Source organism: Eurosta solidaginis, unplaced genomic scaffold, assembly GCF_040869045.1.
Source record: "Eurosta solidaginis isolate ZX-2024a unplaced genomic scaffold, ASM4086904v1 ctg00001317.1, whole genome shotgun sequence".
Lineage (NCBI taxonomy): Eukaryota > Metazoa > Arthropoda > Insecta > Diptera > Tephritidae > Eurosta > Eurosta solidaginis.
This window is the reverse complement of record NW_027137068.1, coordinates 149,574-221,662: the sequence shown is the minus strand read 5'-3', so window position 1 is coordinate 221,662 and position 72,089 is coordinate 149,574. Positions and strand designations below refer to the sequence as shown.

Genomic DNA, 72,089 nt, shown 5'->3' with positions numbered 1-72,089 from the left:
AATTAAAATCGAAAATATTACATCATCAGTTATGAGGATTTCAGCAAATTAAAATCGAAGTTAACGGCAAATAAAGTTCAACAACATTCTGATCGGCAATAAGGATGACTGACCAAATAAACGCATAAGCTAGGTGGAATAAACAATATTTTGATCGGCAATAAGGATGACTGACCAAATAAAAGCATAAAGCGAGGTGGAATAAGAATGACTGACCAAATAAAAGCAAGCGAGGTGGAATAAAGAAATCTTCATCAACAGCAAAAATCAGCAGCAAACAACATCCAGACTGGCAGCAAGGAGTTATAAACGCTTAAGTATAATTAAAATCTTTTAGAATCAATTGAGCGGCTTCAGGGACGCTGAACTATGAGCAAAAACTCCGTTTTTGCTTAGGAAATTTTTTTTTTCTCTTTCCTCACAGTAGGACTAGCTTAATAGAAAAACCTTGAAAAAAATATATATAAACAAAAATTCTCAAATAAGTTGAAAAAAAAGAAAAAAATTTCAGTAAATTGGAATGCTTTATAATTTTCAAAAAATTATAAACTTTTTTTTGCGGAGCACTCAGACTTCATACAACTCCTAAAATTGCGAGGAAATATTTTATAAAAGATCCAATTAAAAATTCCTACTTTCGAAACTTTTTAAAATCTATAACCATCCCACCATTTAAGTAATAAATTAAAATGCAAAGGGACTACTCGGAATTCCCCCTCCAATGGTGGGACGAGAATACCCTACACAAGAGAGACCTAAGAAAAGAACTAGAGGGGTTAAAGAAGCTTTGGAAAATTATAGGAATGACTAGAGAACCAACCCTAGAAGATATAATAAATCCTACAACCAGGGTAGAAGAAACCATGCAAATTATTAGAAGTGTGTTCCCCGAAAACGCCAAAAATTAAATTATAATAGCGTTTACAATTTTTGCTATGAATAAATAAAAACATTTTTGAATATTTTATACTAAGCTAATTATAAAATTTTGGAAATGCTAAAACTTCTTTTACAAAAAAAAAATACTTTTAAGAAATTTAAATTTTTTTTAGATTTACAATTTTTACAATAAAAAGTTATAAATAAAATAAAGTATTTAACATTTTATTAAAATTAGAGAAGTTTCAAAATGTCTTGGTGCGCAAAAATAGCCCAAGGCATTATGATAGCCATAGCTGGCTACGAAGTAGGGGAAGAAAATTCTGAAGCATCAGAAAATAGAATAGTAAAATATGAACCACCAGCCGAGGTAGAGACAAAAACAAACCCAAACATTCGTGATGTTTGGCTAGCAGTGTTAATCTGCGTTATCGTGCTACTGACCATTGCAATAGCCACGATACTCAAAAATTATATGAAAATGAAATATAGGCAATTAAAACCTGTTCAAGCTCGCATCTAGGAAATTTTTTTTTTAGCCTTCTATTATTTAAAGATTTTTATTTAAATTTAAAACTCAATTTGATTTTGAGGAAGAGCAACAAATAATTAGAATAATAACTCTCAAAATTTCCCAATCAACAGAAAAAGCAGACTCATTACCCCTGCCAAAGTTTAAATTTGCATTTGAATGCTCCTGACGAAGATGGTCATGAAGCAATAGAAAATTCTAGGACAGTGGAAATATGCAAAAACAAACAAAAAACAAAAATACTAAAAACCCAGCCTATAAGAACAACAAAAATGAAGAAAAAGTCACAAAGAGAACATATAAAAATATATGTGAAGTGCTATATAAATTTGTAACAAGAAGACATGTCGCGCTCATTTTCATCCTAGGATAGAAAAATGGAAGGATTTCAAGCAACCAGATTGTTGAGGAAGTTATTGACTTAGGACAATATTCGACTAGGCATACAAGAAATGCCGGCAGTCCAGGACTTGAAATTTATAAGGAAAAGTGAATATTATAAGAAATTTTACTCGAGTAGGCAAATTTAAATGTAATAAAATGGTACCCACGTTCTCTAAGATATAATAATTGTACAAACCTAAGAGGTTATAAATGTGACATTCCCGGTAAAAATGAAATAATAATTCTTCAATAATGTCATGACGATTCTGTCTTGGTGGCCGCCGCAGAAATCGCATGACACACATAAGATCAAAATATATTGCTGGAAAATATGAAAAAACAAAAAAGTATAAGATACGAACATTTTTGCATCTACTGTACCTACCGTTTACCAATTAATTAAAATTATTTTGCCCTTCCATCAATCACAACACCTAAATTTTGTTTTGCATAATTAATGATAGATTTCTTACTTTACGTGTCCTTAGTTTAGTAGAACTTGATAAACAATGAAAATCGTTGTTTAATAAAAATGGTTAATCCAAAAATCATTCATCTTTAGTTAGTAGAAATAATTAAGGTTAGAAATATCATAAAGGAGAGATAGATATAAGTATGACCTGTTTCAGTTAGGAAAATCTATTTTTTAGAGATACCATAATTTTAAGGGAAAATCTTTTCTTTAGCCACTGGTAGAATAGGAAATACTAATAGGAAAATATCTTTTATTCTAAAGCCAAAATAGAATAGAAAATAGTAATAGGAAATATTTTCACTTTAACCTACCTACAAAATAAGGAAATAATAGTCCATAAAAATAGACTTAAACCAATCAGCTAGCAAGTCACATAATTCAAAATTTTTTCTACACAAAGCATTCCACTTTACTCATCAAACAAAAATCAGTACAATAAAAACATAAGAAAAAATGTAAGCAAAAAATGTAAGCAAAAAAAAAAAACAAAAAAAAAAACATATAAACATATAAATTCATTTGGGCATCAAGTTGCTTCATAAATATAAAGTAAAAAATTTGTAACCACCAGCGGACATTTGAAAACAAAAACAATTAAAATCCTTTTCTAATTCAAGCAAAACTCAAGTGGGTCATTAAGACTCTGAAAAAGTCATATACTGCTTTTTCTTCTTAAGGTGGATGGTGTGTATTATGCATGATACCTATTTATGTCAAAATGTTTGCACTATTATTCATCATATTCTAATACCCTAATATGCCAAAGTACTGTCTATGCAGACCACCCATATTGTATGCACATTACAATGTTGACCTAAATACATTTCGTTTACCCCGACAAAGCGGGAGTTCAACATCACTCACTAATGCCGACGGCAAGACCCGTATCTAGTTACAATACACTGGTGTATTGACGAGTCCGCTAATAGCGTGACCAAGTGTCAATGACAAATCGTCAATACGCCTGCCAAAATATTCACAGTTACAATTTGTAAAAATAGATCGAACTAATATGCTGACTCAGTATGTAAATGTTACGAATACCATTTATTAGTGTTAGTGTAAATATGTATGTGTAGACTTGATAAATTTGTATAAAAGAGAAGACAATTTTCAAATAAAGAACAATTGCTTTTAAACGCTAACCATCAGCGTGTAAACAATACATTCTTTTAGTAAACAGTTATTACAGTACTATATCCGAAATGTCGTCACAAATAGCATCCAGGATTGAAGCACAGGAGGCACGTATATCCGAAATGTCGGGACAAATTTCAGCACAGGTATCATCGCAGATCTCTGCACAACTAGAAACTCGTATGGACGATAATATAATGCAGTTTGAGAACAAAATCGAGGCTGAGGTAGATGCTTTAAACTAAATTGATGCCGAGATAGAAGCTTTGAGAGATCGTATACAGGAGCTGCAACTAAATCGCCCAGTTCTTTCAGCAAGCAATACGAAGGTAAAAACTCCATCTTTTGACGGCTCTGTTCCTTTCCAGGTATTTAAGCTCCAGTTTGATAAGACCGCAACAGTGAACAACTGGAATGCTGAAGATAAAGTTCCTGCACTATTCGTGGCATTGAAAGGATATGCTGCTGAAATCCTACAGACGATTCCCGAGGGAGAGCGGAACAACTACGAAACTTTGATGTGTGCTCTAGAGAAGCGATACGGAAGCGAGCATAGAAAACAGATATACCAAATTGAGTTACAAAACCATCACCAAAGAGCGAATGAGATGAGTACTCAAGAGAGGCGATACGGAAGCGAGCATAGAAAACAGATATGTATACCAAATTGAGGCCACCGTGGTGTGATGGTAGCGTGCTCCGCCTACCACACCATATGCCCTGGGTTCAAAACCCGGGCAAAGCAACATCAAAATTTTAGAAATAAGGTTTTTCAATTAGAAGAAAATTTTTCTAAGCGGGGTCGCCCCTCGGCAGTGTTTGGCAAGCGCTTTGAGTGTATTTCTGTCATGAAAAGCTCTCAGTGAAAACTCATATGCCTTGCAGATGCCGTTCGGAGTCGGCACAAAACATGTAGGTCCCGTCCGGCCAATTTGTAGGGAAAATCAAGAGGAGCACGACGCAAATTGGGAGAGAAGCTCGGCCTTAGATCTCTTCGGAGGTTATCGCGCCTTACATTTATTTATTTTTTATACCAAATTGAGTTGCAAAACCGTCACCAAAGAGCGAATAAGACTGCAGGAGTTTGCCTCGGATGTTGAAAGATTGGCTCATCTCGCAAATGCTGACGCACCCGTGGAATACACCGAGAGGGTAAAAATCCAGAGTTTCATAAATGGCATACGGGACGTGGAAACGAAGCGACCTACATACGCAAACCCAAAGCTGATATTTGCTGAAACGGTATGCCATGCACTGACTCAAGAAACAGCCTCACTTTTAACCAAGCCAGCGTACAAAGCCCATCGTGTGGAAATGGAAAGGCCAGATTGGGTAGACACAATTTTGGAAGCACTGAAGGGATCACAAAAGAAAAATGCGGGAGTTATGAAATGTTTCAAGTGCGGCAACCCAGGTCACATTGCACGTCATTGCAACACCGGTCCTAATACTTCCAACAATGTGGGTGGCCGTAAACGCAGAGCTGACGGAGATTAGGAAATCTCCAAGTCCACTCATTCGTTAAACTAAACAGAGTCAGCCGCAAGGGGCGACAGCTGGCTCCCTCAATTGAATGCCCCATAATCTCTATCTCGCAAATTGGAAGAAGGTAAAACAATCTTACTGTCGGAGGACATGTAGATGGAAAGGAACGTTTACTGAATGTAGATACGGGTGCATCTTATTCCATCATTCGAGCGCATATAGTCAACAAAAATATAAGACCATTGAATGGAGCAAGACTGCGTACAGCCACTGGAGAATACACCACGGTTTTAGGAGAAGTAGCATGTGAAGTCGTAATTGGGAACGTCAGGGTAGTACAGAATTTTATAGTGGCAGAGATTGTTGATGAAATCAAAATTGGAGTGGACTTCTTAATCGACCAAGGCATCAAGATCAATATGCAAAGCAAGACGATGAGATATAAGAACATGGATGTGCCACTTAATTTCGGCTACGAGACAGGCTACAGCAGTAAACGAGTGCTGGTGGAAGAGAGTCAGCAAATACCACCAAAATCAGAAGCAGTCTTCTGGGTAAAGATTGATGGAGATTGTGGGACAAACAAATTATGGGTTGTCGAAGCAGCAAACAAATCAACACCGAACATACTTGTAGGAAAAACCCTGGCTATGACAAAACAAGATGGACGTATTCCGGTAAGAGTACTCAATCAGTTCAAGTCACCACTCAAACTGACCAAAGGAGCTATTTTGGGAAGATGCCAAGAGACTGAAGTAGTTATTAACTGTGAACAGCTCCAGGAACACGTTTCATCTAGTAATACTTATCTTTCAAATGACATCACGGCATGGACGGAGGGACTAGAGGAAGCCTATCAGAGTAAGGCAAAACAACTGCTCCTAAAGTACGCCAACATATTTGACCAAGATGGCTCCAAACCAGGCCGTACCAACGTTGTGAAACATCAAATTGACACTGGAGATACGAGGCCGATCCGTCAAGCTCCCTGTAGTATTCCACTGGCGAAGCGGGAAGTTGTGAGTCAAATCGTACAAGAAATGAGCGACAGCGGCGTCATCGAACCATCAGCTAGTTCATGGAGCTCACCTGTGGTACTTGCGAAGAAGAAGGTTGGAAAAATAAGGTTTTGCGTGGACTATCGAAAGTTGAACGACGTTACTAAAAAGGATAGCTACCCATTGCCACGAATTGACGACACACTGGACTCGCTATCTGGTACGAAATGGTTTTCCACACTCGACTTAAAAAGCGGCTACTGGCAAGTGGAAGTAAAGGAGGAAGACAAAGAGAAAACAGCCTTCAGTGTCGGTGATGGTCTTTGGCAATTTACAGTAATGCCCTTTGGACTATGTAATGCACCAGCTACTTTCGAGAGACTCATGGATCAGGTATTGAAACGACTACATTGGAAAACATGCTTGGTGTACCTGGACGACATCATCGTATTGGGCAAGAACTTTGATGAACATCTTAAAAACTTAGAGGAAGTTTTCCAGAGATTGGCTGGCGCTGGTCTGAAACTAAGTTCCAAAAAGTGTTCGCTGTTTAAAAAGGAAGTAAATTATGTGGGTCACCAGGTAACGACAGAAGGCATCTGTACAGCGAATGAAAAGATAAAGGCAGTAAAGGACAGGCCAAGACCACTGAACCTGCATGAATTGAGAAGTTTCCTTGGGCTGTGTACATATTACCGACGATTTGTACCAAAATTTTCCAGCGTAGCCCATACCCTCCATGAGCTTACACGGAAAAATAAAGCTTTTGGATGGAAGAAGGAGCAAGAGGTGGCTTTCCAAACATTGAAGGAGCGTTTGTGCACTGTCCCAATGTTGGTATATCCGAATCCAGGAGCAACATTTATTCTAGATACAGATGCGAGTGGATATGCTATAGGAGGCGTTTTATCACAACTGGTCGATGGACAGGAGAAGGCAGTTGCATATTACAGCCGTTCAATTGGAAAACCAGAGAGGAACTACTGCGTTACACGGAGAGAGCTGTTGGCATTGGTAGAGTGCATTAAACATTTTCACAAATACCTCTACGGCCAGCGATTCCGCGTCAGGACAGATCACGCAGCGTTGAAATGGCTTTGGCAGTTCCGTAATCCAGAAGGTCAATTGGCACGGTGGATCGAGCGACTACAAAGCTATGACTATTCCATTGCGCATCGAAAAGGTAGTACCCATGGAAATGCTGATGCAATGTTACGAAGACCATGTAGTTTGGAATGCAAGCACTGTTCAAAGCCCGAGGCTAAAGAAGACATAAATGTCCGGCTAGTGACTATAACATGTACGGATGAATGGGACAAGGAACAACTAATGAAGTGTCAGCTAGAAGATACTGATCTGTCACATGTTATGCAAGGGCTCGAACGAAACGAAAGACCAAATAGAGAGGAGATGTCAGCAGAGAGTCCCATTGCGAAGTCATATTGGGCACAGTGGAATAGTTTCAAATTGATATCCGGTTGCGTGCATCGAGTAAGGGAGAGTGAGGATGTTCAATGCAAGAAGAAACTGATAGTTGTTTCCGGAAAGAGGATTTCTGACGTGCTCAGCGAGCTGCATAATGGTCCAAGCGGAGATCATCTTGGAATCACGAAGACGCTCGAGAAGATTAAACAGAGATTCTATTGGGTTGGTTGCCGTCAGTCGGTCACTGAGTGGATTGCGAACTGCGAGGTTTACAGCAGAGCGAAAGGGCCCAAAACCCGAAGTCATAGCCAGATGAAGCAGTATAACTCAGGTGCGCCATTTGAAAGGATCGCTATGGATGTCGCAGGTCCATTTCCTACCAGCAACTGCGGAAACAAATATGTACTGGTGGTTATGGATTATTTCAGCAAATGGCCAGAGGTATACCCAATCCCAAATCAAGAAGCGGAAACAGTAGCAGTAGTGTTTATAAACAATTGGGTTGCAAGGTATGGTGTACCAATAGAGTTGCATTCTGACCAAGGCCGGAATTTGGAATCAGCTGTGTTCCAGGAAATATGTAAATCATTGGGCATTCGAAAAACACGGACAACTTCATCCTCAGTCCGATGGTATGGTGGAACGTTTCAATAGAACCTTGGAGGAGCATTTAAGGAAAGTAGTAGACAAGTGGGAGTGGGTACACACATATCATTATTCTTGATGGTTTACCGATCGGCAGTGCATGGGACAACGCGCCAATCTCCCGCAAAAGTAATTTTTGACAATAACCTTCGACTGCCAGCTGATTTGAGGTTTGGGATAGATGCCGATACGGAGAGAAATGTCACGAAATCCACTGGTGTCTTGGAGGAAGAGATGAGGGAAATACATGATCTTGTAAGGCAACGAGCAAAGATTATGAGTGACAAGATGAAAGCCAGATACGATAAAGCAATTAATTCGGAAGGTTTTCAGGAAGGAGATTTGGTGCTGTTATACAACCCACAACGAAAAAAAGGTTTGTCCCCGAAATTGCAGTGTAATTGGGAAGGCCCATACAAAGTTGTAAAACGGATCAACGATGTAGTGTACCGCATACAAACCATTAGCAAACCACGAACCAAAATGAAAGTGGTTCATTTGGAAAGGCTGGCAGCGTTTAGATCGACAGATTTGTCTGATCGGGACACTTAGGTGGAGGGCAGTGTCACGAATATTAGCAACAGTAAGGGATACTATCATCTCTAAGCCGATACTAAGCAGTGACTTGTATGCACATCTCAATCATTATGTCTATACAAGCAGCGGAGAGAAAAGCACAAACACATGCATATATCTGAGATACTACCAAAAGTAGCCAATCATCGGTGGAAGTATCGCTCACATATACACGCGCATGTGGCTATGCGAGAAGCTATAATAGTGCATCTGTAGTTATAGCTGAGAAATTTATAGCCTGTAAACAAGTAGTAAATTCTAGAAATAGAAACGCCTAGAAGTATGCGAACGAGACATCACAGAGTATAAAAGGAGCTAAAGCTAAGTAAGCAGTAATCAGTTGGATTTAAGCAAGTTGTGAAGTATCAGTATTATTGTGAAATACTTTAATAAAAGCCATTTTGCATTATTGAAGATTGGAGTTATTTATTCAACAGTTTAGCGATACGAACGTTAGTAGAAGGTTGCAAATAAGCGGAATTTCCCTAAATTCGTTACAATGTATATAAAAATCAAATTCTGTGTGTATATGTGTGTGTATGTTCGCTATGGAAACGTATTTCCCACACTTCGATCATCACCTAATTTTGGTTATAGGTTCCTTCGACCGGAAGGTTTTAGGCTAAAAATAATTTCGATATATAAAAGGGGCGTGGCACTTCCCATACGAATGGAATCTTTGCTACTGCATAACTTTGAAGGTATACATGCCAGAACATTGAAATTCAGTAAGGAGTTATATGAGGCCAATCCCTACCACCACCAAGAAAATGTGGAATTGGGAAAAAGGGGACGTTGGACCTCACATACAAATGAAATATATCATACTGCATATCTCTGGATGTAGTAATGGTAGGATAATGAAAATTGGTAAGGAGCTATATGACGTTAAGTCCTAATACCTCCAGTAAAATGTGGAATGGAAAAAAAGGGGCGTGGCACCTTCACCACAAATGGGATTTTTTAGAAAAATGACTGCCGTACAAACTCAAGTTATTTTAACACCTAAAGTTTAACTACATTGTTGAGCTTGGCTGTTATGCGTTTTCGACGTTTAGTAATCTGCCGCCGTTAAAAAAAATGTGTTATCTTCAGTATATCTACATCTACATATGCATATATATAAAAATCAAATTCTGTGTGTTCCCTATGAAAACGTGTTTCCCATACTTCAATCATCACAAAATTTTGGCTGTAGGTTCCTTCGATCAAGACGAAAGTTTTTCATATTTCAGAATTAGGAATTTTAAATTTAAATGTTTTTTTTTGGCTATGCGAACGAACTATCTTAGTTCCCAAAAATGATCATGTTAACAAAATCAACGATCGCATTCAAAACCAATTTCCTAGTGAAGTGACGAAATATAAATCGATCGACACAGTTACAGATGAAGGTAAAATTGTGAATTATCCAATTGAATTTCTAAACTCTTTAGAACCACCTGGAATGCCTGCGCATATATAAACTTTGAAAATTGGCTCACCAATCATGCTTTTTCGGAATTTAAACCCACCAAAATTGTGCAATGGCACCCAAAATCTGTATACAATTTTCCCTAACATTTGTGTTGCTTTACGTATCTTTTGCACTATACCTGTCGCTGTAGCTAGTGCAGAACGTTCTTTCACCGTCCTTGCAAGAATCCAAAACTTTCATATGTCGTGTTCATCTCAAGAGCGAGTTTCAGGACTTGCCACGCTTTGTGTTGAATCCGTTTTAATTTTAATAATCTTAAACGAGCTCTAGGTCACACATTAAATAAAATCCACACACTTGTTGTATATATTTAGTGATATATTTAGGTCGATATTTCGATTTCAATTTGAAATCCGTTTTGGCAAGACAGTTAAATTTTGATATTATTATAAAAAAAATTGCAGCGAAAAAAGCTAGAAAAGCCACTCTTTGATATCCGAACCTTCTATATTGAATAATTAAAATTTATAATTCTCATTAAATTTATCAGAAATGTATTAAAATGTTACCAAATAACTAGAAAAGATTATTTGTAACAATATGTGGCTGTTAAAACAAAATTTTATTTCTACGCTACAATAAAATAGCATAAAGAGTAAATATTCTGTGTTAATTTTATTTTCATTTATTTTATTTTCATTTATTTTTAGTCCAAAAATCATTTAGTTGATGTGACAAACATTTGTTTTTATGTAATCCATCAATAACGATTCATGAATGGGACGTCATTAATTCAAATTAATCAAATGTATTTTACGATTTTTTATAGGGGGCCGTAAATTGTTTAGTCCCGGGCCCGGATTTTCCCTCTACGGCCCTGCGCAGAGTCCCAATGAAAATTCCGTAATGAGAAAAGTAAAAATTTCCTCTATATTGACTCGAGCCTATCTGCATGAATTGATCCGTATTCTAGTATCGATCTATCTAATGTGGTAAAAGGGGCTTTGGTTACATACGCGTAATTAAATTCTTTAGAACATCGCTTCACGGTTAATATGAAGGTTGAAACTAAGTTTAGCATCAAACGTGACTCCCAAGTCAACAAAATAATTTACTGATACAAGACAAAAATTATTAATTACGTAAGAGGCTGCTGGCAAAGATCTCCGAGAGGAACATGAATTTACATTTATTGAGGTTCAGCGGCATTGTATTCGCGTTGCACAAAGCAACTAAGTAGTTTAAATCCGATTGAAGCAAGGGACACATAGGACCTAAAAAGTTTAACATCATCAGCATACATTTTATTGTGGCACAGATATCATTAATAAATAGCAAGAACAGAATTGGACCGAGATGACTGCTCTGTGGGACGCCATATGTTCTCTTAATGACATTTGAAAGAGTATTTTTAAACGGTTTTATTTAGCTTGACTTGGTCCTAGGTACTAGTCATCACACTCCTCATCAATCTAGGGCGTTGATCAGACAATTAAATAAAAGCGTTGGACGCGTCAAATTTCTATTGATAGTCATATATAAGACCAACTGAACCGTAATCAGGTTATGCTACGCCTTACATTTTTAGAAATTTCACGCGCCCAACGCTTTTATTTAATTGTCTGATCAAGGCCCTAGATTGATGAGGAGTGCGATGACTAGTACCTAGGATCTACCTAATTAATTTCTAGCTTTTAGTATTATTATTTCATGTAAGTATTGTTTTAAATAAAACCGTTTAACTTAAAAAAATTTTTTAAATTATTTTATTAAAAATTACTTGTTGTGTTCTACCGCAGAGATACGAAGATATCCACTGGGTCGATCCAGCTTGTGAATAAACAAGGAGTGGGAAACGTTATCAAATGCTTTACTGAAATCAGTGTAAATAACATCGATGTGAAGATTTTCTCTAAATCCATTAGAAACATGAGTTGTGAGTTCAAGTAGGTTGGTAATGGTAGCTTCGCCTATCTATGCATGTATGTATGTATTATGTGTTTCAAATATGAGCCAAGTCGGACCACAAATACGATTTTTTTCAATGTATCGATCAATGCGCCACCTATCGACGATTTTTTTCTTAGGTCGCTTTCTATTCATGTATGTATTATGTGTTCCAAATATGAACCAAATCGGACCACACATGCGATTTTTTGAAATATTTCGATCCATGCGCCACCTATCGGCATTTTTTTCTTATTATTGCATTGTCATCGGGTTCTAAACTATATTCCAAATGCCAAGCTTATCGGGAAGTTACTTAAATTTTAAGTCGGTTGGTTGGCCGACCGCTCTACAGAGTCAAGCTAAATAAAACCGTTTAAAAAAATAGCAAAAAAGCACTTAATTACTTAATTGGCGCTTAACCGTCTAAACGGTTATGGCCGTCCAACAAGGCGCGCCAGTCGCTCCTTCGCTCCGCCAACCGGCGCCAATTGGTCACACAAAAAAGCACGCCTAGTACAAATTACAAAAATTATGTAAGGATGGAAAGTCTCAAATTGTACGAGAGCGTGAAAATGGGATAAAACTGAAATTAGCAAAGAAATCAAATACAACACAATAGCACTATGGTTAGGTTTGACCCTGGTTCGATCCCCGGAGAAACTGTTGAAATAATTAAAAACATTACGAAATTGGCTGACGATGATAACTTGCCGGTTTTCGAAATAGTACCATTGCAATATACTAGTAAATGTTTCCTCCTTAACAGTTTTTCCCAATAAACAAAAATTTTTATTCAGTTATTTTTTACCGGTGTTAAGCTCATTAGTTCTTGAATTTGAAGTTAAACAATTACCTTGTTTTATAGGTCATATATTGAGATTTTCTCTATATTTTTAGCATTTCTAAAATTGCATACTTTGCAAAAAATTGCGAATTTTAAGCACAAGGTTCTAAATTTTTAGCACAGCTACTAGTTGTTGTTGGGACCCAGTAGTTTTCTCTGCAAATTTGCGAAAAAATTTTCATGACCTAGGTTAGGTTAGGTTGGGTGGTAGCTTCCCTGATAGAGGAAGCTCACTTGGACAATATGAAGGTCCGTTGTGATACCACATATAATAAACTAAAATAACTACTTAGAGAATCGTTGGGTAGCAACGATAAAGTTCCGAATGATCCCGATCTCAACCTTGGATAGCTCCTCGGGAGATCCAAGTGAGTCGCGACCGAAATACTTTCGCCTAGTTCTGGCAAAAGCTGGGCATTCAAGCATAAAGTGATTTGGTGATTCCACCTCATCATCCTCCATACAGCTGCAGCAGGATGGAGTTTCCAATATATTGAGACGTACCGCATGGATACCCATGGGACAGTGCCCTGTCAAAACCCCAATGACCATTGATAGGTGAACCCAATTATTTCAGCAGACCTACTGCCATCCACTTTCGGCCAGAAAGATCTTGCTACCCTGCAAGACGTAGTGTCCGCCCAACGTTTGCTGAGCTGATTCGAGGCCCAACTATGGAAGAGCATTCCACAGGTGGCTAGCGGGATCCCGAAATCACTACAGCCATCTTCATTAGGTTCAGTTGTACAGATTCGGGCTAAGAGATCGCTTGACAGTTACCCGGAATATCACTATGGCCCGGGACCCAGATTATCTTAATTGTAAAATAATTCGATGCAATCGCAAGTGAGGTCAGGCACTCCCAGACTACCCTCGATCGCACTGTAGTTCAGCTCAAAGCCTTTATAGCCGCTTGGCTATCAGAGTAGATGTTAAATTCCCTAACCGTAGAATCACTGGATAGCATTTCATCCACCGCATCCTTAATCGCAGCAACTTCCGCTTGGAATACACTGCAGTGATCAGCCAACTTAAACTTGCGGCTTACATTTAGCCCCCGCCAACCTTTCCGTCCAACTTCGACCCATCCATGAACAAGTTAACCGGTCCCATGCCACAGATAATTCCTCTTCCCCACTCCTCCCTCGGGGGAATGACTGGGGTGAAGGTTACATAGGGAGCGGTTATCGGCATGCAATAGTCCGTCCTGTCCGGGATAAAGTCGAAAATAGTAAGAAGGATAGTGTCCGAAATCAGAAAGCATATAACCCATATCACGAAGCCTGAACAACGACCGGGTCGCGGCTGCCTTTCCCGCAATATCTACTGGATGTATATTCAGCATGACATTCAGTTCCAAGGTAGGGGTTGTTCTCAGAGGGCCACTGATATCAATAAGCGCCGTCCGTTGCACTGATACTAACATTTTGGAGGTGCTGTTGTTGTTGTTGTAGCAATGCTCGCCCCACCTAATAGCCGCGACCGATCACAAATTGTCATCAATATCCTCTAACGGGAGTCCAAGGAAACTTGCCGTTTCAACAGGGGTGGACCATAAGGAAAGGGGTGTTAGAGGCGTTGGTTCCACATTACAATTAAAGAGATTGTTGGTGTCATGTGGGGACACATTGCAGGCGGGGCATACATTTTGTATGTCGGGGTTGATTCTGGATAGGTAAGAGTTTAACCTGTTACAGTATCCAGAACGAAGTTGAGCAAGAGTGACACGCGTTTCCCTGGGGAGTATGCGTTCCTCTTCTGCGAGTTCTGGATATTTTTCTTCAAGTACTGGATTCACCGGGCAATTCCCGACATAAAGGTCCGACGCCTGTCTATGGAGTTCACCAAGGACCTGCTTGTGTTTTTTCGCTTCATACAGCTGGGTTCTCAGGTGCCGTATTGCCTCAAAATGCTTACGGAGATGACTCCTTAGGCCCCTAGGCGGTGCTGGTTCGTCAATCAGATGTCTGTTGGGATGCCCAGGTTTCTGGGTATTCAACAGAAACTGTTTGGTCAGCATCTCATTTCTCTCCCTGATGGGGAGTATTCTCTCCTCATTATGCAGATGGTGTTCTGGGGACATAAGAAGACAGCCCGTGGCGATTCTGAGAGCAGTATTTTGTGACCCAATTTAATTTTGGAGGTGCTCGCCGTGTCCAGTGCTTTCCACCAGACCAGTACCCCATAGAGAAGAATCGGTTTGACGACCATCTCATAAAGCCAGTGTACTACTCCTGGCGAGATCCCCCATCTCTTTCCGATAGCCCCCCTGCAGCAGTACAAGGCAAACGCGGCCTTCCTGGCCCAATCTTCCACATTGGGCCTCCAGGACAGCTTCTTGTCCAGAACAATCCCCAAATATTTAACCCTGTCAGTAAGTACCAGCGGTACCCCTCCAATCGAAGGAGTTCTGAAGTCGGGTATCTTATATCTCCTTGTAAAAAGAACCAATTCTGTTTTTCCAGGGTTGACCGCCAATCCACATGATTCAGCCCACCTAGCCACAGTATCCAGGTAGCCCTGCAGAACATCGCGCAGGGTGCCCAGAAATTTGCCTCTGACTAGGATAGCGAGGCCATCTGCATAGGCAACCACCCGACAACCATTGGCTTCCAGCTCCACAAGAAGCTCATTAACTACCACAACCCAGAGCAGAGGAGATAGGACACCTCCCTGTAGCGTGCCCCTGCGCACCTTCCTCTTAATTATGGCCCCGCCCCACTCCGCTGCGACGATTCTGCCGCATAGAAGTTTGCTAATAAATTCAACCAGAGCCGCTTCGACTCCTAAAACCACCAGAGCTCTTTCGATTGCCCCCGGTAAGACATTGTTAAAAGCCCCCTCGATGTCTAGAAAGGCACCCAGAGCATACTCTTTGCGTTATAGGGACCCCTCTATTTGCTTTACAATCGAATGGAGAGCCGTTTCCGTCGATCTGCCCTTGCAGTACGCATGCTGTGAAGCCGACCGTAACTCCCGAGGTATCCTTTCCCGTAGGTACAGGTCAATCAAGCGCTCAAACGTCTTAAGAAGAAACGACGACCATGACCTAAACCTTTCCCAAAATATAAATATTGCTCATTTTATGCAAAAATGCCTTTTTCATCGATTAAAAAAAATTTAATATCTTATGCAATATAAGTAACACTACATTTTCCAATGCCGCCTAGAACAATTTCATATATATTTCGTAAAAGATTTGATTTCACTCGAAATAGTTACTTCCGTTGTTCTTCTGAAGAATACAAAGTGACATTTTTTACGGAAATATATATGAAATTGTTCTAGATGGCATTGGATGATCTTTTGATATTCCTATAGCACTAGTTTCTTTTTTTTACCTTTATATTAAGTCCCTATCATGTTTGTCCCCTCATTTCCATACGAATTTTTTGGCCCACGGAAGTCTTTTTCGGTAACTTCCCGTTCAGCTAGACACTTGATACTTAGATCATAGTTCAGATCTGGGAGGCATTACAATGCAAGTGAAAAAAAATTCGCTTGGCGGCGCACGGATCGAGATATACAGAAAATTAATTTTAAAATGGAAATTTTGCAATCGACTTTTAACTAACTTCTTGATGATCCAGATACTTGAAACTTAGCACATAGTTTGCGAGTCGATGGCACTACAACTCGTGGAAAACAAAATGTCGCCAGGCGGCAGACGAATCGAGATAAACGAAAATCCCTGAAAAAACGCAGGGAATCTTGCGATCGATTGCGAGTAACTTACCGGTGCGCTAGAGACTTGAAACTTGGGCCGTGAGTCAGAACCGGGTGACAATGCAATATTTGATCAAACAAATTTCGCTAGGTGGCGCATGGATCGAGATATTAGGAAAATTAATTTTGATTTGGGAATCTTTGAATCCATTTTTAACTAACTTCCCGGAGACCTAGAGACTTGAAACTTGGCACACAGTTCGAAGCTTGGTGGCAACACAATTTACAGAAAACAAAACTCCGCTAGTTGGCGCGCTAAGTGAGATAACTACAAATCCTTGAAAAACGAGGGGAATCTTGCCATAGATTTTTGAGTAACTTTCCGGTGAGCTGGAGATATGAAGCTTGAGCCGTAAGTCAGAACCCGGTGACAATGCAATATTTTATCAAAAAAATTCCGCTAGGTGGCGCATGGATCGAGATATTAGGAAAATTAATTTGAATTCGGGAATCTTTCAATCCATTTTTAACTAACTTCCCGGTTACCTAGAGACTTGTAACTTAGCATATAGTTCGAGACCCGGTGACAATACAATTTATAGAAAACAAAGTTCCGCTAGGTAGCGTGCTAATTGAGATAATCCCTGAAAATCGAGGGGAATCTTGCGATCGATTTTTGAGTAACTTGCCGGTGAGCTAGAGACTTGAAACTTCGGCCGTCGGTCAGAACCCGGTGACAATGCAACATTTGAAGAAAAAAAATTCGCTAGGTGGCACGCGGATCGAGATAGTAAGAAAACAAATTTTAATTTAGAAATCTTTCAATCCATTTTTAACTAACTTCCCGATTACCTAGAGACTTGAAAGTTGGCACTTAGTTAGAGGCCTGGTGACAATACAACTTATAGAAAACAAAGTTCCGCTAGGTGACGCGCTAGTCAAGATAACTGCAAATCCTTTAAAATCGGGGGAATCTTGCGATCGATTTTCGAGTAACTTCCCGATGAGCTAGAGACATGAAACTTGGGTCGTAAGTCAGAACCCGGTGACAATACAATATTTTATCAAAAAAATTCCGCTAGGTGGCGCATGGATCAAGATATTGAGAAAACTAGTTTTAAATTGGGAAGCTTGCAATCGATTTTTAACTAACTTTCTGGATATCTACAGACTTGAAACCTGAAATATAGTTTAAAACTCGGTGAAAGTGCAATGTTTGATCAAACAATTTGAGCTACGTAACGCACAAGTCGAACTATTTAGATTAGGCCATACCTTCATGGCTAGCCTGCTAAAGTGTTGCAGGCGTTGTAGAATTCCACCTCGTTGAAGGCCCAACTCAATACACGTCCTTGCATACTTTTAGGCGTACGCGAATTTCACCACGATTCTTTTAGACATTCAGGCGTATGCGAATTTCACCATGATTTTCAGCTGCGCAAATTAAGTAGCTGACAAACGAGGTGGAATTATCTTGTTATGATGCGAGGTGGAATTCTGTTGTTTTCGCCAGTGTTGTCAGCGAAAATTCCACTAATTCTCTTAAATCTTGCTATTTTGAACAAATAAATAAAGATAAGAATTTTCACTTAGGAATTACTTAAATTACTAACCAAAGTTGCAATTGCCTTTTTGTAGGCAGTACTAAAAAATTGAAAATAAAAAGATGATAAAAAAATTTTAAGGACTACCTTTATATAAATGGACCAAAAAATAGAAGGCAAGTTTTCCTTTAATACAGACATAGTCTTGGTGATTTTTGACTAAAAAACTTTAACAATAGCTTTTGTAAAAGAATTTTGGGACTTAAAACTATAAAGGTGGAGCGCAATCTTTCCATTTACGGCAAACCATGTACTTGGGAATAACTAATTGATTATTTAAAATTTAAACACGCACTCTACCTTTATAATTTTAAATCACAAAATTCTTTTACAAGAGCTATTGTTAAAGTGTTTTAGTCAAAATTCAACAAGACTATGTCTGTATTAAAGTAAAAATTTTCTTCTATTTTTTGGTCCAATTATATAAAGGTAGTCCTTCAAATTTTTTTATCATCCTTTTATTTTTTAAATCAACATAAATAAGATTTTTGGATGAAATTAAGAATAATTAACTTTTGGGAAAGGTTGAGGTCATGAACACTTTTTGGCACATTTGCAGAAAAAAGTGCTTAGTACTTGAAATTGTAACCCTAATAAAAATTTAAAAACTTGTAGGTACTTAAAATATAGTGCAAAAATTACAATTTATTTAATAATAATTAAATAAATAAATTGCTACTTCTATTCCTTTTTTACCAACTATATTGTAACCAATTTAGGGAAATTCCGCTTATTCGAAACCTTCTGCTAACGTTCGAATCGCTAAACTGTTGAATAAATCACTCCAATATTCTGTATTGCAATATGGTCTTTATTAGACTACTTTTGGTGTAGTACAATTCACAATCACGTACTTCACAAAAGCGTGTTTAAATCAACTGATTACTGATTCGTCAGTTTGCGCTGCTTGCTTTTATCAAAGAGGATAAATACAATAAGAGCCGTCACTCGTTATTCTGTGGCGAGTATCTCGCTGAAAATTGAAAAAATTGATGCCGCATGTTTTCTGAGAGGGACATTTTTAATTGTCTGGCATTTATCCATGCGGTGTTGTCACTTTATGCAAACGTGTTTTTTGGAAAGAGAATTAAATAATTAATTAAATACAGTCGGAAAAATAAACACAAATACGCCATGAAAATGTATAGAAGACATTTATAAACATCTCGCCAAAAAAAAAAGTTGCGACTACCTCTCAGTATACATCGAATAAATGCCAAAAAAATAACGAGTGACGGCTCTTATTGTATTTATCCTCTTTGCTTTTATACTCTCAGTTTTCTCGTTCATCCATTTCTCCTAAGGTCTAGTCATTTCGCGAAACTGTATTCCAGAACAATTGTATCCCTTACTTGGTTATTAGCTATATACATGTATATTTGTAGTTTATGCGTTTCTCATAGTCATATGCGTGTGTATGTGTGAGCACTACTTCGGCTGATGACCGCAAGTGTGTGCGCGTAATATCTCTTCGTTGCCTTGTATGTATGTACATTTACATGTGTGGCCCGCTTCAATGTTTTTTGTTGTTGCGTGATTATTTACTTAGTAACAGTTTAGAGATGGTAATATTTGTCACACTGCTCTCCTTTTCCGATCTACACACACAGCCTTTCCAAATGAACCACTTTCATTTTGTTTCGTGGTTTGGCAATGGTTTGTATGCGGTAAACTTGATTTATTTTATAACTTTGTATGGGCCTTCCCAATTACACTGCAATTTCGGTGACAAAACTTTTTTTCGTTGTGGGTTGTACAGCAGCACCAAATCTCCTTCCTGAAAACCTTTCGAATTAATTGCTTTATCATATCTGGCTTTCATCGTGTCACTCATAATCTTGGTTCGTTGTCTTACAAGATCATGTATTTCCCTCATCTCTTCCTCCAAGACACCAGTGGATTTCTTGTCATTTCTCTCCGCATCGGCATTTATTCCAAACTCCAAATCAGCTGGCAGCCGAAGGTCATTGTAAAAAATTACTTTTGCGGGCGTTTGGCCCATTGTCTCATACACTGCCGAACGGTAAGCTATCATGAATAATGGTATGTGTGTATCCCACTCTTTATGGAACTTGTCCACTACTTTCCTTAAGTGCTCCTCCAATGTTCTATTGAATCGTTCCACCATACCATCGGACTGAGGATGCAATGCAGTTGTCCGTGTTTTTCGAATGCCCAATGTTTTACACATTTCTTGTAATACAGCTGATTCGAAATTTCTCCCTTGGTCAGATTGTAACTCCATTGGTAAGCCATACCTTGCAACCCAATTGTTTATGAACACTTCTCCTAATGTTTGCTCTTCTTTATTTGGGGTTGGGTATACCTCTGGCCATTTGCTGAAATAATCCATAACCACCAGTAAATATTTGTTCCCGCAGTTGCTAGTTGGAAAAGGACCTGCGACATCCATAGCGATCCTTTCAAATGGCGCTCCTGAGTTATATTGCTTCATCTGGCTATGACTTAGGGTTTTGGGCCCTTTCGCTCTGCTGCAAACCTCGCAGTTCGCAATCCAATCAGTCACCGACTGACGGCAACCAACCCAATAGAATCTCTGCTTAACCTTCTCGACCGTCTTCGTGATTCCCAGCTGACCTCCACTTGGACCATTATGTAGCTCGTTGAGAACGTCAGGAATTTTTTTCCTGGGAACAACTATCAGTTTCCTCTTACATTGACCATCTTCACTCTCCCATAGTCGATGCAAGCAACCGGATATCAACTCAAACCTTTTCCACTGTGCCCAATATGACTTCGCAATAGAACTCTCTGCTGACATCTCCTCTCTATTTGGCCTTTTGTTTCGTTCGAGCCCTTGCATAACATGTGACAGATCTGTATCTTCTAGCTGCCACTTCCTTAGTTGTTCCTTGTCCCATTCATCCGTACACGTTATAGTCATTAGCCGGACATCTATAATGTCTTCTTTAGCCGCAGCCCTTGAACAGTGTTTGCATTCCAAACTACATGGTATTCGTGATATTGCATCAGTATTTCCATGGGTACTACCTTTTCGATGCTCAATGGAAAAGTCATAGCTTTGTAGTCGCTCGATCCACCGTGCCAATTGACCTTCTGGATTACGGAACTGCAAGAGCCATTTCAACGCTGCGTGATCTGTCCTGACGCGGAATCGCTGCCCGTAGAGGTACATGTGAAAATGTTTAATGCACTCTACCAATGCCAACAGCTCTGTCCATGTAACGCAATAGTTCCTCTCTGATTTTCCAATTGATCGGCTGTAATATGCAACTACCTTCTCCTGTCCATCGACCAGTTGTGATAAAATGCCTCCTAAATATAAATATATGTAATAATAATATAATAATAAATGTTGCTCCTGGAATCGGCTATGCCAACATTGGAGCAGTGCTAAAACGCTCCTTCAATGTTTGGAAAGCCACTTCTTGCTCCTTCTTCCATTCAAAAGCTTTATTTTTTATTGTAAGCTCGTGGAGGCTATGGGCTGCCCTGCAACAGTTTGGTACAAATCGACGGTGATATGTGCGCAGCCCAAGGAAACTTCTCAATTCATGCAGGATCTGAGGTCCTCGCCAATCCTTTACAGCCTCTACCTTTTCAATCACAGTTCAGCTATCCTTTTTCGTAATGTGATTCAACTTTCGGTAGTCCACGCAAAACTTCATTTTTCAATCCTTCTTCTTAACAAGTACCACCGGTGAGCTCCATGGACTAGCTGATGGTTTGATTACGCCGCTGTCGCTCATTTCTTGTATGATTTGACTCACCACTTCTAGCTTCGCCAGTGGAACACTACGTCATAGCCAGGGTATTTCCTATAGGTACATTCGGTGTTGATTTATTTGCTGCTTCGACAACCCACAATTTGTTTGTACCACAATCTCCATCAAGCTTTGCCCAGATGACTGCTTGGGGGTATTTGCTGACTCTCTTCCACCAGCACTCGTTTACTGCTGTAGCCGAAATTAAGTGGCACATCCATGTTCATATCGCATCGTCTTGCTTTGTATGTCGATCTTGATGCCTTGGTCGATTAAGAAATCCACTCCAATTATGATTTCATCAACAATCTCTGCCACTATAAAATTGTGTAGTACCGTGACATTCCCAATTGCTACTTCACATGCTACTTCTCCAATTGCCTGGGTGTCCTCTCTTGTGGCTGTACGTAATCTTGCTCCATGCAATGGTCTTATATTTTTGTTGACTAAATCCGATCGAATAATGGAATGAGATGCGCCCGTATCTACAGTCAGTAAACGTTCCTTTCCATCCTTATGTCCTCCGAGAGTAAGATTGCTCGACCTTCTTCCAATCTGCGAGATAGAGATTATGGGGCATTCAATTGCGGGAGCCAGCTGTCGCCCCTTGCGGCTGACTCGCTTTAGTTTAAGGATTGAGTAGATTTGGAGATTTGCTGTTGCTGTTGTTGTTGTAGCGATAAGGTTTCTCCCCGAAGGCTTTGGGGAGTGTTACCGATGTGATGGTTCTTTGCCGGATACAGATCCGGTACGCTCCGGTAACACAGCATCATTAAGCCGACCAAATGGCCAAATTAAACCACTTGCTTTATTAGGGGGGTATCGCCGTAATTGCTTTTAAATGTATGAAAACATTAATTTAAAGCAATTTTTTAATTTTAATTTATTTAATAATTTGGGAAAAATTAAAAAAAAAAAAAAACGAGACATCAGGACGGACACGGCGGCTTCGATTATACCTTGTAAATCTCTTCAAAGCCTTTTCTCCCGGGAGTGGGATTCAAACCCGCGCTCCTACGATGGTTGAAGTGTTACAAACGCATTCAGCCACGTCATGCTGTAGTTGTTGTAAACTTATCCCAATTGTATTCTTTGCATATTTTATTCTTTGCACAGTACATACTTCTTATATTATCATATGTTAAAGATATGCTTTTTGTTGTTGGCAGGGTTTAAAGAAACCTTTATTTTTGCTTTTGTTCTAATTGCTTTTAAATGTATGAAAACATATATTTGAAGCAATGTTTAATTTTAATTTATTTAATAATTTGGGAAAAATTTTAAACAACGGGACATCAGGACGGACAAGGCGACAGCTGTATCCATAGATCGGGCCACAAAATCAGTAGACAGGGGCACGCCACAGAGCGGGGTGTTATCATCACTGCTTTGGACGCTGGTCATCAACCAACTGCTCAGCTTACGCAGATGGTGTTGCAGTTGTCACAAGTGGAATGTGACTTCCAATAATTAGCTCTTTGCTGGGTCGGGCGCTTCTGGAAATACATACATCTAATGTCGATTTGACAGCCAACGCAGAGGAGACGGATATGGTCTTGCTTACTAATAGGTATAAGGTCGCAAACTGCCAAAGGGCTAGGTTAGGAGGGGTGACCCTGCAGGGGAAACATTGCCCAAAATATTTAGGAATCATTATAGGCAGTAAGTTGTCGTGGAAGCTCAACGTAGAGGAGAGAGCGACGAATGCATCGACGGCAATTCATGCAAGTAAAAGAATGCTTGGGTATACGTTGTTTATTATCGCCCTCTCTCTCATTGGGTATTTAAAACGATTGTAAAGCCTAGGCTATACTACGGACTCCTTGCTTAATGGACAGCCATACACAAAAGAGCTACCTCAAACATAAATAACAAACTCGGTCTTGAAGACAACAAATTAATATAATTATGTACAGACCATTAAAACCAAACATAACATTAGAAAATGAAATAAAAACATTACGAAATTGCCTGACGATGATGACGTGGCGTAAATTTTTCCTTCTTTCAGTTTTCCCCAATAAACAACATTTATTATTGACCGGTGTTAAGCTCATTAATTTTTAAATCTTCAAGTATAATTGGACACAATTAAACATACAAACAGTCACCGACGAACCTTCGCGGAACACAGTCACTATGTGTTCAACCGTGTGATTTTCTCGTGTGCTTACTTAGCCTTCGCTTCAATAACCCCCCCAAATCAAAACGTAAAAACCTTGAAACTCCAATAATGGAAATTTTTCCTGATCTACCAATAACAAAAAAGGGTGATCCTCGTTTTTTGGTTATGTCTTCACTTGATGAAAATAAACCACTCTCAACATTTTCCGGTTTCGCCATCCACGAGGGATTACAAGCTATCAGCAAAGAAATCAACAACATTACCGAACTTCGCGATGGTAACTTTAACTTTTTGCTACTGGTTTAAAATCAAAAGATTGCTGACAGATTTATTTCTGCTACACACTTGCCTGGAGTCACCAAAATCTCAGTCAATCTTCATGAAACCCTCAGCTGCGTGAAGGGCACCATATACGCACCCTAACTTAGCCACCTACCTGAAGATGAAATCGTTGACGGCCTCTAGAATAGCGGGGTGATTAAAGCCTACAAATTCTCACGTATGATCGACGGTACCCGTAAGTTTACTGGAACCGTATTACTCACTTACAATAAATACCACCTTCCTACAGTCGCTATGTGTTCAACCGTGTGATTTTCTCGTGTGCTTACTTAGCCTTCGCTTCAATAACCCCCCCAAATCAAAACGTAAAAACCTTGAAACTCCAATAATGGAAATTTTTCCTGATCTACCAATAACAAAAAAGGATGATCCTCGTTTTTTGGTTATGTCTTCACTTGATGAAAATAAACCACTCTCAACATTTTCCTGTTTCGCCATCCACGAGGGATTACAAGCTATCAGCAAAGAAATCAACAACATTACCGAACTTCGCGATGGTAACTTTAACTTTTTGCTACTGGTTTAAAATCAAAAGATTGCTGACAGATTTATTTCTGCTACACACTTGCCTGGAGTCACCAAAATCTCAGTCAATCTTCATGAAACCCTCAGCTGCGTGAAGGGCACCATATACGCACCCTAACTTAGCCACCTACCTGAAGATGAAATCGTTGACGGCCTCTAGAATAGCGGGGTGATTAAAGCCTACAAATTCTCACGTATGATCGACGGTACCCGTAAGTTTACTGGAACCGTATTACTCACTTACAATAAATACCACCTTCCAGAAAAAATTGAAGTCGCTTGGAGAACCCTTTCCATACGTCCCTATTTTCCCAATCAAATGTGTTGTAAACAATGTCAGATTATTGGACACACTGTCAAGTTTTGTCGTAACGCTCCTGTCTGTGCCACTTGTAATTCTCCTCCTCATTCAGAATCAGAATGTACCAGAGTTATGTGTGCCAATTGCCTAGCCGATCCCCCATCTTACTCAAATATCTTTGTCCTAAATTTCAACAAACTAAAGAAATCCTCAAAATGAAAACCTCAAACAAATGTAGTATGCTGGAAGCCGTACAAAAATACAAATATCAATCAATTACCTTCTACTCCAACCCCAAAATCTTTTGTATTGGTTTGCTACTAACAATGTAAATATTACCACACCTAAAATTGAATCTTCTACCTCAATTCACACAACAGGTAATTCTTTGTGTATTGTATCTTTTTGAACTTTGATACTCAAATTTTAACGTACCCACTGTAAATATGTTTATGAGGAACAAAAAGGCGCTTCCCACGGCAGCCGGTTCTATGCGCGACTCCGACTCGACCAAGAGCTGTCATTTCTGTGTAACCCCATTTAATTTGTTGCGTCCCTCCCACATACTGTCATCCGCCATCGGAGCCGCTCTTTGCAGCTGGACTGCTCCATACCGTACTGCTCGGAAAAGGATTTACCTCAGACGGTCATGCTCTTGCCAGTGTGCCATGTCGTCGGTACAATGCCAAAGTCACGAATGTGCCATTTTTATTTAAACGAAATATTATGTATGTACATATGTATGTATTTATTTGAAAATTTGTTCCTAGCACAACAATTTTGACAAATTATTTAACAGTGCTAGTCATGAATAGCATGAGCAATAAAAATTGCACATTTATAATAATAAATTAGATTAATCAAATTAAATTAAATATAACGGATAATAGTTAAATATTTATGTATTTAGATGTAAATCTTAAAACTAAAGGAAAGTAATAAATAAATTTTGATTTTGGCGACCTTTTTGTTAACGAATCACTTTTTTTCTAGCTGGCTTGAGGTCTGAGTTGAAATAAAAACACAAGGGTTTTTTTTTTTTTTATATATTACCAATATATTTCGATTACACACGGTAATCGTCTTCAGGGTGAACACTACAAAACATAAAAACAACAAAATAAATAAATAAATAACAAATTTCCTAACATACAAATTTAAAAAAAAATTATAACATACATTTTTTACACGTGTGTATCACTTGACGTGGAGTTTATCACTGATCGTTTGTTTGTCAACAAATATCTATAGAAGCTACCAGAGTTATCTACGTCCGTTTTATAGTTCATTCGTTTACTGGTTGGTGTGTTAATAATGTGAAGCATTTCCAGAGTAAATCGTTTTCTGTAATGTTGTTCTTGTTGAAGAATAGTAGCTTTGTCAAAGTTTGGTGAGTGGGAGTTTTCAGTACAGTGGGTCATAAGTGCAGTTTTTTGGTTTGCAGTATGTTGGCAATATTTGTAATCCGATTTGTGTTGCGCTAGTCTAGTTTTAAGTTTGCCTTTTCAACTCAGACCTCAAGCCAGCTAGAAAAAAAGTGAAAGTAATAAATATTCAGCCCAATTCTAAACGAAAATTCCGTGCGAGTTTTTTCCCTTCTCCCATTCCTCGTATTCTAAATAAAAATTCCTTGAGTTTTTTCACTTCTCCCTTTCCTCCTATTCTGAACAATGTTCGAAAAAGCGGATGGGAGAAAAGTTGGTATTATGAATGTGAGGGAGATTTCTTTGCCATTTCATAGGAGTTTTTTCACTAGTTAAATTAAATGGAATGCATCAAAATAGTTAAAGGAAATTGGTTCTTTTAAGAAAGAACACTTATTTGTACAAATTTGTGCTAAAATATGTATTTACATTCTACCACAATATTCTCACTGTTAATGAAACAACAACTACAATATTCTTTTTTGTGTTATGATAGGCTTTTCTTGACCATAATGTTGCTTTTAGTGCAAGTAAAACTCCACTATTACGTCCCAACGTTTCGCTAAGCACCTTAGCTTCTTCAGGGGCGAAACTGCATTTATTTAAATATTTTTTCAATTTACCATCGTAATTTGACATGAAATTATAAAAATGGTTGTTTAAAATTTCAACAATGTCCAAACATTAAAACCAAACAAAAAACAATAAACGAAAATGGACTTACATACATATACATATATGTTAAATTTTCTGTTACAAAAACATATCGCTAATACCATCTATATGTGGTACAATTGTCAAACTAAACAACAGAATTTAAAGGCATAACAAATAAGTCGCGGAAATGCAATCCGTGTCTTCTTTTATGTTTACTGTTTTGTTCCTTTTCTCCATTATTCGTAAGCTCTCAATAGTGTATCTGATTTTTGTTCGTTTCTCTTTGTCTAATATTTTGACATTTTTCATATCAGCTGAGTGACCGCTTGATGTGGTGTGTTGCGATAGCGCTGTGTTGATTTTCTTTTACCTTATGTCTGCTTCATGCTCATTTAGGCGGACTCCTATACTTCGCTTAGTCGTGCCTATGTATATTTTATCGCAGCTTTCGTTTTCTTTACCTTTGCATGGTATTTCATAGACAATGTTGTTTTGTTGTGAAGTTTTGAGAGGGGTTTTGGTTTTTGTGAAGATACTAGATAATGTATTATTCGATGTGTATGCTAAACAATGTTATTGTTGTTAGACGTAATGTGTTTGTAGAAGTATTCGGTTAATCTAGGTATGTACTTAACACTGTAATACTGTTTGGGTTGATCAGTTGTGGTACTTGTTGTATTTGTATTGATATTATTTTCAACATTTGACATTTTCTCTCGAATTAGGCTGTTTATAAGTGTTTTTGGAAAGTTATTGGTTGTAAGAATTTGTTTAATTTTTCTTATGTTTGCTTCCCAGAAGTTTTGATGGCTAATAGTTAAGACTTTGTTGATAAGATTTTTTGCGGTATTTATTTTGTATTTGAATGGTTGGGCTGATAAGAAGTTTATCAGGCGGCCAGACGAGGTAGGTTTTGTGTGCCAATCTAATGTCAGAATGTTATTATATCTATGAACCCGTGTATCTAAAAAGGGTATGCTAAAATTCGTTTCCGTTTCAAGATTGAACTTTAATTTATTGTGGTACTTATTTAGTGTATCTAGGATAGTATCCACATCATCTCTTTTCACTATCACGAAGATGTCGTCTACATATTTAACCAGTAATTTTATCTCGATGTTGTGTAGTGTTTTTAATTTAGATATGGAGTGGTTGAGTAAGTCGTCCATGACTATATCTGCGATGGTTGGTGACGGGGGGTTGCCCATGGGCATCCAAAATGTTTGGGCATACAGTTTTTCACCCCAAACGAAGTAGTTGTTTTCTTTAAGACAGAATTCTAGCATTTGTTGGAAATTTCTCTTTTGTATGTTTGTTGTTTTTCTACAATATTCTTTATTTTAAGTCGAAAAGTATATCATAAGCAACGGAAGAGCTCTTTTTATATTTGATGCAGCCATCCAGAAATTGCGCAAGGATTTTTTAAGAAGCCTTAATTAGATTTTGGTATATGGAGAAAAGCGAACTCAACTTGACGTGGCCGCCAGAAAATTGCTTTACAGAATGAAAGCAGGCAACTCCGGCGGATTTGTGTTATCCCGCCGTCTTCTTCTTATGCTCCTCTGTTGATGTTGCTGTGGCACCAATTCATTACTCATTTCAGTGAATATCACATGAAATGCAATAAGATGCATTGTTTATACCTTATTTCTTAATTTCAAATTCGCAACAATAATTAAACTTTTAAATTTTTTAAACAAAATAAGAAATGCGCAACGAAATTTCAATTGACAAAACAGGGGGCATACTCTGTATTGCGATGCGAAAGGCAGTGCGATGCGAAAATAAATTGCGATGCGAAAGGTAATTGGAACTCTGTAGCGCTATCGCATCGCTAACAATGTCGCTTTTTTTATTTTTCGCAAATTTTTTGCTTGAGTATGCATCACTGACCAAACTCAAAGAAAGAGAACAAAAGAAACAAGGCGATTACATTTCGGCAAATTAATTTTTGTTGAACAAATTAAAAAAAGGATTCTGTAGCATTATGGAACGATTTAAATGAAGAAAGGATTGATTTAAATGAAGAAATCCTCCCAGTTCAGAAATTGAACTGGAAGAAGTGAACGTTACAGAAAACGTGGAAAATCATAGAATGGGAAATATTGCTAGTTGTATCAGAGAACAAATAAAAAATGACATGACTTCCAAAAGAAATGCTTTATAAAAAAGTGGTTTCGATTTAATTGTTATTTATTTATGTATTTTAAGTCCACTAGGATTACAAATTGTTGCTTTTGTGTTTGTTTTATTTTTTGAGTTGTCCTATATATTTTTAAATGAATATAAAGATATCAATTTATAAAATCATCAATTAATACTTACATATTTGAACAATGCGAATGCCTATTACTTGTAGCAAGAAAAATGCGAAAATGAATGCTGTTTGACATTCGCTTTCGCTTTACAGAGTGCCGGCAATGCGAAAAGGGAGAAAAATTGCGAATGGGCAAAATGTGAATGCGAAAGTCAAAATATACATGCGAATGTCAAGATACAGAGTACCGATTTTGCGATTTCGCGTATTTTTTCTTTCGCATCGCAATACAGAGTAGGCCCCCAGCTTACTTCGAAAATTCGAAATTCCTATTCCCCAATTTTTCTTCTCCCTAGGAGAAAAGAATTGGAGGAATTTTTTCGCGGGAATAAAAAAATCCGCGAGAATATTTAGAATTGGTCTGATTAAAAGACAGCAGTAGTGATGATAACCTTTGGCTGATTATAGATCGAATAGTATTTAACAAATAAAGAAAGAAGACACAGAGAAAGGAAAAGGACTTAGAAATTAACATTTTAACAACAAAAACTTGAGATCCAGTTTAAGAGTCGTTCAAAAATGATGTTAGCTCTTTTTTGAAGTGCAGAGCATTACTTAAGAGTCGAAGACTTGTAAAAAAACTTGAAAAAAAAAATTTTTAAATTAACATTTTCCACTTAGCATTACTTAGTGGTTTACAAAAGTAAACCTCCCAATAGTGGTTTAGGTATACAAAATTAAATCTCTATTTTTAACAATGCCTTCAAGGTTTGAAACGCGTTTTTCACAAAAAATCAAATATGCACATTCGTGACTTTGGCATTCTGGGTTAGAGCTTAACGTTCTCGCTTCCGAAATTTGTACAAAAACTTTGTGGCTTCCTGCTGTTAGCGTCCAAGGACGTCTCACGGTTCAGTCTCAAGCGTACCTCCGCCACCTTCTAGCAGCAACGCTGCCCAGCAGGCCACATCAATTATTCGATGTTGCTTTTTGTCAATGCTATCCGCATATGGAACTCCATCACGAACACAATTCGCAATAGCTTAAGTAAAGGCAATTTTAAGAATGTTATATATTCGTTCCTTCGTTAATGAATGTCGTGATTCGAAACTGAGTTTGCTTATATATCTTCTAGTCAATTATTATTATTATTATTTTAAGTATTCTGGCACCCAACTAGCAAGTCTGTTTTCTAAAATAACTTATTGCATGCTTTCTGTATATTTACATATAACCGATTTCAATACGTAAGCTTCGGGAGCGAATATTTGCTAATGTTTAACTTTTTTATTTTATTTTTATATCTTAAATAGGTTAGGTTAATGTTTTAACTTTAAACTTTGAATATTTTATTTTTATCCTGTTCTTTAATGTCTGTTGTAATATAAAAGATTGTTACAAATATACGAGTAAAAGAAAAGACTTTTGCTTTGAGAGTTTGAGATCGAGAGAGCTTTTATTCAAGGTATTTAGAAAGTATAAATGTCAAATGACAAGTAAGAAATAAAAAGTGGCATACATTGAAAGCTCTCATACTTCATAAATCTATTACATTTACAACACCCTAACTAGAGCTTCAATTTATGTTTATTTCATATTATATAAACCAAAGTATTCGTATGCATATATGTATATGTATGTATATAAGTTATTAAATATTTCAATTCAAATTCAAAAAAAAAAAGGATTCGAAGATAGCTTATTAATTATGCTAAACCATACTGATTAATAAATTTTGCCAAAATGGAGCTGCTTACAGGCTTTGTCATGATATCAGCAACCATTTCTTTAATGCTTGTGTATTTTAATTTTATTATACCATCAGTAAGCTTCTCACGAACAAAATGATTTTGTACGTCTATATGTTTTGTTCGAGCATGATAATTGCTGTTCATTGCTAGTTTTATTGCTCCTTGGTTATCGCAATTTAGTTGGATTGATCGTTGTATTTGTCTTGAACCGTAGGAAAATAATTCAGTTTCCAGCTTCTTAAGCCAGATAGCCTATTGGATAGCTGCTACCATCGACATGAATTTGGCTTCCGTAGATGACAGTGCGATTGTAGGCTGCCTGCGCGTAGCCCACGAAATTGCACCTCCTTTCATTAAAAACACGTAGCCCGTTGTAGAGCGGCGCTCATCTTGATCGCCGGCCCAGTCAGCGTCGCAATAACCGACTAACTCTTCTTCGCAAGTTTTTGTGAAAAGTCAACTTCTTGTTTATTGTACCTTTTAGATAACGAAGCGCTCTCTTAACCGCGACCCAATGTGCTTTGCCGTAATTAGTGTTGAATCGACTAAGCACACTAACTGCAAATTATATATCTGGTCGACTTATTTGTGCTGCGTACATGATGCATCCAATTGCTTCCTGATATGGTATAGACAATAACTCTTGTCGGTCGGCATTCGACATTGGACACATGTCTTTCCATAATAGCTGGTTTGGATCCATGGGTGTGCTCACTGAGCTGCAGTCGCACATGTTGAATCGACGCAAAATGTCTGACATGTATTGCTTCTGATCTATGGAAATGGATCCGTCGTTGTGTCGTGTAAGGTTCATACCAAGCACAGTACTGGCAAGTCCCATATCCTTCATTTTAAAATGGATAGATAAAACTTGTTTTAGGTTTGTAATCATTTTGTTGGGTACCAAAAATTAGTATATCGCCGACATATACAGCTAATAAAATAATATTTTGACCTGAATGCTTAAAATATACAGATTGGTCCACAGTTGATCGCGAAAACTTCAGCTTCTCCGTCAGAACAGAGCTGAGTTTTAAATTCCACACGCGGCTCGATTGTTTCAACCCATATAACGACTTACGGAGGCGACAACCCCTATCGGTTTTGTCCGCAAAGCACTCTTCCTTTAGTTTCCCTTGTAATAATGCCGTTACTCCATCCATTTGGTGTACGGCCATATTGTACTTGACAGCAGTAGCCAATAAAATACGTATAGTCGTGTAACGTACAACAGGAGAGTACGTCTCGTCATAATCAATACATCTTATTTGCGAGTACCCTTTTATTACAAGTCGGGCTTTATATCTATCAACAATGAATTTAAACATTTTTTCAATTAAGAAAAAAATTATCATAACAATAACAATGATAAAAAATTATTGTTAGGCCTTGAGATCGATTCGAACCCGCGATCTTACAAATCAGTAGGCCGATATAACAACAAAAATTGTGATTTCTTTTTAGATTGCTGCTTTTTGTTGTTGCTTTTTGACACCAGTGCCATAGTATTTTCGTTGGTAAATTCGTGCCTTACTTCTTGCAGAAGGTTAGTTCTTACTAAATCTGTAGTAAGCTCTTTCCCACTATTAGCAATTGCCATCACCATTGGTCGATATACATCTGGTAAACCACTTAGCATAATTTGTGCAACGATATCGTCAGGAATTTTAGTGCCAGCTTTGTCAAGTTTTTGTTGGGTGCTTGACATCTTATTTACATAATCTTCCATAGATGTACAATCAGAAAGTTCCAATCGTAAAACACCATTGTCCTCGAACGCTGTTTCAAGGGCATCCCATGTGGCTTTTGCTGTTGTGCAAGCGTTGAAATCGCATGGAGATTTTTCTCTACATCAGTATGTTGTTGTTGTTGTAGCGATAACGTTGCTCCCAGAAGGCTTTGGGGAGTGTTACGATGTGATGGTCCTTTGCCGGATACAGATCCGGTACGCTCCGGTACCGCAGCACCATTAAGGTGCTAGCCCGACCATCTCGGGAGCGATTTATGTGGCCACATTAAACCTTCAGGCCATCCCCTCTCTCCCCAACTCCAAGTTCCAGCAGGATCTTACGGTCGCCAGAGCCTCGTCTGTTAGTAAAACAGGATTCGCCGCGGATAGGTGAGGTTGACAATTGGGTTTGGAGAAGCTATATATTGCGCTGGCAACCTGAGGGTTGCGCTGCAAAGCCCCTTGAATCTGGTATTTTAGTCGCCTCTTACGACAGGCATACCTACCGCGGGTATATTCTGACCCCCTAACCCGCTGGGGTACCACATCAGTATCGGAGCCTTCGATACATTTACAGTATCCTTTTAGCACAAGGTACGACTTTGCAGCGAACTTCCACGTGTCGTAGTTCTCACGGCCTTTCAGCTTTTCAATTTTTTCAATCCCCATTGTAATAAAAGTATGTGAACTTTACCCAAGATCACTATTGCGCGTCAACAGCAATATTATAAATATATTTTCAATAAAATATATTTCCAATACTTTATTTTACAATATTACTAGAAAAGTATACACGTGTAGGCCCATAACTTGTAAAAAATATACGAGTAAAAGAAAAGACGTCTTACTGCTTTGAGAGTTTGAGATCGAGAGAGCTTTTATTCAAGGTGTATAGAAAGTATAAATATCAAATGACAAGTAAGAAATATAAACTGGCATACATTGAAAGCTCTCATACTTCATAAATCTATTACATTTACAACAAAGATCATACATGATCTTATTGTACTAATATATATTTTTTAATAAATGAAATGAAATGAAACGACGCCTCCAGCTAACGCGGCCGTTCCAAACCATCACTACAATATACGAAGCATGGACAGTAAGAAGCAATGCCGAGCACAAGCTTTTACCCCCCTCCTTCCTTTTCCAACACACGCACTCGCGTAAGACAGAATAATTAACTCCTAGTCCCCCACAACATGTGCTCCGTATGCCAGTTAAGAATATTCATGATCGCGACATCGATCCAATACAGTTTATACCTTGGCCGATGCAACCTTCATAGCTGCTCTGGGCTTAGAAATAGCAATGCTCTGACCGGTGCATTCGTTGCACCGCGCTGCCAAAACACAAGTACCAATCCATCGACACCAGTTTCTTCAGCAAAATCGACAATATTTTCCATCACTACAATATACGTAGCATGGACAGTAAGTAGCAATGCCGAGCACAAGCTTTTACCCCCCTCCCTCCTTTTCCAATACACGCACTCGCGTAAGACAGTCATTAACTCCTACTCCCCCACAACATGTCTCCGTATGCCAGTTAAGAATATTCATGATCGCGACATCGATCCAACACAGTTTATACCTTGACCGATGCAACCTTCATAGATGCTCTGCGCTTAGAAATAGCAATGCTCTGACCGGTGCATTCGTTGCACCGCGCTGCCAAAACACAAGTACCAATCCATCGACACCAGTTTCTCCAGCCGCAATCGGACAGCACAATCGACAATGTTTTCCAAGGCAGCCGGTTCTATGTACCGGAGCGACTCTGGGTTTTTTTCCGACGTAGGGCTGTCATTTCAGTGTAACCCCATTTAATTTGTTGCGTCCCTCCCACAAATTGTCATCCTCCCAGCAGATCCTTGCAGCAGGATTGCGCAATACTCTCCTGCTCCGGGAAGCTATCGAACCAAATCCGGGTCCTTCTCCCGACCCCCGGGCCAGAGAAATGGTTTTGCTGTCGCAAAATAATCTTTTTAGGACGGCATACTCTTGTCAGTGTGTCACGTGCAAAGGTGGTTGCATCGGACATGTTGCTCTGGGCTAGATCCCAAAACCCGGCGTACTCGTAACTTTTATAAATCTTTTGTGGCTCCTTGCTGTTCACGTCCAAGGGCGTCACGTACGCCTCAGCTGCCTATACTTATTTCGCTCGAGCGAACCGCCGACTTCATCGTCACCGAAAACCGCACTTTTATAAACTTAAAAAAAGGAAAGTGGGTTGAGTACAAATCCTTTACAGACAATCGCTTTGCTGTCCGCCGTATCCCGACTGATGCTCGCCAAGGGGAACGCGCTTTCCGCAAGGTCATTGAATCCGCCTCGGGTTGTATATCATGCATTCTACGGTTGACAAAGTTAGACGGCGGGCCAACAAACGCGCACAAAAACACCAACCATCTCTTTAACTGTATTGTGGAACCAACGCCTCTAACACCCCTCTTATTACGGGCCACCCTGTTCAATGAGCAAGTTTCCTTGGACTCCCGTTAGAGGACTTTGATGACAACAATTTGTGATTGGACGCACCTATTGGATGGGGCGAAGCACTGCTACAACAACAACAACAGCAGCGAATTAGAATGGGATGCCTTATCTAAGGAACAGCTCTGTGAAGTTGACACCTACTTGGGCGAATAATTAAAAAAACCATATCTCATTCGTTTGTCCAACGTTTGTCCATGTTTGTCCAGGAAAAATTTTCGTTTGTCCACCCTTTGTTAAAAAGTTATTTCAAAAAAAAAAAAATGTGTTTGTCCAGAAAAAATTTTCGTTTGTCCACCTTTTGTAAAAAAGTTACAACAAAAAATTTGTTTTCCAAAAAACCCAAAAAAATTTTTGTTTCGCTTTATTGTGCTAAATCGTATGTCCATCGTTTGCCCATTGTTTGTCCAGGAAAAATTTTCGTTTGTCCACCTTTTGTTAAAAAGTTATTTCAAAAAAACAAAAATCGTGTGTGAAGTTGGCGCCTCCATTTACGAGTAATTAAAAAAACCACATGCCATTCGTTTGTCCACGATTGTCCAGGAAAATTTTTCGTTTGTCCACCTTTTGTAAAAAAGTTACAACAAAAAATTTTTTTTCCAAAAAACCCAAAAAAATTTTTGTTTCGCTTTATTGTGCTAAATCGTATGTCCATCGTTTGCCCATTGTTTGTCCAGGAGAAATTTTCGTTTGTCCACCTTTTATTAAAAAGTTATTTCAAAAAAACAAAGATCGTGTGTGAATTTGGCACCTCCATTTACGAGTAATTAAAAAAAACCAAATGCCATTGGTTTGTCCATCGTTTGTCCACGATTGTCCAGGAAAAATTTTCGTTTGTCCAACTTTTGTTAAAAAGTTATAACAAAAATATTTTTTTTTTTCGAAAAAAAACCCAAAAAATTGTTTGTTTCGCTTTATTGTGCTAAATCGTATGTCCGTCGTTTGTTTGCTCATCGTTTGTCCATGTTTTTCCAGGAAAAATTTTCATTTGGCCACCTTTTGTTAAAAAGTTATAACAAAAATTTTTGTTTTTTCGAAAAAACCCCAAAAAATTTTTGTTTCGCTTTATTGTGCTAAATCGAATGTCCGTCGTTTGCCCATCGTTTGTCCATGTTTGTCCAGGAAAAATTTTCGTTTGTCCACCTTTTGTTAAAAAGTTATTTCAAAAAAAGAAAAATCGTGTGTGAAGTTGGCACCTCCATTTACGAGTAATTAAAAAAACCAAATGCCATTCGTTTGTCCATCATTTGTCCACGATTGTCCAGGAAAAATTTTCGTTTGTCCACCTTTTGTTAAAAAGTTATAACAAACATATTTTTTTTTTTCGAAAAAAACCCAAAAAATTGTATGTTTCGCTTTATTGTGCTAAATCGTATGTCCGTCGTTTGCCGATCATTTGTCCATGTTTGTCCAGGAAAAATTTTCGTTTGTCCACCTTTTGTTAAAAAGTTATAACAAAATTTTTTGTTTTTTCGAAAAAACCCCCAAAAAATTTTTGTTTCGCTTTATTGTGCTAAATCGTATGTCCGTCGTTTGCCCATCGTTTGTCCATGTTTGTCCAGGAGAAATTTTCGTTTGTCCACCTTTTATTAAAAAGTTATTTCAAAAAAACAAAGATCGTGTGTGAAGTTGGCACCTCCATTTACGAGTAATTAAAAAACCAGATGCAATTCGCTTGTCCATCGTTTGTCCAGGAAAAATTTTCGTTTGCCCACCTTTGGTTAAAAAGTTATAACAAAAATATTTTTTTTTTTCGAAAAATCCCAAAAAAAAATTTTTTTCGCTTTATTGTGCTAAATCGTATGTTCGTCGTCTGACCATCGTTTATCCATGTGTGTCCAGGAAAATTTTTCGTTTGTCCACCTTTTGTTAAAAAGTTATTTCAAAAAAACAAAAATCGTGTGTGAAATTGGCACCTCCATTTACGAGTAATTAAAAAAACCAAATGCCATTCGTTTGTCCACGATTGTCCAGGAAAAATTTTCGTTTGTCCTCCTTTTGTTAAAAAGTTATAACAAAAATATTTTTTTTTTTTTCGAAAAAAACCCAAAAAATTGTTTGTTTTGCTTTATTGTGCTAAATCGCATGTCCGTCGTTTGCCCATCGTTTGTCCAGGAAACATTTTCATTTGGCCACCTTTTGTTAAAAAGTTATAACAAAAACGATGGACAAACGAATGGCATTTGCTTTTTTAATTACTCGTAAATGGAGGTGCCAAGTTCACACACAATTTTTGTTTTTTTGAAATAACTTTTTAACAAAAGGTGGACAAACGAAAATTTCTCCTGGACAAACATGGACAAACGACGGACATACGATTTAGCACAATAAAGCGAAACAAAAATTTTTTTGGGTTTTTTCGAAAAAAAAAACACTTTAACAAAAGGTGGACAAACGAAAATTTTTCATGGACAAACGAGGACAAACGTTGGACAAACGAATGGCATTTGGTTTTCTTAATTACTCGTAAATGGAGGTGCCAACTTCACACACGACTTTTGTTTTTTTCAAATAACTTTTTAAAAAAAGGTGGACAAATGAAAATTTTTCCTGTACAAACGATGGGCAAACGACGGACATACGATTTAGCACAATAAAGCGAAACAAAAAATTTTTTGGGTTTTTTCGAAAAAAAATGTTTTTGTTATAACTTTTTAACAAAAGGTGGACAACCGAAAAATTTTCCTGGACAAACGTGGACAAACGATGGACAAACGAATGGCATTTGGTTTTTTTAATTACTCGTAAATGGAGGTGCCAACTTCACACACGATTTTTGTTTTTTTGAAATAACTTTTTAACAAAAGGTGGACAAACGAAAATTTTTCCTGGACAATCGTGGACAAACGATGGACAAACGAATGGCATTTGATTTTTTTAATTACTCGTAAATGGAGGTGCCAACTTCACACACAATTTTTGTTTTTTTGAAATAACTTTTTAAAAAAAGGTGGACAAACGAAAATTTTTCCTAGACAAACATGGACAAACGATGGACAAACGATGGACAAACGAATGGCATTTGATTTTTTTAATTACTCGTAAATGGAGGTGCCAACTTCACACACAATTTTTGTTTTTTTGAAATAACTTTTTAAAAAAAGGTGGACAAACGAAAAATTTTCCTGGACAAACATGGACAAACGATGGGCAAACGACGGACAAACGATTTAGCACAATAAAGCGAAACAAAAAATTTTTTGGGTTTTTTCGAAAAAAATTGTTTTTGTTATAACTTTTTAACAAAAGGTGGACAAACGAAAATTTTTCCTGGACAAACGTGGACAAACGATGGACAAACGAATGGCATTTGGTTTTTTTAAATACTCGCAAATGGAGGTGCCAACTTCACACAGGATTTTTTTTTTTTTTTTTTAAATAACTTATTAACAAAAGGTGGACAAACGAAAATTTTTCCAGGACAAACGATGGACAAACGAATGGCATTTGGTTTTTTTAAATACTCGCAAATGGAGGTGCCAACTTCACACATGATTTTTTTTTTTTTTTTTTTTTTTTTGAATTAACTTTTTAACAAAAGGTGGACAAACGAAAATTTTTCCTGGACAAACATGGACAAACGGTGGACAAACGAATGAGATATGGTTTTTTTAATTATTGGCCCAAGTAGGTGCCAACTTCACAGAGCTCTAAGGAACTTGCTTTGCCTCTATTGTTCAGACTTTCAGACTTTGTCAAAGATAAAATCGGCTTATATAAATTTTATAATTAAGCAGTTATAAAGATTCCTGATAGATTTAGAACAATTAAATAATTCCGACTTTTATGAAAATGAAAAAATATACCCAGTCTTGATATAAAGCAGTTTTCAGCGCACATTACGTGCCATGCAGCAACATCGGCGACGTTTGGAAACTATCCGATGTGGAAACTATCCGTAAAACGGCAGAATGGGCAAAGAATTTGGAACCATTCGCTCGATTTTATAATCGCCCAATAACTAATGAGAGAACTTTGCAAAATCTGTTATTAGGGTTGAGATCGATAAAAGTAGTTAAATAGAATGTAAACCTTTTAAAGATTTCAAAATCTGAAGACAAATCCCACGCTTGTGTAACCAACTATAAGTTATAATTGATCTCGAGGGCGAGACAACATAGTATAACTATACGATCAAACGAACTTACCTGAGTGAAGTTCGATCGTAATTATCGTCCGAAGAGAACAAACCCGCACCATACTAAAAGGGCAACATGAAGAAGTATTCCCTCTTTCTGCTATTGCCCCGGTTCGATTAGTCGAAAATTGTAAAATTAATGAGGAAAGCGGCAAAATGGAGCGTTGTTTTATATCCCTTATTTGGGGATCGCCGGGGTCGTGCTGTCTTATAAGGTCACGTTCTCTCGCTAGAGTTGCGGCCTCCGCCGGAAACGTGGCCGGATTTCCGAAATTATTCCGCAGGGAATAAAATGAGCCGAAACGGATTGAATGACCTTGCGGAAAGCACGTTCTTCTGGCCGAGCATGAGTCGGGAAAAGGTGGGCAGCAAACCGATTGTCTGTAAAGGATTTGTAGTCATCCCACTTTCCTTTCTTAAAGTGATGAAAGTGCGGTTCTCAGTAATGATGAAGGCGGCAGATCGCTCGAGCGAAAGGAGTATGGGTAGTTGTCGGATGCCAATGTTACCTTCGGCTGCCAGTTGACGCAGTTTACGAGCCGGCGCTCACGATTGAAATAACTGGCGAGCTGTGACAGCTTTGTACCATACGGTTTATCGTGCAGAACGTCGTTTCTTCTATTTGGTCCGCAAATACCGCTGTCCGCATGTGGGTTAGAATGCCACATATTGGTGTGGGCATTGAAATCGCCAGTGAGTAGTGCGCTGATGTCAGGGCAGTATCCACTGGGGCAACAGGTGACAGGAGGGATGTAGATGTTGATGATTTCTAAATTTACTAAAGCCCAGACTACGAGACGCCGTTGGGCATGAAAAGCAAGATTTGTAAATGTTAAGAGACCTATCATAGTGTATGGAGCAGTTGCGGGGGCATCAAGAACAACCATGGTGACCGTACAAAAATCACTCAAGAAGCTTCAACGCTTGGCATGTGTCTGCATTACGGGAGCTATGCGAACATGCCCGACGGCGGCAATAGAGGTGCTGCTTGAGTTAACGCCTCTACATATAATAATTGAGCAGGCAGCAAGGAGCACTTTAGTAAGCATAGCTAAAGAGGGATGTGGAAGAGGCAAAGTGATACAGTCACGAAACATGGAGAAGCTGATCGAGCAGATTCCACTCATCCAACTTCCCAGAGATGACACGAGGAAGATAATTAAGTTTGAGAAGCGCTAATAGAGCTGGGGAACAAATGTACGTGGGACACCTACAGGATTGAAGCGCTTCACCAGGAACACACTATAATATGGTACACCGATGGCTCGAAGAAACCGGAGGGCATAGGAGCGGGGATCTTCGGCCCCCGAACCAAAATATCCCTGCCACTCGGAAAATATCCGAGCATCTTCCAAGCCGAAGTTCTCGCCATAAGCCGGTGTGCAGAGATAAATTTACAGCGGGGATATACCAACGAGAAAATCGCTATACTCAGCGACAGCCAAGCTGCGCTCAAGGCATTATCTTGAGTTGAGATTATATCATCAACAGTCCTTGAGTGCACAGAGAGGTTAAACAGGCTAGGAGTCAATAACACTATCCGTTTAGCATGGGTACCTGGACACAGAGGAGTAGATGGTAACGAGCAAGGGGACGAGCTGGCCAGGTTGGCAGAGGCCGAAAAGCCAACAGGCCCTGAGCCCATCATGCCAATAGGGTCCCTCTCGTGCTGGTCGCCTTGTCACTGGTGAGGGGGCTTAAACGACTGCCTGAGGAATCTATCTATTAGAGAACCTCAGACGGTGGTGAACTAAGAGGAAAGCCTCTCGTGGCTTGCAACCGTGGGATTGTAAACAGATCTCAACAGGTCAGTTTGCGTCTCCTGCGACTGTAAGCGATGGGAGGATTGCCGCACCAGCACCACCCCAATCCAAGATGTTGAGGTACCCGTGCCGATGGATGAATGGTCAGCGGATGGGTTAATACAATTGCTGATCCCGAACGGTCCACTCCGACGCCCGGGCAAGGTCGGTTGTATAAGTGCCTTCTCAGCGCATACCGGCTCTGCGGACGAGTGACCAACCCTTTCCGGCTTACTCTTGGGACCAACATGAACCAAAACACAAATTACCAAACAAACAAAAAAAACAAAAACTCGGACGAAACGACACTGGACGCAAACGACTCTACAATGGAAGTTACGTTGACGAAGACGGAGACGGCGACGACGATAAGGACAACGACTACGGACATTCTTTCTCACAGGGCCCCGTTGCCACATGCGACGGAGTCTGAAGGGGAGACGCTTCTCGCCTCCAGTCAGGAGACGATTACCAGCCCTGGCGGTAGTACCATCCACAGTACACCAAAGGCTCAATCAGTCCCAACAACAACAGTAAAAAAGTTCCGGATGGGTACCAACCACAGCACCCAGGAACTAACTTCCAATCCTAAAGAGGCTGGTGGTACCAACCATAGTACACAGGCCTCCAAAGGAAAGAAGAGGAAAAGAAGTTAAGGACAGATTAGGCGTAACAGGTACCAGCGAGCGCTGTATACTCTACGGAGAATACAAAGTGGCGAGATGGCAAGCGGTTCAGTTGACGTCGCATCTCTCACATCGGTTGTGGAGGAGTACGAACGCTTCCAAAGGGAGCATCCGACTCCTCAACAACCTAGACAACCAAGCTCGGCTGGGGACGTTTCTCAAAAGAGAAACAGATCCGGCCATTAAAATAGCAGTGAGGCTGTTTCGAAAAAGCCCAAACGGGCGGACATGGAACAGACATCCAGGAGACACTTCAGTGAAGTCGCCAGAGACCACCTGCAAGTGGCCATAGTGGATGCTGACAGTCGATCGCCAGCAACAATTCAGCAGAACTGGGTGGAGATCGAGGTCGGGCTGTCGAAAATTGCCATGCGGCACGTGCGCGACAACCCGACTGGACCTCTCCCGGTCTTTCGACTCCTCCGAGACCCTGAGAGGATACAGGATAATCAAGTGTGCGGACCAGGTCTCGTTGGAATTTCTGACAGGTGTGTAGCACAAATTAGCGGAGAGGTAAACAACCCCCAGCTAAGGCTAATACCTGCCTCAGAGGTTCCGAAGAGACCTCGTGCGCGCATTTGGCTTCCCCCCCCCCCCCCCCCCACCCCCTGGAGGACTCGGGGGAGGAGTTGCTGGATTGCATCAAGCTTTATCGCAGCAACATTCCGGCCAATGGCAGCTAATAAAAGAGGAATCCTGGTGGCCATTTGCGAGGAGTCCCTAGAGGCTCTGGCCAAGGCGGACTAAAAATTCGCCTTTGCTTTACGCATCGCCAAGGTAAAGGTATTCCGCGGCGACAAAATCCCTGCTGAAGACGACCCTGATGAAGTTGAAGGGGCAGGTAATCTGCTGCAGGGTGTCAATATCAGGGACGGGGACACAACAGAAGTCTAAGTGTATGCAGATTAATCTGCAGCACTCTAAAAGTGCTACAGATAATCTTAAAATCCTTCTCGGTGAGGAGGACATCCACATCGCCTTAATCCAAGAGCCCTGGGTCCACAATCAGGAAATCAGGGGGCTAAACATCAGCACACACAATCTGTTCTTCAAAAAGGATGCAGGTAAGCCAAGAGCAGGCATTTTAATCAAAAAAGGTATAAATGCTTTCTTATGTTCAAATAACAGCACAGCAGACCTAACAGTGGTAAAGCTAGTGGGCGTGTCCAACCAGGCCATCTACGTGGTCTCGGCTACATGGCCCATGACAGGATGGCTCCACCCCCAGAGCTGGCACAATTTATAAATAATAGCGGCGGGTGCAGCATAATTATCGGCTGCGACGCCAATGCAAGAAACACGATATGGGGCAGCTCCTCAACCAACCAGAGAGGTGAGTCCCTTCTACGCTTTATTCTTAATTCTAACCTCAGTATTTGAAACAGCGGCCACAAGCCCACTTTTACATTCCCTAGTTCATACAGGTTTCAGGGCTGAGAGGGAGTCCTAGATCTAACTTTGACAACCGACGATGACCCGGCGCTAGTGGAAAACTGGAGAGTGTCAGACAAAGCCTCTCTCTCGGACCACCGCTGGATCTTCTTTGACATAAAATTTGGATCTGACCAGGCTCACCGCTACAGAAACCCAAAAAGAACAAAGTGGGATAAATTTGTAAGGCTATCTTCGTCAGCTTTAGAAATAAGCGAACCTAACATAAACTGGACGCAAAATCTCGATGAGCTAGTCGGCAAGGTAGAGCTATTCGTAAAAAGAAGTCCCCACCCTGGTGGAGCGGGGACCTTAAGAAACTTAGAACGACAGTACGGAAGGCATTTAATGAGTGCCTCAGTGCAGCCATATAGGGAGGCGCTCAAAGTATACAAAAAAGCTATAAGGGTAGCGAAGGCTGTGTCCTGACAATCCTTCTGCTCCTCAATGGAGAACTCTAGTAAGAAGTGAGGCAGGCCTATGGACGAACTCAGCAGAGGACTCCCTGGGCACACTTATCAATACTCACTTCCCTGGATCCGATCTAGCACCAGTAAAAGAATCTCTCTACAGGGACTCTCAGCCCTCAGAAAGCTTACTGGACAGGAAAAATATAGCGAAAAGATCAGGTTTGCCATAAATGGCTTCTCTCCATTCAAATCGCCCGGTCTTGATGGCATTATCCCGGTAATGCTACAAAAGCTAGGTGATCCAATGATCCTCTGGCTGGAAGTGGTATACAGAGCGAGTATCGCACTGACCTATATCCCACAAAGCTGGAGAAAAACAAAAGTAATCTTTCTGCCAAAAGCGGGAAGACGCACACACGAAAATGCCAAAGACTACAGACCAATAAGACTCACATCCTTCATGCTCAAGGTCCTTGAGCGGCGTCTGGATATATTAGATCAATAATAACAGGACCAAACCTGTCAAAGGCACAGCAAGCCTACATGAAGGGAAGATCTACGGAGACCGCCCTCCATGAGCTAACGGGCTTTGTAGAAAGATAACTACACTACAAACAATTCACACTAGCAGCTTTCCTAGATATAGAAGGCGCCTTCAACAACATCGAAACCGGCACAATCGTGAAAGCCCTGCAAAGGGCCGGAGTTGGCAACCACATTTGTGGATGGACTCAATCAATGCTGGAAAATAGAACCATACAAGCGGATATAGGCTCAGTGACAATGACCCACAAAGTTGGTAGAGGTACACCCCAGGGCGGGGTCCTCTCGCCAGTACTCTGGGTCATTGCACTGAACGAGATACTACTCGAACTCGACAATAATGGTGTTAAGGCAGTAGCATACGCAGACGACGTGGGCATTGCAGTCTCGGGGGCTTTTCCCTCCATGCTAAGCGACATCCTTCAGGGTGCGCTAAGCAGGCTACATACCTGGGCGGCATCGTGCGGCCTCAACATCAACTCTAGCAAAACAGAACTGATACTGTTCAGCAACAGAACGAAAATACCAACATTTCGCGCTTCCCAAGGCAGTCGGTTCAATGTACCGGAGCGACTCGGGATTTTTCCCGACCAAGGACTGTCATTTCAGTGTGACCCCATTTAATTTGTTTCGTCCCTCCCACAAATTTTCATCGTCCCAGCAGCTCCTTGCAGCAGGACTGCTACATATTCTCTTACTCCGGGAAGGTATCGAACCCAATCCGGGTCCGTCTCCTGACCCCGGTCCAGAGAAATGGTTTTGCTGCATTTGCCAGAAAAGAATCTTTTTAGGACGGTCATACTCTGTTCAGTGTGTCTCGTGCAAGGGATGGTCATCGGACAGGTTGTTCTGGGCTTGATCCCAAAACCCGACGTCCACGTAACTTTTATAAATCTTTTGTGGCTCCTTGCTGCTCACGCCCAAGGGCGTCACGTAGTCTACGCCTAAGCGCCCCTCCACTACCTTCCAGCAGCCTCGCTGCTCAGCAAGCCACAACAAGTACCCGCTGCTGCTCGCGCCCCACGGCGCCAACAACTCAAACAGCTGATACCACTCATAACTACTACCTTCGTAGTAGAGCTGGTAGCAATGCTGAGCATCAGCCCCTGCCCCCGTCTTCTCCCCCCCTCTTTTCTGGCAACAATCGTGCAGGTCAGGGAAACAGACTCTTAGTCCCTACCTCCGTTTGCACCGTCTGCCAGCACAGAATATATAGGTTTGCGACATCCGCTCAATGCAGCTCCTGCCTTGGGTGGTGCCACTTTCCTAGATGTTCCGGTCTCCGCGACGGCAACCCCTCGACGGGTTTCATCGCGCCATGTTGCCAGGTCGCAAACCCAAATCATCCGGGTACCCCAATGCTTGCCCAAGGGCGCCCAGTCCCAAGGCCACAACAGCAATTGCGTCCTGGCCTTCCACAACCTAGGCGTAGTCACCCGTCACTTACCCCTAGAGTGGCGGCGTCACCCCTCATGCACTTCAGAATTCTGCAGTTAAACTGTAATGGACTAACTGGGAAGATTACGGAGATAGTCGATTTCATGAAGCGGCACAACATCCGCATTGCTGCGATTCAAGAGACTAAACTCACAGCAAGATCTGCATTGCAGACCTGCTCTGGGTATAATGTCCACAGGAAGGACCGCGAGAGCGGAAATTGAGGCGGCCTCGCGTTTATTATACACCACTCTCTGCAATATCATATATTTGATCCTGGCATCGACCGCAGGGACAATGTCTTAGAACGTCAAAGCCTATCTGTCCGGTCAGGCGATGCAAATCTAGAAATCATCAACATCTACATCCCTCCTGTCACCTGTTGCCCCAGTGGATACCGCCCTAAAATCGAGGCCTTACTCACTGGCAAATAAAAAAAATAAATAAATAAAAACAATCGCATTATCTTAGGCGATTTCAATGCCCATCACGACCTATGGCATTTAAACTTGCGGGCGGACAGTAGGGGTGAGATGTTGGCGGATCAAATAGAAGAAACGACGTTCTGCACAATAAACGGAGACGCCCCCACACGTATGGTAGGAAGCTGTCATAGCTCGCCAGATATCTCAATCGTGAGCGCAGAACTCGTAAACTGTGTCAACTGGCAGCCGATGTTAACATTGGCATCCGACCACCTGCCCATACTTATTTCGTTCGAGCGTACCGCCGACTTCATCGTCACCGAAAAACGCACTTTCATAAACTTCAAAAAAGGAAAGTGGGAAGAATATAAATCTGCAACAGACAGCAGCTTTGCTGCCCTCCCTATCCCGACTGATGCCCGCCAAGGGGAGCGTGCCTTCCGTAAGGTCATTGAATCCGCCTCGGCACATTTCATTCCCGCCGGGAGAATTCCCGAAATCCCGCCCCACTTCCCAGCGGAGGCCGCGAGCTTAGCGAGGGAACGCGACCTTATAAGACAGCTCGATCCAGGCGACCCCCAAATAAGGGATATAAACCAACGCATCAGATTGCTTGTGGACGAACACAAGCGGGCGAAATGGGAAGAGCACCTAAGAGGTTGTAACCTCTCTACCGGTGTAGGTAAACTTTGGTCCACCGTAAAGTCCCTATCGAATCCGACTAAGCACAAAGACAAAGTTTCCATCGCCTTTGGCGATAAGATGCTGTCGGATGCGGAAAAATGCGCGAGCGCTTTCTGCCGACAATATATAATGCATCCTACGGTCGACAAAGATAGCCGGAGAGCCAATAGACACGCACATAAACACAAATTCAGCGTCACCAATCACCATCACCGCTAGAGAGGTTGAGGACGCCATTGGTCGCGCTAAACCATCCAAAGCTGTGGGCCCAGACGGCATAGCCATGCCGATGCTTAAAAACCTAGGGAAAGAGGGTTTCAAATATCTAGCGCATGTCTTCAACCTGTCTCTCTCCACCTTTGCCATACCCGAGAAATGGAAAATGGCCAAGGTGGTCCCGCTACTAAAGCCTTGGAAACCAGCTAACGTAGGTGAGTCATATCGTCCGATATCTCTCCTATCGCCAGTGGCAAAGACGCTTGAAGCCATTTTGCTCCCTTATTTCCAAGCATATTTGCAGCTAGCCCCTCATCAGCATGGCTTCAGAAAACTCTATAGCACTACCTCCGCGCTAAATGTCATTAGCACCCAGATAAATTGCGGTTTGAATCAATACCCCCACCATAGAACAGTACTCGTAGCGCTAGACCTATCAAAAGCCTTTGATACGGTCAACCATGGCTCATTACTGCAAGACCAGGAAGGGTCTACCCATGTCTTAAAAGGTGGACCGCAAATTATCTGGGTGGTCGGCAGGCATCGGTGCAATTCAGAAACGAAACATCAAAACCAAGGAGAATTAAACAAGGGGTGCCACGGGGTGGTGTCCTATCCCCACTTTTGTTTAATTTCTACATATCTAAGCTACCTTCACCACCGGAAGGAGTCAAAATCGTTTCCTACGCCGATGACTGCACAATAATGGCCACAGGCCCAGGCCCAGAGATCGATGAGCTATGCAATAAAATAAACGGCTATCTCCCTGATCTCTCCAGTTTTTTCGCGCGCGAAACCTGGCATTGTCACCGACTAAATCTTCCGCGACCTTATTTACAACATGGACGCCCCAAATGTCGACCATATTGAACATCCACGTCGATGGCACTACGCTACTGACTGTCCTACACCCCAAAATCTTGGGTGTGACGTTTGATCAGGATCTACATTTTGGTGCGCACGCAACCGCAATTGTTCCGAGAATTCAGAGCCGTAATAAAATTCTCAAATCCCTTGCTGGCAGTACCTGGGGAAAAGATAAAGAAACGCTCATGACCACATACAAAGCAATTAGCCAGCCGATTACGTGCTACGCGTCACCCATATGGTCGCCAAGCCTAAAAACTACCCACTGGAAGAAACTACAGGCCTGCCAAAATACTGCTCTCAGAATCGCCACGGGCTGTCTTCTTATGTCCCCAGAACACCATCTGCATAATGAGGCGAGAATACTCCCCATCAGGGAGAGAAATGAGATGCTGACCAAACAGTTTCTGTTGAATACCCAGAAACCTGGGCATCCCAACAGACATCTGATTAACGAACCAGCACCGCCTAGGGGCCTAAGGAGTAATCTCCGTAAGCATTTTGAGGAAATACGGCACCTGAGAACCCAGCCGTATGAAGCGGAAAAACACAAGCAGGTCCTTGGTGAACTCCATAGACAGGCGTCGGACCTTTATGTCGGGAATTGCCCGGTGAATCCAGTACTTGAAGAAAAATATCCAGAACTCGCAGAAGAGGAACGCATACTCCCCAGGGAAACGCGTGTCACTCTTGCTCAACTTCGTTCTGGATACTGTAACAGGTTAAACTCTTACCTATCCAGAATCAACCCCGACATACAAAATGTATGCCCTGCTTGCAATGTGTCCCCACATGACACCAACCATCTCTTTAATTGTAATGTGGAACCAACGCCTCTAACACCCCTTTCCTTATGGTCCACCCCTGTTGAAACGGCAAGTTTCCTTGGACTCCCGTTAGAGGATATTGATGACAATTTGTGATCGGTCGCGGCTATTAGGTGGGGCGAGCATTGCTACAACAACAACAACAACAGATGCTGACCAAACAGTTTCTGTTGAATACCCAGAAACCTGGGCATCCCAACAGACATCTGATTGACGAACCAGCACCGCCTAGGGGCCTAAGGAGTCATCTCCGTAAGCATTTTGAGGAAATACGGCACCTGAGAACCCAGCCGTATGAAGCGAAAAAACACAAGCAGGTCCTTGGTGAACTCCATAGACAGGCGTCGGACCTTTATGTCGGGAATTGCCCGGTGAATCCAGTACTTGAAGAAAAATATCCAGAACTCGCGGAAGAGGAACGCATACTCCCCAGGGAAACGCGTGTCACTCTTGCTCAACTTCGTTCTGGATATTGTAACAGGTTAAACTCTTACCTATCCAGAATCAACCCCGACATACAAAATGTATGCCCCGCTTGCAATGTGTCCCCACATGACACCAACCATCTCTTTAATTGTAATGTGGAACCAACGCCTCTAACACCCCTTTCCTTATGGTCCACCCCTGTTGAAACGGCAAGTTTCCTTGGACTCCCGTTAGAGGATATTGATGACAATTTGTGATCGGTCGCGGCTATTAGGTGGGGCGAGCATTGCTACAACAACAACAACCAACATTTCGACTGCCCTCACTAGATGGTACGGAACTCTCGCTCTCAACTATAGTTAAGTACCTAGGCGCCGTAATAGACAACAAGTGCAAGAGAATAGTCAGCAGAAATTGGGGGCTAAAGCCAGAACTCATGATGTGGCTCTATACGGAGGTCATAAGGCCCATCCTGACGTACGGAGCCATAGCATGGTGGCCTGCCCTGAACAAGCAATATAACACTAAAAAACTAGACAAAATGCAAAGGGCATCATGCGCAGGAGTAACAGGTGCACTTAGATCGTGCCCGACGGACGCACTAAATAGTATACTTAACCTGCTGCCACTGGCCCTCTACACCAGATATACAGCGATCAGCACAGCCATCAGGCTAAGGGAGTCTGGATGCTGGACAGAAAATCGATATGGCCACAGTGACACCTAACAAGGCTCGACGATGTGGATTCGACAACAGATTACCTCTCAAAAACACTGATCTTCGACAGAAATTACAAGGTGCAGATATCCTCTAGAACGGATTGGTCGACCGACAAAGTTGGCAGGGAGGGGGTCACCTCACTCTACATTGACGGATCCAAAATGGACTGCGGCGTCGGCGCAGGTGTCTTCTCCAACCAACTAAATGTCGCAATTCCCATCCGCCTTCCAAACACAGCTAGCATCTTCCAAGCAGAGCTGCAAGGAGTAGAGAGGCCTGCATCTTCCTGCTGCAGAACCGGATAGACGGTGAGGTAGTCATATACTCCGACAGTCAAGCGGCGCTAAAAGCGCTAGAATCACCGTACACATCCTCAAAAGCCGTCGATAACTGTAAGAGGGTGCTACGTGAAGCAGCTAACCAGGCAGCAATCACATTCAGCTGGGTACCCGGCCACAGGAACATTGACGGCAACGAAAAAGCGGATGAAATAGCAAAGGCGGGAGCATCGTTAGACATCACAGAAGCAGTCGCGGTGCATCGACCACTCACATCAATTAAAAGAGACATTCTCACCTATCTTAGGAAACTAGCAATCCGTGATTGGTACTCTACGGACACCTGTAGAACCACCAAACTAATCTGGCCAGAGTACAACCAGAAAAGAACCGGTGATCTACTAAATAGGTCTAGGAAGGAAATATACAGAATCACGGCCACTATTGCAGGGCACTGTCCGTTTGGCCCGCACGCGAGTAGAATGGGTATCCCCTACAATGAGAGGTGTAGGAGCTGTAGACAGGAGGGTGCCGAGGAATCGGTTACCCACTTCCTCTGCGAGTGCCCAGCCCTCGCGAACTTTCGGTCCCGAAGTCTAGGCAACTATGTGTTTACCGACTTAAGGGCGGTGTCAAACTGCCGCATCAAGGACATCAACAAGTTTATAGTTTTAACCAAGTGGTTTGAGTAAAGCAATACGCAGGATACATCAGCCAACATATAATTGGTTCCAGGAGAAAGTGCATCAAAATGGCGCCTAGAGCGCTACTTGGGCCCGGCTCCATAGCCGGGCAGCACAGCAACCAACCAATCACATACAATAAGGGAAGAGTTTGACAACAACAACAAGTTTAGACAAAAAGAGACGTGCCTCAGAGAACAAAACTGTCGCGAAAGTCCAGGACTTTGGCAGGCAAAGGCACTAATAGTAGGGTACAACCTAAAGCGATATAAAGATATGATTAACCTCCCAAAAAGTAGCCTTAGGATTTTAACAGGCATACTCACAGGACACTGCAGCTTAAGGAGCCATATGCATAAATTGGGCATATCGTCTAGTAGCCTCTGTCGATTCTGTCATCGCGAAGACGAGACTGCAGAACACATCCTGATGGAATGCGGTGCAGTCGCGAGACGAAGACTTAGGATCCTAGGATCATCGAAACTAGAAAGTAGTCACATACACTCTCTGAAGCCGAGTACCATTCTGGATTTTCTCAGAGAACTCTATAGTGATAACTACTTTGTACTATGTACTTTAATTCTTAAAAATAATTTTTAATTAAGTTTTCGTTTAAACTTGAAAGTTTTTGAATACTTCAAATAAAAGAAAATTCTTAATAGTTTTTAAAATATTGAAACTCTGAATAAATAAAAATTAAATTAACAAAATAAATAAAATATTTGGTATTGTAACAAATTTAGTGAAACTCCGCTTATTTTACACCTTCTACTAACGGTCGTATCGCTAAACTGTTGAATAAATAATTCCAATATTCAATTATGCAAAGTGGTCTTTATTAGACTACTTTGAAAGTACAATAACAATTATACTTCGCAACCAATAGTGTGCTTAAATCAAACTGAGTACGTACTACTCAGCTTCTGCTGCTTTTATACTCTCTGCCCAAATGTCTAGACGTTTCTTCTTCTAGAATCCTCTACCTGGTCACCCCATACGCGCGTGTATTTGTAGTGTGTAACTATATGCGTGTGTATATGTGAGCCAAGTAGTAGCTGATGATGACATGCGTTTGTGAGTATCTCTCTGCTGCTTGTATGTTTGTGTGTACATGATGATTAATTTGTTTACGTACGTACAAGTGTGGCAGCTTGCTTTATTGCTGTTGTGTCTTTATTTACTTAGTACCAGCTTAGAGATGGTAATATTCGTCACAGTATTTATTTGGTAATAAACCAAATTTAATAATTTGGGAAAAATTTAAACAACATGACGCCTGGACGGACAAGGCGACAGCTGTTTCGATTATATCTTGTAAATCTCTTCAAAGCCTTTTATCCCGGGAGTGGGATTTGAACCCGCACTCTTACGATGGTTGAAGTGTTACAAACGAATTCAGCCACGTCATGCCTTAGTTGTTAACCTTATCGCAATTGCAATTGTTTTTGTAAAACGCTCAGGCAAGCGCACCACACATCCCCGCGCGCACGCATTCTATCCTCTCGCCAACAACCAAATGTATTCTGCTGTACCCATTAGGAACTCAACTGCTATAATTTCGTGTAAAATTACTTTTGAAGTAATATTTTTGGGTATATTTTTGTTTTACCTGTACGAAAACAATGAAGATTTGTTTGATTTATTTAATAATTAAATTAATTTGAATTGAACGCATGTAGAAGTATTTTTAAATGCATTCAAGAAAACAATGCAAAGCGTTAATTTTGAAAGCTACCAAGTCCGGCTGGGTTCGTGCACGTGCCAGCGCCATTTTTGCTCGCAGAATGGTTGTAGCTATTTTTTTAGAAAACAAAATGAAGAATAGGGGTGCACTGATTGGTTGTATCTATTTTTTAGAAAGCAAAATGAAAACTATACGTGCACTGATTGGTTGTAGCTATTTTTTTAGAAAACAAAATGATGAATAGACGTGCACTGACAAAACTTTATTTCGTCTCACTTGAACTTAAAAATTGAAGATGGAATATACATATTAGTGATAAGTTTGAAGTACATACATGATTTGTTTCACCCTTATTAACCGGAGAAGATAATTTAAGATTATCACTCGTTTATCTAATATGATATAATAAATAATAGACGGTTTTTTTTAAACGGTTTTATTTAGCTTGACTCTGTATAGCGAACAGCGTTTTGTAATCGAAATTTAAGTAACTTCCCGATAAGCTACAAGCTTGAAACTTGGAATATAGTTCAGAACCCGATGACAGTCTCCTTCACCTTTTCTCTTTTCTCTGCTCTCAAGTTCTGCTCATTTCTCTTCATCCCTTATTGCCAGTCCCAGAGGGTGGTATGTATTTTGTTCCAGTCCCATTACGAGTCCCAGTACCACTCCGCGTCTCAGTCCCAGTCCTAGTCCTAATCCCAGTCCCAGTCCGTCTCTGGTCTACTTCCCTGAAAAAGGATCGTAAATAGTAATATAGGCAAATTTATATACATTTCAAGCAAATCGAATATGACGTATGTAAAAAGGTATGTGGGTATTATTAATTTATGTCTTTATTTCGGTTTGCATGCATATTTATCAGTTTTGACAGGTTGATGCGACTAAAGCGAATATCACATTGAAATATACTTTAAAGCTCTCAGCAAGAAGAAAATGTTACCAATTTTTTTATACCCATGACATGCGATGCAAATGAGCAGAGCCCAGAACTCCAAATGGAGCTATGCGACTCTGAACTACAGTTACTAGATTTAAAAGGCATTGATCTTTGGAAAGTTGTAAGCAAGAAGAAATATCCCTTACTGCGTCAAGAAGTTTTAAAATTTTATTCAATGTTTGGTAGTACGTACATTTGGGAAAGCTCCTTTTCATTCCTTAAGCAAATAAAAAAAATAACAGAAATAGAGTTACAAATCAGCATTTAGAAGCGCTTCTGAAATTATCAACCACAAGCTGAAAATAGATATAGGTAAATTAATTGCGGACAATTTACAGTACGTTAATATCTCCACTTTAATCTTTCTTTCCGAAATACTATTACAATAAAAAAATTAAAAAAACAAAAAAAAAATTTTTTAACGACACATCGAATTGTTCTGTTACTCGATGTGATCCGGTGGTATTGCCTGAGGATGTTTATCATCCAGCACTTTCAATTACCTGGATTGTCTTAGCTTACCGGTGCGGAATACTACCGATCCGAACGCGTCTTCGCGCCGGTTTCTGTTTAGAAAGGCCAATTGGTCTTTACTAATCGATGAAGTCTCTAAAATAAAGTGGCCTGAGTACGACGGAGATATTGAAGCGAGCTCCGTCCATTTCACCAACGTTTTACATCCTCAAATGTGTGCGTTTTTCCGAAACCTCCTCAGCATCTCCAGCTACTGCTTGGAGCTCTAGAGAACTTTATTATCTAAAAAACAAAAAAACACGCTTCTTCAAGCGTTTCAAATTATCTGGCTCTAATAGTGACTATGCTGCATACTCCATCTTGCGCCTTAAGTACAACAGGCTACAGATAAGATGCTATATGAATTATCTGATGAAGATTAAGCATCGGATCTCTTCCAATCCAAAAACATTTTATTCCTTCGTCAACTCCAAAAGAAAAATTAAAGGGGATCCTTCTGTAATGAATGTATAACGATCGGATTTCTAGTATTGACTCCGAGATTGCAAATATGTTTGCTGCCTTTTTTAAATCTAATTACTCGACTATCCCTGACTCCCCTCGGTGGACTATCAATACATGTTACCTTCGCTTAACTCTGTATGAATATATGGGATACCTACCATATATTCATACAGATGAGGTACTAAGGCATCTGGAAAGTCTGAAAATTTCCTACTCCAGTGGACCTGATGAAATACATCTGTTGTGCTGAGAACTTGCGCTCAATTTCTTTGTCCACCCCTTACCTGCTTATTTAATGCCTCTTTGAGGCAAGGGATATTCCCTAAAAAGTGGAAGGAGTCGTTTATAATACCACTTTATAAAAGTGGGAGTAGATCTTGTCACAAACTATAGAGGAATAGCCAAACTTTGTGCTATTCCAAAACTATTTGAATCAGTTGTCACAAATCAACTGGCTTTTGCAGTATCTTCGGCAGTGGACCTGTCACAACATGGCTTTTGCAGGGGTAAGTCCATTGTGTCTAACTTGCTGGAGTTCACAACCCTTGTATCCAATAACTTAAGGACGAACTGCGAAGTTGATGTCATTTACACTGATTTCAGTAAGGCGTTTGATAAAGTTTCCCATTATTTACTCCTACTAAAACTCGATCGATTGGGTTTTCCATCACGGCTTCTCTCTTGGGTATCTTCGTACTTGGTAGGTAGAAAGCAAGCCGTTTTGTTTAACAATTGCTTGTCTGAATTCATCAATGTATCTTCAGGAGTTCCACAGGACAGTCACCTTGGTCCAGTGTTGTTTCTGCTCTTCATTAATGACCTCCCAAATGTTTTGAAGCTCTGCGTACCGCTGATGTACGCTGACGATGTCAAACTGGTTATGCCCATTCGCTCACCTGAAGATAGGGCACTTCTTCAATCGGATCTGAATAACTTGGTTGAGTGGTGTGACGTGAACGTCATGTCACTAAATTTACCGAAGTGCAAGTTTATGTGTTTTACGAGGAAATCTTTTAAAACCTATCAGTACATGATAGGCGATTATATCATTAAGCAAGTCACAAACTTTACTGATCTTGGCGTTATAATGGACCCTAAACTGGACTTCAAATTACATATCGAACCGTGTGTGAATAGGACTAGAGGCACTTTGGCTTTCGTAAAAAGGTGGTCAAAGGAATTCAATGACCCCTATGACACTAAAACTCTCTTTTTATCTTTAGTAAGACCTATATTGCAATATGCTTCCATTCCGCGTAATCAGGTTCGTAGCGAAAAATTGGAATCGGTCCAGAAGCAATTTTTGCTCTTTGCTTTAAATCATTTGCCCTGGGATCCATCAAGGAACCTACCGCCCTATTGCAGCCGGTTAAAACTTTTACAGCTGCCTTCACTACTGAGCCGTAGGGAGATGCTTGGCGTTTTATTTATGGTAAAACTATTAAGAGGGATGATAAACAGCCCATTTCTGCTTGGCGAGGTGATGTTTAATGTCCCTTTTAGGCCCTCTCGGTATTTCCACCCGCTATATTTAAATAAATGTAGATCGAATTTTCAAATGCATGAACCTCTTCATTGTCTGTGTAAAGATTTCAATAATCACTGCAATAATATTGATACTTGCGACACACTTTACAGTGTAAAAAAATATATACTCACTGCCTTGAACTCATAACCTGTTTCAAAATCACATGTTAAACTAAATCTGTTACCTGCTCCAGTTACTTTGGGCGGGTGGCTTGGAATCACGTCCTTTCCAACATCCCACACATCGCAGCCCTACTCATTGTGTGTTAAATATACATCAGCTGCTCGAAATCACGTCCATTCCGACAGCACTAATAATCAATAGTTACTTTGGGCGGGTGGCTTGGAATCACGTCCTTTCCAACCTCCCACACATCACAGCCCTACTCATTGTGTGTTAAATATACATCAGCTGCTGGAAATCACGTCCATTCCGACAGCACTAATAATCAATAGTTACTTTGGGCGGGTGGCTTGGAATATCTTCCTTTCCAACCTCCCACTGCTCGAAATCATGTCCATTCCGACAGCACTGATAATCAATTCCGTTGCTCGGCATCACAGTCCATCCCGACAACTGATTCAATAATATATGTATATACATATTTTATAATATAATTTTGCTCACTATGTATGCTTGTTAATTTTACACCTTAATCCGCATTTATATTCATTCATTCATTCATATTTAGTCTGATTAATTGTAAAATTTGTAGACTAACAAATAAATTATTTATATTATTTTGTTTGTAAAAAACAAAACAAGATAAAAAAATTAAAAACCTAAAAATATAAAAAAAATTTTTAAAATATAAAAAATTTAATTTAAAAAAAATCTAATGAATTACCTTCTATCAGGATTACAAAATGTATAATTTTCTTTCTAAAATACTATCATTTTATGAATTTTCGAAGTTTTTACAGTGTACTTTTTACTAGCCCCGTCGCATTTTTTTTTTGATTTCAAAGTAGGTGTGGTCACGCTTCCATAAGAAGCTTGTGGCGATCCCTGATTTAGTTTCAATATTTTAAAAACTAAGAAGAATTTTCTTTTATTTGAAGTATTCAAAAATTTTCAAGTTTAAACGAAAACTTAATTAAAAATTATTTTTTAGAATTAAAGTACAAAGTAGTTAACGCTATATTTACTCCTTTTATTGAAAGTCACATTAAAAAGTCCTCAAAGACTTAGGTCCGTTGGTAGGATCGCCATTAAATAGTTGATGATACAACTATATATTTTTTAAAATTTTATTTATTTTTAATTTAAAATATTAATATTAACATTGAAAATTTATAAACGCCCTAACACTAAAATTTTCTTTTTGAAATAATATTCAAAAATAAAGTAATTCAAAAAATGAGTTACAAAAATAAAGTATATTTAAACAAAGTAGATAACTCCACAAACTCGGCTTGGATGAGGTGGTGTCAGGAATGCACCTTAACGTTAAGCTAATCGTTTATCAAAAAATTTCCACCGTTTCCGTTGAAACACTTCGAAATATTATCGATAAAGAAATTATCAAGATAAATCGTATCTCGTTTTTAACCGAAACGAAAAGCTTTCGTTAACGTTAAAAATGTTAATAAAAAACGTGATACTTTATGTTTAAATTGTGCTGGCAATGCTATAGCCATGGTGACGCCGTAAGGTGGTAACAGCGAGCGGACATACACACAAACTCCATGTAATTTGTTTGTGTAATTCGTTGGTGGTAATGTCAAAAATACTCTTGAGAAATGTTCGTACTGTCAAAATTCATGAGAAAAGTTGCAATCAGCTTGGCTAATGCTTTCACCTTTAATGACTCCACCATCAATCAGCTTTGCCAGCATAGTTTGAAATTAATATTCAACATACACGATTTGATTTCGTTTTGATATGGCAGAAAACGAAACAAAATCATTTCGTTAATTTGACGTTCTTGACGTTAATAAACGAAACGAAATGACTTTGTTTGGTTTATTAACGTTAATTATCGTAACGAAATGATATCGGTTCGTTGGTTAAGCATGCCTGGGTGGTGTAAAGAGAGTAAGGGCACAATAGGTCGCAGTACCTAACCTTACATTCCTATAGCTTAGATATTAAAACTCTAGTCTTGGAGTAAAGCAGATTTGGAAACACGTTCTTTCCACACCCCAATAAGTTAACTACAAGACTTGTCTGTTGTGCTGTTCAGAGGTGTCAAACGCGCGTTGACCTCGACATCAATAATCCGAAGGTGGAAAAGACAAATTGTATCTATGTGCGTAGATATTTGCAGCTGAATTCATGTGGTTGTTGTACACAGGAAAATATTTTGTGTACAATGAGATTTTGCACGGAATAAAGTTTTGATCAGACGCTATTTAGGGATCAGACAGGATATTTTTTAATTCTTCCGCCAGCGCAGAAAGGTAATTTGCGCAAAAATACTATATAGCCCATCCCCGGTTTCAGCATTTTTTTTTTTTTTCGCCTTCGGATTATTGATACTGGGGATCTAAACGCGTTGTTGTTGTTGTAGCAGTGCGTCGTCCCATCCAATAGGAGCGACCGATTAAAAATCAATATACTCTAACGGGAGTCCAAGGAAACTTGCTGTTTCAACAGGGGTGGACAATAATGAGGGGTGTTAGAGGCGTTGGTTCCACAATACAGTTAAAGAGATGGTTGGTGTCATGTGGGAACACATTACAAGCAGGACATATGTTTTGTATGTCGGGGTGGGGTGCGTCTGGACAGGTAACCCAGCCAGCATTTTTTGAAAATTTTGATCAAAAAATATTTAAATATTATACCCCAAGATGATTAAAAACGTTCAAATTTAAAAGCATTTTCTGTTCGAAAATTAACGTATCGTCGGGAGAAAAATGTACCATAAATGTGATTATTCTTGAATAATCATTTATGATTCCTATTTCGAAACGCTTTTTATTCATATTTTATATCATTGTAAAATTGAGCTTTAATAGTTTTAGAGTAATATTTGACTGATTTTCACAGTCATTTTCTGATCATATTCGTGAATATGTTTCAATCGTTTTGGTTGAGATTTTTGAATCATTTTTGAATGCCATTATAATACATTTATTCTTCACACCTCATTCAAAATAGAATACTACATAATAATCTTATTTGATCAGGGGAAGAAAGCATACGAAAGTGAGCTATTCGAACCACAGCTAACTCGCAAACAAACTTGACAGATATACACAAGCGACTACAACATCCAACATCAGCATTATCGTCTGCATCTTAAAATACGGATACGATACGGGATGTTGCAGCCGTATCCAGTTACGTCAGGATAGTTTCACTTTTCTGTGGTCAAATAGCTCACAACCTATGTATTGACCAATCAGGGGAGAAATGGTTGAGGAAATCTTCGTTCACGAGCAGCATTATATTATTTTTGTCTTGAAGAATATCTTTTGCATAAATAATATAATTTTTATATATTTTTTCTTATCTTCATGATTGAAAAAATATGTGTATGTGAAAAAAATAAAAATTTTAATGAAAAGTAAAATTTCAACAAGTATAAAATTCATTATAAGTCTTCAAATATATTCATAAAAGATCCAGAAAGCTGAATGAAAAATGATTATAAATATTTGATCACCTAAAGTAAACACATTTGATCACCTATATGATTCTAAAATGTGATTGAAAAACTATATTCAGTTTTTGATCATCAAAGGTAATCATATTTGATTATTCTTTTTGTTGGTTTTTATGAAATATTAAAATTTATTCATTAAAGGACTTCAAAAATGATTCCAAAAAGTGATCGAAAAATGCTTTTTAGTTTTTCATCATCAAAAGTATTCATATTTGATTATTTCTTTTGTTCAGTTGTATGATAACTCATTATTTAGTCAGAAAGAGTAATCAAATTGTATTGATATGTAGGGAAATTCAAAATTGAATCACCTAAATGCTGAGTGGGAAGAGTTTAACCGGTTAGTGTCCAGATCCAAGTTGAGCTAGAATGACTCGCGCTTCCTAGGGAGTGTACGTTCCTCTTCTGCAAGTTTTGGGTATTGTTCTTTTTTCTTCTTCTTATTGTTCTTACGCGTCTTTTTACACGTCTCCTGATATTTTTGCGTAGGTATTAGCACTCGACCCAATTCTATACTTTTACTTTATTCTTCCTGCTGTTTCCCAAAACCGCCGTGTATATATATTTTTTTTTTTTTTTGTATTAGTATGATTAGGAGACAAAAGTTCATACACAATAAATAGATGTTCTAAAAGTACCTGTTGGGTTTTAAATTTCTTATTTTCATCTAGTGTGAGGTCATAGCTAGCGCGGAGTGAATCCTGTTCCAGGGAAAGTCGTTCATTACTCTTCATCATTATGGATAGCTGTGATCTTAGATCTTCTGTTCTCGGTATGCGGTCTAAGTAATAGCTGATAAATTCCACACTAAATGCCGGGGCTATATGCCACTTTTTTCGAATATCTGTCAATGATTCAATCTGAGCTTCCTGACGTTCCAAAAGTTCGACATCAATCGCCATTATTTCGGCTTTTGCTAATAGCCTTTTACATGCTGAAGCTGACGTTGTCAACAGACGTGACATTTTCTGTGTGGGAACCCACGGATCTGCTTTTAATTTTTTAATACTGGAGTACTTAGCTTGATATTTTAAAAGCTTGCGTTGTATACGGTTCTGGGCCGGATTTGGAACATCATGCGTAGTAATTTGTTTCTCCTTTTGTTTTTGTTGCAAGTTCAAACGCAAATTGTGATAATTTCTTTTCCGTCTTTTAATCATTTCCTTTTCAGAATGCACTTTGCAGTGTGCAAAAAAAGGATCAGCAGCCTCAGCATCTTCCTGATGTGCTTCTGTGAGAAATCCTGCCACTTGAGCACATGTTACATGAAAGTATGTCTTACACATACCAGCGTCACATCCAATGCATACACCAGTTCTAGCAAATCGAGGGTTTTCACAAAGAGAACAAACTTTTGCACCCCATTTATTGTACTGCATTTCGAATAATGTAACAGATGACAGTTGGTCAACTTCCCCGAAGGCCACGCCAGGAATATATAGCGCGCATATTAAATGCACCCATTTACCGACATCAGTTTCTTTATATATTCCACCTTTGTTTGGGCACAACTCGCAAATTGGTTCTGAAACACCCGCACGACAAGCTTCGCAGAACCAAGGTTCAGTGGAGCATGTAGAGTTAGTGCTCGATACACTAACATTATCACTTACACCATAGCATCCTTCGTGTACAGAAATTCCGCAACCATCACACTCAATAATTTCATTAGTGTCATCACTTCTATCTCCTAAACAAACACAACAAATAGGCTTTACGGATACTTTTGGTTCGCGTGTTTTATGAGTTTCTAGCGTTTTTAGATTATGCAGGACGTCATTTTGTTGCACCATCGACACATGTTGTAATAGGGATTGCTTAAAACTTCCCATGTTAATATCATTTTCATCGTCTGTAGAAAAATTCTCCAACTCACTCCCGTTATCATCAGTATTCTCGGAAGAGTTCCCTTCATCGTTGCTATCTCGATCCTCCTCTTCACTTTCATGATCCTCAATACGAAAATCACTATCAGAAGAACTTTCTGCCAGATCAAAGTCTAGAAGAACTTGCGTCGTGATTTTTGGCTGTCTTGCACGTTTAAAAGACATTTTGAAAAAGAAAATGGTGTAAATTTCACAAATCACTCATTGGATTATGCATTCACGAGTTCAAAATTGCTTCGTTCTGCGCATTACGTCACACTTGACTGATTGAACGAATGAAAGAGAGAAAAAAAACAAGAGCTAAAGAAAAATGACGTAATAATTGCTTATAAAAAACAACTGAACTAATGTTTACATGCGCAATGCGATTCCGTCTATATTCCATCATGGTAAACTTTGTTCTGCACACCAAATTAGAACTGCAAAACTATCGATGCTATAGTATCGATTGTTTGGTACACCACTATTCCTCACCAGGGGCCCTATTCGCTAACTGTGAATTTTAAATTAGGGGAACTCATGATAGCATATAAACTTATAAGGTGTAAAATTATATCCATTTACACACGCTGTTATATGAACGCACCAAGCAATACTCTTGACAAACTTGATTGTTTATCAGCTGTATTATTGCCAAACAAACATTTTTTGATAGTTATACAAATTAAAAAATGGCAAGATTAAGTGAAAATTCAAAACTAAAACGCCTTTACTTGCTGATGTTGGAGATTTCTGCTGAAAATGCCTGCTTTAGTGTCTGCAAGGTTGCATTCCTTTGAGTTTACCGCGTTTACAGAATGAAATGTGCGCGTAAAGTTATAAAAATTGTGTAAATGATTTTTCATATAAAATTTGACAGCTCGTTTACGCACTATATAAATGTATACGTTTACACAATATAAGGCATTTATACGGTTACATGAGTCCCCCTAATATATTATTGCTCAGGTAACTCGGTAGCATTCCTAATCTTACATGATTTATAAATTTCAAAGTGAAGTAACTTATTGACTGCTTTATACTAAGCCAGTTTAACCGATTCAGCATTACAGTTTTTGATGTTCTTGGGGGACATTTTAATATAAATCGCATTGCGTTGTTTTGTTGCATTTGTAGTCTTTTAATTTGCATATCACTCGCTATCAACAGAATTGTTGGACAGTATATAAAGTGCGGCTCATTAATTGAACGATACACAATTATTTTATGACGTTGACTAATATGTTTACATGTTCTGTACATGAATCTTATTTTCTGCGCAATTTTTCTTTCAAGATACTTTATATGTTCTCCAAAATTCAGGTTTTCATCAATTATAACTCCTAAGTACTTCATTTAATTTACTCTTTGAATTAAGTTGTTTTTTATCTTCAGGGTTATATTGTTTAAATCGTTATTACGTATGATGTTCTGGTTTTTGCAAAATACCATGAACTTAGTCTTATCTATATTTAACTTCAATTTTTTAAGGCACAACCAATTTTATAGAGATTCAAGATCTTCTTGTGCTTTCTGCATTGCACAGTCGGCATATTTCTCACTGATGGTGAGCAGTGCATCATCCGCAAATAGACGTATATTGCAATATTTTAAGCATTTTTTTATGTACAATGTAAATAGTATCGGTGCAAGTACTGAACCTTGTGGCAATCCGATATCTACATCCACAACCGATGAGACTGCGTTTCCAATTACCGTCCTTTGCTTTCTGTCACTGAGATAACTTCGGAACCATTCCAAAATCTTACCTCTGACACCAGTTTTGAACAAAACATTCAACAATTCCCGTCTATCAACTGTTTCAAAGGCCCGTTTCAAGTCTAAGAAGACAGACACCACAACTTTTTTATCTGATATATCTTCTTTCCATTCTGCAATAACCATGTTAAGTGCTGTTTCACAAGAATGGCTCTTCCTGAATCCAGACTGTTCAGGTATAATAATTTTGTGCTTTTCTAGGTATGCCACCAATTGATTATTCACCACCATTTCCATAATTTTCTCATCTGAGGGTAACGTATTGATTGGCCGTAGCTCCTCCGGTTTCACTGTATTTTCTACTTTTTCCACAGGTACTATTGTTGAAACTTTCCAGCAGTTTGGAACAATGCCATTATTTAGGGACTCATTTATTATGTCTTTGTAAAAGTTACCAATGTACATCATGGAATCCTTGAAGACACCCTCAGATAAAAGCTTTTCTCCGCCATATTTATTTTTAAAAGCATTTGTGATATTCATTATATCATCTAACTCAATGTCAGTGAAAAGAAATGGTTCTATTGCGATCGAGCGATCAACGTTTAGTTCGGATGTAGTAGGCATTTCTTCGATACTATCACTAATTTCGACTATGCTCTGTACAAAAAAATTGTTTAGGGCATTAGGTATATGATACTCATTATCGAGGCATTCGCCATGTATTACTATCTTAGTGATATGCCTTTTGTTATCTGTAAGCTCTGCGAGGTCTTTCAGACACTTCCACATCCGCTTCATGTTTCCGTTATTGCTGTGAACTCTGCCTTCCATATACATCTTCTTCTTATACATAATAGTACTTTTGTATATTTTCTTTAATACATTGTATTCATCCCAGTATCCTGTTTCTGTGGCAATATTATATAGCTCTAGTTTTCTCTTATGGAGAGCTGTAAGCTCACGGTCATACCACTTATTTCTCAGTTGTATTTTTGTTCTCTTCACATATGTCAGTGCTTCCATTACTTCAGTAAGAATATTGGTCAGGGCTGTAGTTTTATTTTCTACTCCCGCATTACGCATAAAGCTAAAATCGCATGTTCTTAGCATATTTAAAAGGTTTTCGGAACTATAGTATTCCCTTGAGGTAAAAGTAGAGTAGCTTCTCATTTTGCAAAACTTTGTTGTTGGCACTTTGAAATTAATTGTTTCTTGTTCCGAAATTCTATATTCAACTATATTTTCCGACCTAACTTGATCATCATTACTAAAGGGCAAGTCAATTTTGGTAGACGAGTTCTCTGTTGTTCTCGTACTGAAATTAATTCTTTGAAACATTGACCTTTGTGCGAATAAAATGAATAGTTGTTTCGAGTATGTTGACGATACATTCATATTGATGTTAAAATCTCCAATTATGATATTATTGTCTGATTCTTTGAGGTTTTCAGTCAGGATTTCATCTAAAAACGTAATAAAGTCGGCGTCACTGCTACTCGGTGAGTGATAAAGTACACCAATTTGCCATTTTAACGCACATCTTTTGATTTTTATAATAATGCACCATATATTCATGTTAATGGCTATATTGCAGACTATACTAAACTCTAAATTTTCATGAACATACATGAAAACACCAGCCGTATGTCTACTATGGGAATCGCAACGAATACATTTGTATGTCGTAATGTTTAATTCGGTATCCATTATAAGATCAGTTGTGCATGTTTCTGCGCATAGTACAATGTTTGGTTTTCTTATTTTGACAAGCCTCTCCAGTTCACTTTTGTTTGCCGTTATACCAAATAGGATAAATACAATAAGAGCCGTCACTCGTTATTTTTTTGGCATTTACTCGATGTATACTGAGAGGTAGTCGCAGCTTTTTTTTTGGGCGAGATGTTTATAAATGTCTTCTATACATTTTCCTGAGGTATTTGTGTTTATTTTTCGGCTGTATTTAATTAATTTATTTAATTCTCTTTCCAAAAATCACAGTTGCACAAGGGCCCTACACGGCGTGGATAAATGCGAGACAATTAAAAATGTCCCTTTATTTCTTTTTCATTCTTTCTAAGTGCATTGTCAAATTCACATCTATATTATTTTAGTTGTTGCCCATTTTGCTTCACTACCATTTGCATGTCTTTTAATATGTAATCTACATTATGTACATACTGTACACAGTCAGTACACATAAATCTTAGCATTTCACATTCTTGCAGTTTATTAATGCTGTATTGGTCCAACCCAGAACATTTGGTCAGGTGGTAATATTTACCACACACCCCTTCACATCGTATATTGGCCACTTCTCCACGTATCGAACTTTTACACTTGTCGCACTTTTTTTCCATTTTTGTTTAAGTAACTTGCATACATATATGTGCATACATATGTACATATGCATGTAGCCACTAATGCAGGTGCAAATGTATGCGTATGTCTTATTTATATTAAAAATTGATTAATTTATACTTTATTTTATTTAGTGTCACAAAGAACTTCCAAATTAGTTTCCCGAGTCTCTATCTCTTACATTAGATTATGTTATCTAATATTTTTATAAGGTTTTACAATTTTTCAATATAAAATTCAAGGACCAAAATTAAACACGACCGTTCGTTTTCGCGCCATTAAGAATTCTTGTTCTTGTTCGGTGTTTTTTTTTTTGTGGATGTTATTTCGCACTGTTGTACTTCTTAGGACCAAAAAAAAAGTGTAGCAGCTGCTATCGAAAACTGCGTAAAATTTTTATTGGGTAATTCTATACGACAGCATGACACTGCTAATACACGTCCAAAAATATCGAAAGATATGTCAAACGACGCGCCTTGAGATCAGTATTAATTATCCGAAACCGGAAATAAAAATATTGGGAAAATATTAGAATAGCACCCCCCGAGTTCGGGTGTAAAACTTGGTATCAAATGAAAGGGGGAATTGTCCCGATCACAAATATATATATTTTAAAGTGCGCAAACTTATAATTTAAAAGTTATTTGTTGTTAAAGTTTGCAAATTTAGCAAATTTCTATAGCACTTTAAATTACAATTTACACATCTTTCAAAGCCTTAATCCCCATACATATCTATATAAATTGGCAACGATAAACTTAATTGCATTTTTGTATATTTCACATTTCATTTTTGCATTGTTTTTACTTATTATAAATGTTTTTGTTAAATCAATCGCGCTTTTGTAGCAACATGCACATCTATATATATATATATATATATATATATATTGTAACGAATTTATTTGCAAATCCTCTTATTTGCAATCTTCTGTTGAGTTCGAATCACTAAACTGTTGAATAAATAACTCCAATATTGAATAATGGAAAAATGGCCTTTATTAAAGTACTTCACAATAACACTCAAACTTTGCAACGAATAACCTGCTTAATAACCAAACTGATTGAAACTCTACTATCAAAATAATACTGCTATTGCTCGCTAGATATCGCTTAATCGAAACTGCTTGACAGCTCAAATCAAACTGAATTACTTCTTACTCGCCTGCCCCGCTTTTATAGTTTACGCTGCATACTTCTAGGCTCTTCGATTTCTAGAAGTTACTAGTTGGTTTCGGCTACAAAATCGCCAGCCACAACTACGTGCACAAATTATTGCTCTCTCTTGTGACAACTCAGATAAGATATATGCATGTATTTGTGCATTGCCGCTCCGATGCTCGTATACGTACATGTTACATATATGTAGACGCAGTTATTGTTTCGTTTATGTAGATACATAATGATTGAATTATTGATGTGCATTCACGTCACTGGTTAGCATCGGCTTAGAGACGATAGCATCGCTCAGTGCTGCTAACATTCGTTACAATATATATATATTTTATTGATGACATTACAAAGCTGTGCTGCCACATAAACAAAAAAAAAAAACAGATATAAATATTACCATACCACCTTTCAGTTAATAAAGAAAAAGGAAAATATATATTTTTACTACTCATTTTGAAAAGTTGAAAGGTGTTCTACGCAGAATTACTGTGCATGGCGCAGCCGGTGTTGGATCGGCTAATATAACAATAAACATAAGAGTTATAAGGTAATATCAGCTCGTTCACGAATTCAAAAAAGAGCTTTTTCAAATCTTTGGTAAATAAAGACTAGAAAAGTTAAAGATATATATACATCAGATGAAAGGTATTTTTATGAGTTATTTTTCGATTCTGCACTGGTTCCCTTTTTTAGATGTATCAGCACAGATTTGTAATGTCATAAATATATATACGGAAACACATATCAAAGTTGTATAGAAATTTGCAAACTTTAACAACAAATAACTTTTAAATTATAAGTTTGCGCACTTTCAAATATGTATATTTCTGATCGGGAGAACTCTCTCTTTCATTTGATACCAAGTTAAACCCCGAAATCGGGGTGGTGCTAAACTAAATCGCTGCCAAAATTTTAAGTCGTTCAAAAGATATTAACGAAAAAGTCCCGCGGGTCCCTCCGAAACCGGGGTTGAAATCCATAGTATTTTTGCGCAGAACACCTTTCTGTGTTGGCGGCCTTCGGCCGCGCTTATAAAAAATAACCCTGGGCTACGCCTTGCCAAGTCTGGGTGTGTGGTATAACCGTGGCTACGGCCACGCTGATATCCTTCTGCGTTCACAATTTTTTTGTGGGTACAGTTTACAACAACCACATGAAAAGCGCCAACTTCAACTGCAAATATCTCCGGACAGAGATACAATTTTTATTTTCCGGTTTCGGATTATTGTTGTCGATATTAATACGCGTCTTTTGATAGCTCTTTCGATATTTTTGGAGCGTAGTAGCAGTGTCATGCTGTCGTATAGAATTACCTTTTATTGTTATATTACAAAGAAATATCCTTATTTACTTTCAAACGAGCACTTAATTACATCTCTCTTTAAAATCCATATATTTTGGACAATTTTAATTAACAAATTGTGATACTTTATTACCGGGGACATTGCTAAAACGCGACCAAAACCGTCGGGGGGGTATTAATAGACGATTTTTTGCCTCGCTTCCAATAATTCGAATACTTTTTCTCTTTGAACTATTGATAACAGGACGAACCGCGTCTTTTCATTTCTCTTTCAACATTTTTGAAGGGTTATTGCAGTTTTTTTTTTATTGCAGTCGACCTCGGTTTCAAACTGTTTTTCGCGGAGAACTTTTGGACGGGTAGAAAAACTTAGCACACGTGTGTGTATTCTTAATGCTGCAATAACTACGCGTCCTCAGATACCCCAACTCAAGACTTTTGTATAATTTTCTGTAGGACCCATATAGGTGCACATTTTCATACTAAATTCGTTCAAAAAAATTTACCATCACAGCGACCCATATCTGATATTCCGCTCCTTTTTTGTTTCCCTGTGTCGCTTTCCACGACAGCAACCCCGGTAATTTTGACCCTTCGTTCAGTGTCAAACGCATGTTTCCCCCAGGTTCCACTGAGTTCCACAATAGTTTGACACTGACCGAATATGGACGGAAAGGTTGGTGGGGGGCTTTTGTCAAGAGCTAAATGTAAGGCGCAAATTTAAGTTGGCTGGTCACTACAGAATCTGATATCCTTTGCTCTCAAATCGATGGAGAAGATTGTAGACCACGAGATTAGATCAAATCTCTCGATAGAATACCACTACATCGAGATCAGCATGCTATAGGGCAGGCAGGTCGATAGAAACTGCATTGTATCAGGTGTCAGAAATCCAGAGTGCGTTCGAATGCGGAGAGGTTGCGCTATGCGCATTTTTGGACATAGAGAGGCCATTCGAAAACACGGCCCACGAGAGTGTGAATCGGGCTCTCGGGAGAGAGAGATACAACGTCCAATCCGTATGTGGATAAACGCCCTACTGCATACGAGGATTGCCGAACCCTCGAGGGGGGACGGTACGGTTGAGATCAAGACAACGAAGGGATGTCCACAAGAGGGCATCCTGTCACCCCTGCTGTGGAGCCTGGTAGTAGATGAACTTAAACAGAGGCTCTCAGAGAAGGGAATCCGATGTCAGGGTTACGCGGATGATATTGTTATAATTTTAAGAGGCAAATTTTAAAGCACCTTTTGCGACATAATTCAAAGGGCATTGAGGGTAACGAAAGAATAGTGTACTGAGGTGGAGCTAAGTATCAACCCTAACAAGACAGCCATTGGCGTGCAGACGTATTGCAGGAAGATCCTGGGGATGCGGCCCAAAGATCCTAAGATGGATGTACACCTATAGTGAGACTTATCATAGTGTATGAAGCAGTTGCGTGGGCATCAAGGACAACCATGGTGACCGTACAAAAGTCACTCACGAAGCTTCAACTTTTGGCATGTGTCTGCATTACGGGAGCTATGCGAACATGGCCATAGCGGCAATAGAGGTGCTGCTTAAGTTAACGCCTCTACACATAATAATTGAGCAGTCAGCCAGGAGCACTTTAGTAAACTTAGCGAAGAGGGATGCGGAAGAGGCAAAGTGATACAGTCACGGAACATGGAGAAGCTGAAGGAGCAGATTCCACTCATCCAAATTCCCAGTGATGAGACGATCAATCTAATTAAGTTTGAGAAGCGCTTCAAAATAGAGCTGGGGAACAAGTGTACATAGGACAACGCCAGGATTGAAGCACTTCGCCAGGAACACACTATAATATGGTACATCGATGGCTCGAAGACATCGGAGGGCATAGGAGTGGAGATCTTCGGCCCGAACCAAAATGTCCCTACCAATTGGAAAATGTCCAAGCATCTTCCAAGCCGAAGTTTTCGCCATGAACCAGTGTGCAAAGATAAATTTACAGCGGGGATATACAAACGAGGGTATGGCTATACTTAGCGACAGTCAGGTTGCGCTCAAGGCACTATCTTCAGTTGAGATTAAATCATCAATAGTCCTTGAGTACGTAGAGAGGTTAAGCAGTCTAGGGGCCAAGACGACCATCCGTTTAGCATGGGTAGCTGGACACATAGGAGTGGCCGAAAAGCCAATTGGACTCGAGCCCATCATACCGATAGGGTCATACACAATAAGGGAAGCGTTCAGGCAAAAAGAAGCGTACCTCAGAGAACAACACTGGCGCGAAAGTCCAGTGTAGGAGGATAAGCGATATAAAGTCATGATTAAGCTCCCAAAAAGCAGCCTTAGAATTTTAACATGCATACTCACAGATCACTGCAGGCTAAAGAGCCACATGGAAAAACTAGGTATATCGTCTAGTAGCCTCTGTCGATCCTGTGATCGCGAAGATGAGACTGAAGAACACAACCTGATGGAATGCAATGCAGTCGCGAGAGGGAGATAAGAATTCAAAGAAATCAAAAGGCGAATATTGGGCATTTTCATGTTGATACTATCGACTGTTTTGTTTTTATGTATAATTTTCTATAATCGGGTTTCCAGTCAAAATAATTGGAAAAACACCTTTATTATTTTATTGCCGACGTTTCGACCGTTTATTGTGGTCGTCTTCAGGGCCTAGTTACAATTTTAAAGAAATTAAAATAACTCAATTTAGTTTCGCAGTTCTATAGAATTAAAGTTACATATATATATATGGACATTCAATTGACAAAACATTTCTTACTTAAAAATCTCTGCGTTCTTCTTCGTCAGGTTTTTCTTTATATATATGTGTTTTTAAATAAAACATGTTCATTTTAATGCTCAATTAAGCAAACGGATTTTATTTTACAATTTAAAATTACTATTTTCAATAGAGAACTCACAATCTATATTTCAAACTCTAATTTGTATGTAAGTACATATGTATACATATTTGACGTTTGTTGATCACCGGCGAATTCATGCTTGATGGATTATTGCAGTTTCATTTTAGTACGCACGCATAATACCCGATCCAACAAACAAAATACAAAAGAAAAACAACAATTTTGCAAATGCGCTGTTCGTGAAAGGAAAGATAGACGTATTCACCAAAAGAAAACTTATAACATACAATGCAACACCACATAGAATGTACTTTTTACCAAAGCATCACAAAAATAAAACCCCAATGTCACTCAGCCCAATCTCCGCTGACTGCGATGGACCAACAACGGCATTATCAAAATATGCAGCAGCAATTCTGGCAAATATACCAAAGTCACCTTCGCAACTCATATGATTTTAAAACCTTCATTGTAGCACAAACACACCAACCAGGCCAAATACAGGTGTCGTTTGATGTAAAAAGCTTGTTCACCAATGCGACGGTAGATTCCATTCTAAAAGCACTTATCGAACGTTCGAATGACATACAAACATGTACTATTATGTCACAAAGCTAGTTTATAGAAATGATATCCATCTGTAAAAAGAACGCCTACTTCCAATTCGACGGGAAATTTTATTCCCAAAAGCATGGTTGTTCAATGGGCTCACCCATAAGCTCTATATTGCTAGAAATTCTAATGGATAACGTGTTGCAACGAGCCATTAAAAAACTAAATGAACAACTAGGTTTTAACATAACCATTATAAAAAAAATACGTAGACGACTTATACTTGGTAATACCAGAAGGCATCCTCCCGTCGGTATTTGGAATTTTTAACGATACAGAGAAGGGAATTGTGTTCACATATGAACAGGAACATGATAACGTACTACCGTTCCTGGATATGATCATTTATAGGAATACTGAAGAGGGAAGGTTTAATACTGACTGGTATCGGAAACCAGTATATTCGGGCCGCATATTAAATTATATGTCTATCCACCCACTGTCACAAAAAATTAGCACCGCCAAAGGGTTAATAAACAGAGTATATAACATCAGCGATGCAAAATATCACTGCAAAAACAAAAAGA

At 39.3% G+C, this 72,089-nt stretch overlaps 1 protein-coding gene across 4 annotated transcripts; it reads right to left on the bottom strand.

Annotated features, from left to right (window-relative positions):
- Positions 1-31,695: 31,695 nt before the first annotated feature.
- On the bottom strand, positions 31,696-62,017 carry LOC137236092 (PHD finger protein 14-like). 4 transcript variants are annotated; one of them, XM_067758769.1, is made up of 3 exons: positions 61,928-62,017; positions 60,325-61,835; positions 31,696-31,989 (listed from the first exon to the last, which is right to left on the bottom strand). In XM_067758769.1, the coding sequence occupies exons 2-3, from the start codon at positions 61,735-61,737 to the stop codon at positions 31,711-31,713; spliced, it is 1,692 nt and encodes a 563-aa protein (XP_067614870.1). In that variant the 5' UTR covers positions 61,738-61,835; positions 61,928-62,017; the 3' UTR covers positions 31,696-31,710. The 4 variants fall into 4 exon arrangements, with proteins under 4 accessions (XP_067614870.1, XP_067614872.1, XP_067614873.1 ...); XM_067758771.1 differs by lacking the exon at positions 31,696-31,989 and adding an exon at positions 52,370-52,555 and having other exon boundaries at positions 61,928-62,012; XM_067758772.1 differs by lacking the exon at positions 31,696-31,989 and adding an exon at positions 53,088-53,361 and having other exon boundaries at positions 61,928-62,012.
- Positions 62,018-72,089: the final 10,072 nt, after the last annotated feature.

Bases quoted from the DNA above. Each gene is read 5' to 3' on its own strand.
- LOC137236092 (XM_067758769.1), bottom strand. From the start codon at position 61,737: ATGTCTTTTAAACGTGCAAGACAGCCAAAAATCACGACGCAAGTTCTT. The intron at 31,990-60,324 runs GTACTTTTAGAA...TTTAAAATGAAG, and splicing joins AGAAATTTAAAACCCAACAG to GATATGGGACTTGCCAGTAC.